The sequence below is a fragment of the Homalodisca vitripennis genome, chromosome 7, assembly GCF_021130785.1.
Source record: "Homalodisca vitripennis isolate AUS2020 chromosome 7, UT_GWSS_2.1, whole genome shotgun sequence".
Classification (NCBI taxonomy): Eukaryota; Metazoa; Arthropoda; class Insecta; order Hemiptera; family Cicadellidae; genus Homalodisca; species Homalodisca vitripennis.
In genome coordinates this window covers 57,061,585-57,133,673 of record NC_060213.1, presented here as the reverse complement: position 1 = coordinate 57,133,673, position 72,089 = coordinate 57,061,585, and the positions used below count along the sequence as shown (strand labels likewise).

Genomic DNA, 72,089 nt, shown 5'->3' with positions numbered 1-72,089 from the left:
CACCTGACGGGTCACCTAATGAGCGGTTCATAACGTTCATCCCAAATTGTGGCCATAAAGGGGAAGATATGGAGAAGGCTGTGATAAATACTCTTGAAAGTTTGAACTTAAATATCAGTGACTGTAGAGGTCAGAGTTACGACAATGCAAGTAACATGTCTGGGTGTTACAAGGGGCTTCAAAATCGAATCAAAGAGCAAAATCCTCTTGCTCACTACGTTCCTTGCGCAGCTCATTCGTTACAGCTAGTAGGTTCGACCGCTGCAGAAAGTAGTAGTAGTTCTGTTGAATATTTTGCCCTGGCACAGCAAATGTACAACTTTTTCCATTCATCTACACACAGATGGGAAATTCTCTTGTCGCAATATGACAAAGAATGTTTGACAGTCAAGACCCTTTCGAAAACTCGCTGGAGTGCAAGAGCTGATGCCAGTAAAGCCATGCACAAGTCATATAAACAAATAATCGCAGCGTTACAAGACATCACTTCAAACGAAGAAAATAAAAAAGACGTACGACTTGAAGCCAAACAACTGATAGAGAAGCTCCAGTCTTTGGAAATGACCATGATGATTTGTTTTTGGAATAAAGTACTCATGAAGTTTCATGACATCAGTGTACGACTTCAATCTGAAGATGGAGACTTAGATCAGACAGCACTTTCGTACGAGCTCCTAGAGTCTTTTCTAAGTTCATTAAGAAATGAGGAACAATTTTCTAACTTTGAAAGTGAGGCAAAGCTTATGTGCAATTCTCAAGAGTACAAACAAGACAATACAAGGAAAAAGAAACCAAAAATCCCTTTTGGAGAAAGCAAAGAGGGGCACACTGAGTTTGATGGGCGGAAATCATTCCTGATAAATTGTTACTACAAAGCAATTGATACACTCCTAGGGCAACTAACAAGGAGAAAATCAATTTATGTCACACTACGAGACTCCTTCAACTTTTTATGGAATTTGAATAAAATTGAGAGTTCAATCTTGAAGGAAAAGGCAACAAAGCTAATGAATGAATATTCAACAAACCTAGATGATTCATTTCCAGATGAGTGTTTGTATCTTCAAAAATTTTTAAAAGATGATAATACATTCTATGAAGAGGAAAATGTACTGTCAGACAGAATGGAGGAAAAGAAGAAAGTCAAACCGACCGGGACTAAAGCCTACAGGCTATTGAAACATGTAAAAACCCTAAAACTTGAATCTCTTTTTCCGAACGTGGAAGTGGCATTGCGGATCTTCTTGAGCATGGCGGTGTCTAATTGCAGCGGAGAAAGATCCTTTTCTGCTCTTACTCGAGTCAAGAATTATTTGAGGTCGACTCTACGGCAAGAAAAACTCCAGGCACTCGCTCTCTTATTTATAGAAATTGACTATGTACAGCTCGTTCCGTTTGATGACTTGATCGATGCGTTTGCCTCATCAAAAGCACGGAAGAAAGACTTTGTTTAATCAGGGAATATATCGTCATGAGAAAATAAAAAGTTCTTTTGTTAACAGTAGGCCTAATAATTTTATAGTTCTAGCTCATTGTTTGTTATTGTGATTAAATGTTCAAGTCACCAAGTTGTATACCAAAGTCTAATGTCATTTCTATGTAACATAATGTACTTGAATAAACCAGAGAAAGTTGATGACCAATTTGACCATGTTCATGGATTTATTATAAATCCTTTTCAGTGATTTACAGTTAAAACGCTAATTAAACAGGCTATACGTAGCTACTAAGCTTTCTTATTAAAATGGACAACAATAAAATCTCCATTATTATGGCAGCATTTGTACTGAAGTAAGAGATAAAATTCACATAATTTTAACAGCCTTAAAATTACAGTATGCATTTTAATTTATTTTGAAAAAAATAAGCCTACAGATTTTTTGAAAGTAACATTACAAAGTGCTGAACTTTGAATTTTGTGACTATTTAATGATAGTAATCTACAAAAAATGTATAAGAATTAAAAACTCATGTAAGGTTTGGCTGTAGCTAGGACACATTTTTGTATGTCCTACAAAACCAGTGGTAAATAAGAACCCTTGATTCTCTTTAAAGAATGTTACCTACAAGTCTACAACAATAGACCATATTCCATTTTAAAGATACAAATAAATGCTCAGCAGTAAGCATCCTTTCCCTTTGCAAGTTTGCACTTTCTATAATTTTGCTGTTTTTGTTCGTTTGTTTGTGTGTTTTTAGGAAATGACAGCAAACAGCATAGTTCTTTTAACCGTTGAATTTGAACATATTACATAGCAGTTTATACATACATGTATCATTAGACCTTTGAACAATAATTAAAGTTTATAGTTAGTTGCTGAATGTAGTTCTTTTCCTAAAGTTTAATACTCTAAATGGTCTCTCTCTGTAATGGTCTTTAAATTTAAGTAAGTTGAAATTTTATTACAAAAATATAATATGGCCGCTATACAGCAGAACACTTTTTATTATTGAAAATTGACAGAGGGAAGCCGGCCGGAAACCGTTGGGGGGGGCGCGAAGTACAAGATAGCCTACGGGCGCCAAAAACCTTAATCGGGCCCTGGTTGGTACTGATCTTGGTCTCAGTAGGCCTAGGCCTAGACCACAGGGTATGCAGCATGTGAAAAGCTCTGACTCTGTGGACTTGCCTGGAAAAAATGAATCAACTTCTAGCTGCAGGCCTGGTGAAAGCTCTCTTGAAGATGTTATCAGGGAGGATTCCATAAAATCAGACACTATAGGCTTAGAATATGATGGCTGGAAAAGTCAATCCAATAAGGGGAGAAATAAATCGCCTCGTACAAATCAATCAATCAGGTCGAGGAACAATGACAATTCCAATCACAAATCGATTCTGGCAGAAAATAAAAAAAAATTCCAACCCCTCTTTTGATGTTAAGCCTAGGCCTAGGCTACGCTCGAATTCCAACACAACAAAAAACATCGTAATTGGTGAGAATGAAAACTCGGAACTTACAGCAGGTGACAAGAAGGCCTGGGTGTACTCTAGGGAAGTTATAGCATGACCGGTGGGATGCGCGTGAGGAGTGGAGGAGTTGAGCGCGTGGGGGCACAATCTAAAGTAGGGGAGGGAATACGGTGCTACTAACCCTACTGAGAGTTTTCGGCTCCCGGCTCATAGTGGTGGCGGGAGCCGAATATTGTAGTGTTTACCAACATTTCTAGACCCTTATGTTCTTACCACGGTGGTCTTTTATGATGAGCAATTTAGTATAAGAAACCTTGAGGATATTTGAACATTTCTAGACTCTTTTGAAGTTACGGTGACGGACTTTTATGATGGGGAATTCAATACAGGAAATCTTGGAAATATTGGGACCGGATGTACGTGATCTTAACAATGACTATGTTCTGCCGAAATTGTGTTCATAGCTCACCCTTCTTAATGAGCTCGCAGTAGAGATACCTGGTGGTAAGAAAGTGTTCTCATAAATTGGGAAAGGGTAGGAATTTATATTATTCTTGATCTCCAACGACGACAACAGTTCAGAATTGTAATTGTTACGCTTTGTTAGCCATTAAAATTCAATTTATCATATACTAACCGTGTAAGCTTCAGGATTTACGATAGTACATACAATTATACATTACAAAATTTTCAACTGACATAGCCTAGCTGCTAAATTAAAAAATAATATAAACCTGGTTAAACTAATTTGTCAATATACACAGTAGAATAAGAAAAAAACTCAGTTTTGTCTACCAACTTGTATCAAGTTAATTTAATGATGTATACTTTAAATAACAATAACGCCAACGATACACACGCAATAGTTAACATAATAAAACCCCGTTGTCAATGAAAATTATTTATTGTTCTTCGAACTATACCCAAATCAAAATTGTCCAGATTACTTTTAGTATGTTTGCGTTTTCTTACTTTGTTGGGCGTACTAAAAGAATTGCCAATTGGACTTATTTTTTTCCTCCTTCAAAATTCGTCTCAGCGTACTTTCAAAAATTCCAGTTGCCTCTACGACACGCTGTTGAACTTTCTTCAAATTTATAAGTGTGTTGGTTTCTGCTTCCCGTTTCAATGGGAAGCACTTCTCTTGCTTGGCCGTGTATAACCTTTCTACCTCCAATTTTACTTTTTACATTATGATCCATCTCAAACTCTTTACAACGTAATGAGCACAACGCAATTAATTCACAAATTGTATTACAACTCGTGAATTGGCACAAGCGAATGTTTTTTGGGCGGCACGTATAGAAGACTGGAGACCGAAGTTCACAAGGCTAAATACGGCAACACACTGAGCCGCTCCACCCCCCACCACTTTAGTTCCGTCTTTGCCTACGGCGCATCTCGAAGTCACCGGTCATGCTATAAATTCTCTACTATACTTGGGTCGCCTACGGAATGACACAGCTACGGATGCGGTCAAGGAGTTTATTGACAAGACCTTTGTAGGGTCAAATCCTACAGTGGAGAAATTAGACATCAAGGGGACAAATGCCAGCTTCAAAATTGGAGTAGAATACAACATGAAAGACAATCTATTTGAAAGTAACATCTGGCCTAAGTGAAGCGTTTTTTTTTTCAGAAAAATGTGCAACATGTTACTTTTTTTAACATACAAAATAAAATTTAAATTCAAAATATTCATTAGTAAAATTGTAAAATTAGAACACATTTTTTTACATTACGAATAACGACTTGAGTTTTATAATTGTCATTAAAGGGAGCGAAATAATTATTTTACTGACGATGAGTCAGACACTATCTCTGGCACGTCCGTGCCCGCACGGATATCGCCGCTTCCCCTCCGATCACGGCAAGAGGAGAAGGCTTCCCCCACCCCCGCGATCACGCGAACCTATATAAAGCTACGTTTTCCTAGACGCGCATTATTCAGCGCCGCGTATTATCCTGCGCCGCGCATCTAACTGCGTCGCGTAACCAAGCACTGGTTTGTACAGAATCAAGTGGAATTGTTTTCCTAGACGCGTCACTGCGTCGGCGCGATGTACGGCGCCGCGCAACGACGCCACACCACTGCTCCGAGAGCAGTCAGTCACCTTCATTGCGCCGCGCAACACCATGGAGACCATCGCGTCCAGTGCTAAATCGGCTAAGTTTTCCGAGGAAGGAGACGAACTTTTAGTGTTTGAAGTTCAAGAATGACCTATATTGTGGAGTGTACAACAAAAAGAATACAAGATTGTGTTGAAGAAGGACAAGGAGTGGGAGTTAATAGGGAAGAAACTATCTAAGAAATATTTGTTTATAAGTTCTACATACAGTTACTGTATTAATAATTGTTATAAATTACAAACGAATGCACACATATAGATTCTAAAAACTGGCATAATTTTAAGAATTCATTACCCGGAACTGTGGAGTTGTGTAGAAATGCGATTCTCATCATAAGAACAATGTTTTCAAACTTCCAAGTTCGTTTAAACAGAATAAATCTAAACAAATGGGCCCGCATTAAATAATTCGAGTTTAACATTGTACTTATCAGGGGTGCAATTGCAATTTTTCGTTTTAAACACCCAAGTTGCACCTTTCTTAAACATCAGTTATTTTGTTTTTCTTTTCTTCTTGGCAGACAGTACAGTACTTAATCTTTGTTTATAGAATCTGCTCCTTACTTGAAACCCTTCACTTTTAGCGAAAACCACCAACCCAGGCTATAGGTATCATGTTCTTTTCAGGCATCTCCCACTTAACATTGGCTACATCTTCAGAGTTAGGGGGATTACAGGCCAAAAAGTCATCCCTTAACATGTTGTGAAGGCAACAACATACAAATATTACTAAGTCTACGGTGTCTGGTTTCAAGTTGATAGGCGTATTGAACAGAATATTCTAAAAATTGAACACATAATGTCAAAAGCATTCTCCGTGACTCTTCTACATCTGCTTAAAACGTAGTTATATTCTCTTTTATACCTGTCTTCTAGGGACTGTTTGTGAGGGTAAGGTTTCATAACATGTCTGTCTAACCTGAACGCTTCATCCCCTACTATGACATGTGGAAGCTTCATATCCGCAGAAGGCAGTGTTTTTGGATGTGGGCATACGGCACCTTCATTGATAAGTTTGCCCATTTTTTATTTTTGGAATATTCCTGCATCTCCTTCTTCGCCATAAACACCAACATCCACCATAAGGAACTTGCAGTTTGCATCGACTAATGCAAAAAGAACCGTTGAAAAGAAATTTTTAAAGTTGTAAAAAAGGCTACCGGAAGAATTAGGTGATACTACTCTCACATTTGGGAATTTCGCCTCAGCAGTTAAGGGATTCTTCACACGATTAGAAGGCTGCACGGTTACATCTTCACGTATGAGGTCGGTAATGTGTGAAAACTGTCCACGCGTAAGTCTAAAATATTCTTTAAATTGAACGTCATCAGTAAGCAAATGTCTTTTAACTAAAATAGTGCAAGATCCCTCGTGATCTCTTTCTTTGAACATTTCTCTGCATGATTCTCTGCTAGGTATTAACGTATGTAAAACTGCACAGTCTACTTCCATGTCTATAGTGGTTTCTTGAAGAAGAAGTAAAGCTGCGGCACGCACATGTATATAGTCCGACATGACTTGAGGTTGGGACCAGACTGCTGCACTGCGCCCCGATATTGTTGTATAGTTGAATTGGAAATCTCATATAGCTGAAGTTAAGTCTAAACTAGTGAAGTATGTTAGACTCTTTTATTCTCTTAGAACGGTATGCTATACAGGATTGCTTAAACAAGTTTATTTTGCCTTTATAAATTCTAAAATTGAATACGGTTTAGAAATTTGGGGAGGAACTTATATTACAACCCTCAAACCAATTGTTACTCTGCAAAAACATTTCATAAGAATAATAAAATTTAAAAATAAAATGGAGAGTTCAGCTCCAATTTTTAGAGATTTAAATGTGTTACCGATAAAAAATCTGTATATCTATAAAGTATTAAAATCATTTTATAATCAAAGCAGCAGTTTTTACAATGCAAATTCACATTATAGTCAGAGAAGAATAAACGTTCAAGTTCCGAGACCCCATCTAACCTTGTTTAAGAAATTCTATCTTTTTTTAGGACCAAAGTTTTTTAATTGTTTACCAGAATATTTAAGAAAATGTAAAATCAAAAATAAGTTTGTTAAAATGCTTCGGCATGTTTTGTTATTGGAAGAAGATGTAGACAGGTTTTACAACACTATAGTATGATCATTACACTTTTAAATTGTAACTTTATATTATAATTTACTTGAACATCTGATCAACATTTCACATATATTTCTGTTTTATGTTACTTTTTTTAGAAGTTAATCTAGTTATAGTTGTTTTAGAGTGTATCATTACGAGGATCTGGTAGGGCAGTCCTTTTTTTCGAGTTGCTGTTTCTTTATGTGTACTAGTGTAATTCCCGAACAGGTATTTTGTTACCTCGGGCTTTATTGTTGATTTTAGTTTAAGATCTACTGTATGTAAAATGTACAACTGACAACAATAAAGACATTTTTCATTCATTCATTCATATTGCGCGTCTAGGAAGACACTTAATTCCCGCGATCACAGAATGTCGACAACACATTTAGATGCGCGGCGCAGGGAAATACGCAGCGTTGTATAATGCGCGTCTAGGAAAACGTAGCTTAACGACGGCCGATTGAAGAGTCGATACAGAGAGACAGACAGTAACCGCGACCCCGCCGCCGATCACTGCGTACACCGACGACTGCTCGACCCCTTCCTCCGACCCCGCTTGCTGAAGTACATCGCGACTCGACGCCGGTATCCAGCACCAGGTAAGGGAGAACGACCCTGTTCAATTCTTCCAATTTTTTTATGTGAAACAGATTATATTTATTATATTTTATTTGTCAGTTCAGAAAATTATTTGATCTGAAATATATTATTAAGGTTTGATGGTTAAGGATTTATTTTGATAAGATAATTATTTGATTTTAAATATACTCTTAATAATTTATTTGATATTTAAGAGTATCAATAAATTTAAATAGAATATAATTACTTCTTTCAATTTACCCAAACTTTAATTACTCAAGTTATTTTTTTCTCTTCAATGTAACTAATATTTTAAATTCCAATTACTCAGATTTTTGTCATTTCGACTAAATCTTAAATACTGTGTTGAAATTTTTCTTCTAAATTTTTCAGGTCTCGCATTTCTTTTCCTGGCGATTGATCTGACACCTCATCCCAAGTTTCCTTTTACGAACTTCTCTTTCCTACCAATTATCTCCTTCCCGGAAAAAATATAACAGTCGGGACTCGCCTTACTACTGCTTTCTTTCCGGCGATTGTACTGGCATCCTGTACCCACGACTTCCTTTTACAAATACTTTCTTCCCACCGCCCCTTCCTTATAAACTAAATCTTATGTTCAATCGATGTAAATTTTTATATTCGGTATAAAGTTCTCTCGACCATCATTCTGTTGTCTGATTATTATCACATTTCTTGGCGAATCTCTAATCTACTCGGAAATATTTTTCTTTCTTATTGAAGTTCAATCTAATTTTCATTTTATTAATTATTTATATCTTTGTAAGTGATTATCTTTATTTTTCTCCTTTATCTATTTCGGGACTCGCAACCCTTTCTTTTTATTTTTGCGAACGTCCTGACACCCTCACCCCGATAACCTCCATCAAAATATTTATTTAACGATATTTTAGTTTATTTTTCTGGTGAACTGTGCAGATAGGGTGAGTGTTCAATTTTTCTTTGATATTCATAGAGCCCTAATATTTATAGTAATTTAGCTTAGTAGCCTTATTGCATAGTTTAAATCATTTACCTTTATCTTAGCTTGCATATGGTAGGGTAATTCTGCATGGTGTGTTATAAGTGATTACTTTGTTTTTTTTATTTTCCAAAATTATATGCCTGAGAAAGTAAACTTGATATTTTATTTTGGAGCTATACACTTGCCTACAGAATAAATACAGCTTAGTATATTTTTATATTATAAATGCATCTAGCTTTTGCATCCCGTAGAAATATTTTTTGTTAATGGTTAGTGCTTGCTTTATGTATATAGTAGTTGCACTGTGATATTGGTGCATAGCTAATCTTTAATTTATAAGATTGTATATTTGCTATTGGTGTTATTTGAATATTGCTTTTGTTTGCCATTGCTATTCATATTTTGCTTTAATTTTGTATTTTGCTTCTAGTAACCATCATTATTTAACCGATTGATCATTCCTACCCCGGGCTCATACAATAATTACTGTATACGACTCCCCGACCAAGTTATCAGTGGATACTACTCAGCCTACTAGTAATTACTCACTGACCGACGTATTAATAAACAATACAGTATACTGGTGTAATTTTGAAAATACTAGGATTACAGTTTGTTTTCGAAAATCGAACTCGCTTAAACACTAACTTTCCTAAACCAAGAAATTTTATTTTTTTGAGCAAGATTATTTTTTACTTCTTCAAAATTTTATTGGTGTTGACGTGATGAAGTAAGCCCAACATTATTTTGGAAGTATCAATTTCTTCCGCAGGGCCCTCTGATTCAACTCCTAACAATAAATAATAGTTGGATGAAATTCTCGAACCCTGGAAATTTCTAACCCAGCTCGACTGGCTATCTGGCAAGTTGCGAATATTTTCGCTTGTCCCGAAAATAACATCGCAAATGAAGAGCGAAGCTGCACGGTAACCAATGCTGTATTCAACACTGAAGGTGAGAACGTGCATCAGCCTGATAATCTATGACTAGGCCTAAGTGTGAGTGACACTACGCGTAGAACTTCAAATCTTCAAGGTATGTCAACATCTACTTGTTCTACTAGGCCTAATTCTGGTTTAAAAATAGCCTTTACTAAAGTTCAGTGCCTCAGGACTAAATACAATCTTGTTTCACTATTTACTGACGAAGTTAAACCAGATATTTTCTGTATCAGTGAGCACTGGCTTACTAGCCAAGAGAGTGAATTCTACTCCACTATCAATACTCTAGAGCTTAAGGCAGCCTTTTTTAGGCAATTTCATAAGAACGGTGGTTCCTCAATATATGCTAATAGCAGTTTAAGTTGTAGTACACTAGACTTAGGTGCATTCTGTGATGAAATGCATATTGAGCTCTCTGGGATCGAGATTATAGTCAACCAAGTCACTGCTACTATAATCTATGTTTATCGCTCGCCTGGCGGTGATAGCCAAAAGTTCTTTGACAACCTTGACAGATGCATGGCTGAACTAACTAGACAACATAATAGGCTAGTCTTTCTCGGGGGTGATTTCAATATACACCTTAATGAAGTAAATGAACTGTCAAATCGTTTTCTATGCTTACTAAGAAGCTACGGCCTTTACATAACATCGCAGTCACCAACTCGTGGTCAATACTGTCTAGATGCTATCGCCACTAATCTAAACTCCTGGGAGCATTCAACATCAATTCTAGACCCTGTAATTGCCGACCACTGCCCGGTGGTCCTAGATGTAAACATTGAATTGGTGAGTGGCACTGATAGCAGGCCTGGTTGGCATAGCACCTACAATCATAGCTTTAGGCTATAAATGTCGAGCAGTTTCCTAATTTTAGACTAGCCCTTATAAATACAGACTGGTCTGCTATTCTTGACAATGTCAATCCAAAGACCGCTTTCCAATATTGTTCTTTGATTTTTTTATGGTATCTTTGACAGGATATTCCAGCTAAGTTCATTAAACCAAAGTATTGTGCTAATCTCAACAAGTCGGGTGGGCCGATCTCTTAAGTCCCAAAAAGACTGGTACACGCCTGAACTTCAAAATACAGGGTGGCGCAGAGAGAACGGGAAATTTTGAAGTTGTTGTTGGTACACCTGTAAGTCTCGTAGGAGTGGTGGACGGAAGTCATGACGCCAAGTTGTAATGGTCATTTAGTTGAGATGGATCAGTGGAGTGGTGCGGAGCATGCCGTTGCCGTGAGAGCGTATTACAAAAACGGCGATATTGTAACAGCTGCACAACGAGTGTTCCGACATTATAATAATATTTATCCCCGCGGTTGTGTTCCTTCTTCACATGCCATATCATCATGGGTTCGGAATTTTGAAGAGACTGGTTCGGTATTAGAGAAAAAACCTCCTGGGCGTATAGTGACTGTTCGAACCCCAGAAAATGTTGATGCAGTGCGAGTCACAGTGGAAAGGAGTCCACGTCGTTCTGTACGAAAAGTCGTTTCATCATTGCGACTTGAGCATCGGAGTGTACAAAGAATATTGCACGGCCTGCAGTTTGATCCTTACAGCTTCAGACTGTTCAAGCTCTAAAACCAAATGACGGTGAATTACGCTTACAGTTTTGTGAACAGCTACTGACTAAATCAATGAGGACACTAATTTCCTTGAAAATCTTTGGATGTCTGATGAGGCCCACTTTCATTTAAATGGGCATGTCAATAAGCAGAACATGCGTTTCTGGGCTCGCAGAAATCCCGGTGAACTTCATCAACGTTCGTTACACAGCCTTAAAGTTACTGTATGGTGTGCAGTGTCTTGTCGAGGGATAATTAGACCTTACTTCTTTGAGGATAGTAATGGTTCCACTGTAACTGTCACATCTGAACGTTACATTCATATGCTGGAGACATTTTTTGCTCCACGGCTTCATGCTTTTCCAGATATTGACATTCAGCAAACCTGGTTTCAACAGGATGGAGCCACCTCACACACTGCCAATCTGTCAATGGGAGCACTGAGGCGTTTGTTTGGGGAAGCATAATTTCAAGGAACGCTAATGTCACTTGGCCTCCACGGTCTCCAGACCTCTCAGTATGCGAATCCTTTCTATAGGGACATCTAAAGAGCGTTGTGTACCAGACTAGGCCAAGAAATCTTCTTGAGTTCAAGACTCAGATTGAAGAACACGTCGCCAACAACCCAGAGAACACATTGCGTCGCACACTGATAAGTTTTCGAAATCGATTGAATGAATGTGTTAGGCACAATGGACAGCACTTAACTGATGTTATTTTTTAAAAGTGACTTTAACTTTATTGTTATTTCCAACATTTCTCATGTAATTTCCGCTCTAATTTCCTAACACATTTTAAGCATTAAAAAGTTGTTTGTACAATTCATTGGTTTATTGCGATTATTTCAAAATTTCCCGTTTCTCTGCGCCACCCTGTATTAGGAAATTTGTTGTGGCGTTGCATGACAGGTATAAGCAGTGGCGTAATACATACCCCCGCAACCCCCGCAATGCGGGGGGGGCGCGGGCGTGTCAAGGGGCGCCACACGAAGGAATGAAAAAAATAAAAAAAAATTATACCGATTTTACCAAAAAATTTCTTAAGGTTGAATATCACTATTTTCATTGTAATTTCCTTATAATTTTTTTTTGTATAAATGAGCTAGCGAGGAATATCGTAGGCCTATTATCATTTCTTGTTTTAGTTAAACGCCTTCAAAACTAAAGCAGGCAACTATTTGCTGAACCGCCACGGAAGTGTATTTTAAGGCGCTTTAGGACCGTGTGTGAGCGTGGGGGTGTTGCGTGCGTGTACTGCCTTGTTTCATGTTGCGACTTGAATACTCCCCTCCCTCCCTCCACACTACCAAGTACCAATTATTGTTAGGTAGTTCCTTCACAGTATACTGTGGTTCCTTGTCACTCAGTCATATATTCATTACTCGTTACGTTTACTGCATTTTCGAAAAGTTGTGATTTATTCAGTAGCCTACAAACTGTGGTGGCGGTGAAAAGTGTTTGCAAACTACACCTCTTACAGGAAACTTATATTATGGGACGATGTACTAGAAAACTAAATCAATAATTAAACAAAAATGTCTAAAAAACCTAGTGGTGCAGAATACCGAAAGCGGAAGAAGGAGGAGGAAGAAAAAGCAAAAAAAAACACCAAAAAATTGATCTATTTTTTAAATCTGACATATCTCTTAGTAAAAACAATGACAGTGTAAGGAAACAAATAACTTCCGGTTTAATTTGTGAGTGTAGTGAAATAAGTTCTGACCTACCTACCATCGAGACAGAAAATGGAACATCTACTCAGACCCCACCTGAATTCACAAATAACGAACCAGACGTGAGTCTAGACGTTAAGATAAATAATGATAGCTGTAGCTGTACCGTAGACATTGATAAAAAACTGTGTTTTGCATATTGATACTAATGAAATCAGTCAACAACGTGGTGTTTTTTAAAACTGACATTGGGCTCTACACTAATGACGGAGTATCCCTCTTAAAAAGAAGAAGATAAAACTTTCATTTTGAATTCTGAACCATGTAGGCCCACAGGGCCTTTTCCTAAAGACTCGACAAACAATAGATCTTTTAGCAGTGATTTTTATTACAAAATTGCCAAAACGGGCCAAAAAACTAGAACGGTTTTGGCTTTGTTATTCACCTTTATTAAATGGCGTATACTGTGAACCTTGTTGGTTGTTCGCTGACAGAACTGACCCTAAATTTAAAGATGCTTGGTGTAAAGGTCTAATAAATGATTGGCAAGGTTTAAGCAAAAAAATTAAAGAACATGAAACATCTCGTATACACTTAAATTCATGTTTAGCTTATAGTACCGTAAAAAATAGCCAAGATGCAAAATCACTTATTCAAAAGTATGAACCTGAGTATTGTGAGATTCTCAAAAAGACTTTTAGATGTAGTAATAACTATGGCTACTTGTAACTTAGCGTTCAGAGGGCATCGGAATGAAAATATTGAAACAGTGGACACTACTTCTGGAAACTTTTTGAATATTATAGATTTGTTGTCACGATACGATCCTCTTCTAAAAAGTCACTTAGAAAACGATCAAAGCAAAGTTAAAGTATTTGTCTCCCAAAATCAAAATGAAATGATCATGTTTGCGTCACAGCAGTTCTGGATGAAGTTGTAAGTGAAATCCAAGCAGCTCCTTTCTTCTCTCTGGTATTAGACACCACTCAAGACGTCTCAAAAACTGATCAACTATCGATAGTAATACGACATGTGGCAGTCCAAAACTACGAAAAAACTTGAAATTAAAGAATCATTCTTAGGGTTTCATAGCTCTTACAGGCCAAAATTCGGAAAAAATTACTAACGAGGTTTGTAATTTTTTGGAAGAAGAAAACAACATTAAAATTGAAAAGTGTAGAGGCCAGGGTTATGACGGGGCAGCCGTAATGAGTGGAAAACTATTTCTGGAATCCAATCTAGAATAAAGCAAAAGTCGCCAAATGCAGAGTACGTGCATTGTGCCTCGCATAATTTAAATTTGGTACTCAATGACTCAGTTACTGACATAACAGAAATGATTTTATTTTACGATTTGGTCAATCAAATTTACGTGTTTTTTCGGCGAAAGCCTGCCAAGATGGCAAGCTTTGAGAGAGAAATCTATGGAGCAAAGGGGGTCTATACTTAGCAAGACACTCAAAAGATTGTGTTCCGACCCGTTGGTCATCTAGGTACGATTGTTTACTGGCCATAAAGTGTAACTTTGTTTCTGTCTTAAGCTGTTTGACGAATATTATTCTGACTTCTAAAAAGAATAAAGAGGTTTTAGAGGCAACTGGACTCAAAAAACAAAAATGACGTGTTTTCAATTTGTATTGATGCTTACTTTCCAAAGTAAGGTTTTAGAGAGAATTAATATTACATCTAAAACACTACAAAAAGAGGATGTATCAATTGACGAAGCTACAGCCCTTCTTGGAAAGAGTATGACTGAACTAAAGAGAGCAAGAAATGAGTTTGAAGGTGTTGTTAAAGAAGCTGAAACGCTAGCCAGGGGATGGAATATTGAGTCTTCTCTGCCGACTAAAACGATGTAAAAAAGTAAAAAACTTTTTTGACGAACTGGACCAACGATGTTGAATTTTCTAATCCATTGCAAGAATTCAAAGTAAAAGTATTTTACAGGAGCTTGGATATAGTTATTGCTCAAATCTCCAGACGTTTTGAGAGCATGGTCAGGATTAACGATCAGTTCATCTTTTTAACTCCAAAGTACCTCACAGAGAAAAGTGATGATTGAACTAATTTTTTCAGCCAGGAAGTTTTGTGAGAAGTATGAGGAAGATGTTTCACACGGGTTGGAGACACAAATAGTGTGTTTCAGAAACATTGTTTCGGATGAAATAAAAACAAGAGGATTGAAAAAAGTTAAGGATTTAGCCTCATATTTAATGATAGAAAACGTGACTTTGTCAAGCAGCCTTCCTGATGTCTGCACAGCGATGATGATGTTCTTGACTCTCCCAGTTACGTCAGCGTCAGCGGAAAGGTTCGTAATCACCAAAATTATCATAAAAACCCGTACTAACTAAAATTAATTTTTGTGTTAAGAAGAGTTATTATACCCTTTAATTATATACTTGTATTATAACCTGAAAAATGGCATATATGTTAACAACATAGTTTTTTTAATCTTATATAAATTTTCAGGTCATTTTCTAAACTCAAGCTCATAAAGAATTATTTGAGAAAACACTATGGACCAATACCAGGCTGAGCGCTTTGGGAGTCTTGAGCATAGAACATGAACGGGCTCGTAGGATCAACTTGAAGATGTTAGCTGAAAAATATTTCAGTTTTAAGAAGAGGAGAGGGTTTAAATTAAATGGAAATAATTAACATGTCTTACAATTTTTTTTCTATTTTTATTTTAATGTTTGAGATAGTTTCATTAATAAATAATTATGATGAATAATTCATTTTAAAGTTTTCTTTTTCCTTTTTGATCTTTTTACAAAATGTATAAAAATAAACATTGCACAGCACGGGACTATCAACTATTTACACAAATTTAAAGCCACTCTTAAAAAGTAAAGGTTTGTTTTCTATTACAATTTACCGTAAGTAGAGTGAACATCATGAGAATAAAGGTAGAACCAGGGGAAGTAGGCTATAATTATAAACGATGCGTGTAGGTCAGTAGGAGGAAGGGGGGGGGGGTGTTAGGAGCCGACAGGAGGGGCGCATTTCAGTACGCTGCGGGGGGGCGCGACTCTGTCTAGTTACGCCACTGGGTATAAGGTTGCAGCTGGTCAAAACAGGGATTTATTGTAGCATGTATTTAAGGGCCAAAAGGATCTACAGGAGACAGGTTGATATAGCTAAAAAGAATTTCAACATGTCTAAAATTGAGTCAGCCCCAAATCCTTGCAAAGCGGCATGGGATCTGGTAAATAGAACCTGTAAGACTAAGCCAGTACTCAAGTGTAATGCCAGCCCTGATCAATTTAATACAACAATGTTAAATGAAGTAAAACATATAATCAATAAAATATCTTCATGTAACCAGACGGATCGCTGGCCTTGGCATCTGGCCACATGAGTAATAGGCCTAATGCCTAAGCCGTTTCCATTCTCAACTTGGAATCCGGTCTGTCCTGCAGAGGTAGAGAGGTTAATATGTCAATTAAAAAATTCATCAAGTCAGGATATTTATGGGTTGTCAACCCCTGTGCTAAAGTATGTTTCAGATGTCATTGCTGCCCTTTTAGCCAAGGTTCTGAATTACTGCTTGGAGTCTGCTGTGTTCCCTAAGGCACTTAAAGTCTCACGTACAATACCGGTCTACAAGAGGGATAATCCTAAGATCATCGAGAGCTACAGACCCATTTCGTTGACTCCTATTATCAGCAAAATTTTTGAAACAGTAATGAAGAATCAACTAGTCGATCAATTGGATAGGAACCATCTTTTTTCGGCATCACAGCATGGTTTTATAGGCCAGCACTCAACTACAACTGCTGTGCGTCAACTTGTGGCAGAAGTGTTGGAATGTTTTGAAGCAAAGCAGTCATCAGCGCTGATTCTTGCAGATCTCAGCAAGGCCTTTGATTGTGTTTCCCACAGTATACTCTTAGGAAAACTTGAGTTCTACGGAGTTACAGGGCAGCCTCTTCAAATGTTCCATTCTTATCTGGAGGGAAGAGAACAAATATTTTCTGTTAACGGTGCTTCATCCAAACCGCTGCCTGTTATGCACGGTGTGCCTCAAGGCTCGGTTCTCGGACCCTTGCTCTTCTTGGTACTAATTAATGACCTGGAGTTGGTGGGAGATGTACTTCTGTTCGCAGATGATTCTACATTCTTTAAAGCGGGAGCCACACCTGAAGATGCGAGAGCTCAAGCGCTCGAAGTCTATGACAGAGCTAAGGAATGGTTTTTAGCCAACAAACTCAGTCTAAACCTTTCCAAAACGCAGGAGTTAACATGCACCTTATCTCTAGCTAACCATACAGTGGGGAGTGTCAAACTTTTGGGCTTTACTCTTGATTCCAAACTTACGTGGAACGGGCATGTGTCAGAACCGAGTAAGAAACTGTCTCGAGTGACCTGCTTGTTGCCAGACTGAAGCCTCTATTAACGGAAAAACATCTTGTCACCATATATCATGGGCTGTTTCATAGCCACATTCTCTACGGTCTGCTGCTCTGGGGTCATTCTTCTGGATGTGCCGAAATTTTATTGCTGCAAAAACATGCTGTGCGTATCATCTCATCTGCAGGCTTCTTAGATCACTGCAAGCCCTTGTTCAACCGACTTAAGATCCTAACGGTTTTTAGCCAGTATGTTGTCGCCAGCTTGTTACATGTCAAGGAAAACCTTGCAGCCTTCGGAACTAGTGGTGAAGCTCAGGATGCCTATAGGCTGAGGAACAGCTCACAACTAAATACAGTCTCCTGTAGGCTAAGCAAGACAAGAGATTGTTTTCCCGCATTAGCTGTAAGAATGTACAACTGCCTCCCTCAACATCTTGAAGCTCTTGAGAGCAAGGACTTTGAATGCAGGCTTAGAAAGTGGTCCCTGGCCAACCCTCTCTACTCAATCAAAGATTGTTTCGAGAACGCGAGCAACATAGCCTAGCCTTGCCGCCACTTGCATTTGTAAATAGTAAAATTTAGTTAGTAATTTATTTTATTGAAACGCTTTCAATCCAGCAACGCTGGTCAATGAAGAAGACATCAGGTATCAGTTTTACCGCATTAATTGTACATCAAAGAGCATGTAGGCTATTGTACATTTCTTTTATGAAATGAATGTAAGCGCATCCAAAACTCCTAAAATGTTAAATTGTATTAAGATAAAAAATTACACAAATAAAACATTATCACGTGTTAATTATTATGACGTTTTAATGCAGAGTTTAGAGTGTTTTAAAAACAAATGTGGTCTATGTTTTGTTTATGAAAACAGCTAGTAGATTGTCTTAACTTGAAAGAATATTAAATATTAGTACTGTTGGTTGTGCAATTGTGAAAAATTTTAAAATAGTAAGTAGTAAATAATATTAATACCCTAATATATAATTATGGCAACATGAACATTTTGTAATTATTAAAGCATATGTATCCGTGTTAAATAGACTCGTGTGTAAATAGATCGGCAGTTTAGTTAATAGTGGATTGCGACAGTATACATTAATGACAGTGTTAGTAAGTTTTGTAAACGAGTAGTTTATTTAAAGCCAGCCTAGTTTTAAGTTTGTAGACATTATATTTAAACTTATTTAGAAAATAAATAAATAATTAGTGGATTCAATATTCGCCAACTGTTTCATTTAAAGAAACCCGCAATAATTGATGTCAGAAGTGGGATTATTATAATTGCTTACGTATCAGAACGACTTTTCAAACACGAATGGATTACAAAAGAGTCTTGAATCTAAGTTCAAAGTTAACAGTAATACCTTTCACAGTGTTCCCTGTTGATTGTTCGTCATTTGATTAACAAGACGAAAAGTTGACTGAAATAAACTGCAAAGCATCTTCAATCATTCTACATGCTTTTTTTATATTAATAACCAACTTCTTTAGAAAGGTTACATATTTTTATATTTCAAACTTAATACAGTGCTTTAACACTTTTCTATTGTAAATTGCATAATATTTGGTTTGTTATTAAATTTTGTTTAACTCGTTATCATTTCATGAGTATGTAATCGTTCTTTAATATGTCCTAGAACTGAGTAAAGATGCACTATATTTTCTGTGATTAATGTTTAAATAGTAGAAACTTTAAAATTAGTATAGTGAGCTGAAGGAAACAGGATTACTACGTTATCTACAATTTGCATTACTGACCAACTATGACGTACAATATTTTATTTTTCTGTTTTTTTTTTTTTGGAATCCTATGTGACATAATTTTTCTTTCCTTTTTAAGAGACTGTCTAAAAGTGATTTGTCTTTTAAACGGTGTTTTAATGTTGTACTTTCTAACCAATCTTTTTCTATAATCTCGGCACATGATTGAAGAAAACATATCTCACCTATTGTAAGTTACTAACTCAGGAATGATTCTTCTGTTTCGTTTGCACTTGTTTATTACCAACTGAGGGTGTCTAAAACGACTAAGATCCGATCAACTTTCTTAAAATCTTCTTCTAATTCATCTTTATCTGAGCATAAGCTCTTTGTTGTATATAATAACGAGTAGACCACTCCTTTGACAGATGTTGATTGTAGTTAAATTATTTTCTTAGTATATTATTTCTTTCGGAAACAGTGTATTGTTAAGAGTTTATCTCTTAATATGCAAAAAAGATTGTTTTGACTTCTACTTTCATTGTGAATTAGTTGGAAGGAGAAATATTGTTAATGTGATTTGCAAAATAACAATCTCTATGAAGAAAAATGACAAAGGTAGCATCGAAATATCTCTAAAATCTTTGGTTTGAACTGAGGTAAAAGTCAAAGCTTTTAGCCAATCGCTGATATGTGTAGAAGATAAGACATAATGGAGGCTACATCTTCTGTACCAACAATTCAACACCAGTAATATGTCCTCTCTGTTGGAATGTTATCACAAGGAACTTGAAGACGTGAAGTGAACAAAGATTTCAGTACCATTCGTAGAAGTGTCAACTCTTGCAAAGTTGGATTATACGATAGTAGTTTAAACACAACAAGCATTAACATGTTATAAGTAGATGTGGTTTTTGTAAATTTTTATATTTCTCACTTTTTAAAGAACCTTAAAGAAATAACGAACAATATATTATCCTCATGGAATAAAAAATACAGGATGCATTATGAAATAGTAAGAGTCAGTATTCATTCAACCACATAAAGATTTTCTTCTTTCTAACGCACTACTTATTTCTACTATGTTTGCCAGTTGGCTGTTTATAAATATTGTTTGTATCAAGGATGTAGTCAGCGAGAGGTCCAAGGGCTCCGGACCCCCCAAAATATAATTTACTTTTTTCTTAAACTATTATTTAAATAATTCAGTATTACTGACATGTACTGCTGAAAGATCGTTCTCAACAAAGAAACGGGCCAAGATTGTTTTAAGAAACAAAATAGGGCCTTACTCTCTGTCCATTACGGGAAAATATCAGATATCTGCCCCCCCCCCCAATTCTTTTTCCTGGTTACGTTCATGGTTTAAGTCTAGTAAGGGCTTTAAAATTATATTATTGTTCCTAAATTAGATTTATTTAAGAGTGTAGTTTATTCAGATGTATCGATAACTAAAATGTTACTTGTGTTTGATCAAGCTTTGAAAAGTACACAGTACTTTAATGTTAAATATACATTTGTGTTATATTGTTGAAGCATTTAGTGTAAGGTTTGTTTGTAGTAATACTGTTTTGGCGAAGAAGATTTTTTTATTTACAAAGTACATACCTTAAACAATCTGTGTTGGTAGACTGATAATACTCGGTAATGTTGAACCCTGGACATTACTGTTTTTTAAGATCCGGCTGTTGTAAAGTAAAATAACCAGTTTATCCCCATAAGAACCCTATTAGCCTAAACCTCAAGCAGATTTACGCCATTATTTTTGGTCGTACAATTATGGAACGTGTCACATTTAAAAGATATTATTAATAAATGCGTTCTAATTTGTTCAATATTTCTATGGGCTATTTGGAAAAATTTGTGTTATTGTACTGCTTTGTTTAAATATTCAAAAAGTATACACTTTACAAAATCGTAAAAAGCATTTTTATGCATATTAAATATATATATTAAATGTGACATCTCCCATAATGCTATTATCACAACATAAGGACATAGAACTGCATGAGGGGGAAATAGAACATTGTTCTTATGGGGAAATGTTAAGACTGTTTCGTTCAGAGTATTGTCTTTACACGTTATGGAAAATTCATGAACATTATTTGGATGCATAACACACTATAGCTGAAAGTCAATTTGCACTGTATAAGCAAAAATCATTCTTGAAATCAATAGAGGAATTTTTTCTATGAAAGATATTTAGTCAGCCTTGTTAAGTTTGGTAGGTTATAACATCGTTTCACATTACGTAATATACATTCCAGTATTTATTTTTAAACTAATTTACTGTAGGTATGTTAAATATACAGTACATTGGGCTTCTACCTTGAATATATGAAAATAAATTTGGAGGAGAATAAATCTGGTTCAAGAGGAGGGTATGGAATATATATAAATTTAAATAAGCCTAATTCAAGGCTTAAAACTTAATTACTCTAGTTCAAACTAGTTAGCTTGAAATTAAACCCATACTCGTATTAAAAACAATTCTTATAATTTTCAGGGAGGTTCTATCACTTATCCCACCCCCCCATAGTTACGTCATTGCATAAGAGCATACTTCTACAAATGTCAATGTTTAATTGTACAAAAATAACACAACTTCTACATTTTGCCAATATTATTGTAAGTACTGTACTTGTAAAATATTGCAGTGACAGTGCTAATGCCAAAGGTTGGTAGTAGTTCAATGTTAATAAAGCAAATAGTTTTCTTTTGGTAATGAAAGATTTAATGATAAACGGTAATCACCAGTTTAAATGGCTAACAGGTAACCTACCAAACAAGTAAACGTTTTACTTGGTTGAAAATGAGGATTTGAAACTGCATACATTAAAAACAGTAAGTTATTACAAGTAAAGGAATGTATAGTACGTAATGTAATGAGGGGACGTTACAAAAACAAGAAAAGACATCAGTATTAGTTCTGGAGCAGACAGCCAATTTGCATTGTTTAAGCACACAACCTAATTTTTGTTGAACTTTGCCCTTAGAAAGGAATCGATTCATCACCTCGTTAGTTTTAGCGGACGTCTAAATGTACGGGTGTCAGATGTTGAAAATATGAAATTTTATTCTCACATATTTTTCATGGCTTGACACTTATGTACAAAATTTACACCACTTCGCTCTCCATTTTTTATTGCCTTTTACTTGCAGAAATGCTTTGAAAAGCATACTGCATGGCAACCTCCCTTGCATTTCATGTACACAGTCCTTGATCTCTTTCTTCCTTTTAGCTTGTATTCACTCCCTTCCTGACTACATACCCAGCAAGTTTTTTCTTTTTTCCTTCTAATTTCTCAAGACCAATTTTCCTGGTGTTGGCATTGTTGCCTCCCTCCTCGTTCACAGTCTCAGGATGTTTTGCTGCTAGCCATTCATGAGTGATGGTATTAATTATGGAAACACAAAATAAGTATCTTGAGAGTGGTTTTAGTCCTTGGTGTTTACATGTTTCCTTGTAGATAATGTAAGCATTTAAAACCATCCTCGCAAATAAGTTGAAGGCTACTTTTTTCCAATATTTTACACTTCTCTCATCCAAGTAAGAGTATAACATCATATCGTTGCTGTCAATTCCTCCCATATATTTGTTGTAGTCAATTATAGTAGGTAGATGGTTTCACTTCTGTAGTCACCCTGCCATGTCTCCTCTTAGTATTCTCAACATCTTTCATATCTGGCTTGGATGTAATTAAAATAACTGGTTTCTTTTGACTTTGTTTCTCCCTGAAGGATAATATTACAGTATTGCCTTGTTTCCAGTATTTCTTTTGGCCTATTTTCAGTTTATTTGAAATATCGTCAGGAAGCAATTTTCTGTTTTGTCTTAGTGTTCCAGTGAAAAATGTTCTATTGGTATATAAATCCTTCACTAACCTAACACTAGAAAAAAAAATCTGTGAAAACATGATAACCTTTTTGTACATAATTGCAAGCCATTAGCAGATTTTTTACAACTGTATAGCCAAGACCATTTTCCTTTATATGATCTCTGTTTTGGGCATTATTTTTGCCTTTATAGCAACATAAACTAAGACAGTAGTTGGAAATGGAGTCACAAAGAACCCAAAACCTTATGCCCCAACGGTGATGGTGTTTTTTTGGCATATATTGCATCAGTTGAGATTGACTCTTTGTTCCAATGATAGATTCATCAACAGAAAGCTGCTGATGGCTGGTGTAGTAAAATTTAAATAACCTATTGCAATGTTGAAGTAGTGGTTCAAATTTTTGAGCAGCATCATAGTTAGGCTCACCTGCTTTAGGTAGATCTGCATTATTCACCATGTGAAAAAAGCTGAGGGTGGCATCAAAACGATTTCGTTGAAACATTTTTCCAAACCAAGGCGTTTCTTGGGAGATACTTCTAGACCAGTATGATTTGATGGAAGGTTTTCTGATCAATCCCATGTTCAAAATCACAACTATGAAGGCTTAGATCTCAATGAGAGAAACAGGTAACCAGTTACGCATAAAACTGTTCGGTGAAATATTGGTGATCATTGAAGTAATTGTTTGATTTGCATACCTGTTGGTCTCCAGAATACAGAATACAGAATACAGAAAGCTTTATTCATAAACGTCAAGTTTAGAACAGGTGTCAAATACAAAATAATATAAAATGAAAATCAATACAATGTAATGGAAATCAATTGCCTTTAGTTCCTTGTAAGTTTTTAACAGTTGTTGCGACAATTTGCATGTTCAAGGAATTCACTGATTGTGTAAATTGATTTCTTCACAAGCCAGGAATACAGTCCTTTTTTTTTAGATTTTTTTTTTCAATGTCTTGAGCTCGATAGGTAGAGCATTATATAGTCTAGCTCCAGCATATGAGGGTTTCTTTGCGAACAGAGCGGTCCTGTGAGCAGGTAAGTTGTAGTCAAGTCCATGTCTTGTGGTTCGACCATGACGATTGTTTTTTGGCAAGTTTAACTTAGCAGCAAGCATGATGACTTCAAGTATGTAAAGAGATGTGATGGTCAGTAAATCTAGGTTTTTGTATGCATCTCTGCAGCTGTCCCGTGGTGCAATGTCAGCCATTATTCTTACTGCCCGTTTCTGAAGAACCATGACTCGTTGAAGGTTGTTGTTTGAGGATGCTCCCCATAGTACAATTCCATATCGGGCCCTGCTCTCAAATATTGCATGATAAGCTGTTCGGGTGGCTTCAGGGGTACTTACAGATTTTATTCTTCTTAGGGCAAACACTGTTGTGCTCAGCTGATGACACAAAGAATCAATATGAAAGCTCCAGGAGAGAGAGTTATCTAACGTCAGTCCAAGATGTTTTGTGTAGCAAGAAATTTCAAAGTCATGTGGGATTGTAATTTTGTCCTTGTTTTTTCCAAATATGATGTGTTGAGTTTTTGATTCATTGAAAACTAGGTCGTTTTCTAAGCAATATTGATGGGCCATGCTAACGGAAATGAAGGTGTCAATTTCAAGAAGCTCTGTCGATTTGTGAGAGGTGGTCAGAACAGTGTCATCTGCATACATGACTGGGTAGCAGTATGTGTCAATATAATTTGGTAAGTCACTGGTAAACAAGATAAACAAAACAGGGCCCAGCACCGAACCTTGAGGAACACCCCGAGTCATGGTTAGTGGTGGGGACGTTGCTGTTTTGGTTATTCCATTAGTTGTGTGCTGTATGTCACTATTTGTTTCCGGTCACTTAAGTAGCTCTTAAACCATTGTAGTGCCGTCACCTTAATGCCAAAAGAACTTATTTTAGCCAAGACCAAATGATGATCCAAACAGTCAAACGCTTTACTTAAGTCAAGAAAAGTAGTGGTGACATTGTTTCCTTCTTCAATGTTATTGATTATGTGCTCTATTAAATCAATAAAGGCAGTGTTGGTGGATCTTCCAGCTAGAAAACCATGTTGTCTTTCTGTAAGAAGATTGTTGGTTAGTAAATGGTTTAGGAGCCTTTTCAGTACAATTTTTTCTAATACTTTTGAAAATGTTGACACAAGGGATATAGGCCTGAAGTTCTGTAGCTCATGTTTGCTACCTTTTTTATGTAAAGGGTAGACTTTAGATAATTTCATTTTTGAAGGGAAGATTCCCTGAGTCAAAGACTTGTTTATTAAATTACTCAGCGGATGGCAAAGTTCGTAACTGCATGTTTTAACCATCCTTGATGAAACTTCATCTGCTCCTGCAGAAGAGGAAGATTTTAAAGACTGAATAATTTTGAGCACCTCATCCGGGTTTGTCAACTGAAAAGTAGTTAATAAACAGTCGGTTTTGTCAGATATGTTTAAATTAGTGGGTCTGTTTGGAGGGTTGTTATTTTTTAGTGTTTCTTCAGCAATCGATGTAAAGTATTCATTAAAAAGTCTTACTATTTGGTCAATATTGCTTATAATGCCATCCCCCATGTTTAGCTCCCATGTACTGGTCTCTGACTGTTTTTTGGATGCCCGTTCACTGTTGATCACGTCCCAGATGGCTTTGATTTTATTGCTATTTGTATTTATATGATCTTCATTCGCCATCCTCCTAAGGTCTCTTAGTTTTAAGTCATAGGCCTTTTTCTTTTGGATGAAATCTAGTTTATCTTCTGGCTTGTTACTTTTAACATATTTTTCTTGTGCCATCATAAATAGTTTTCTTACTTCTTCAGCTTCATGGTAAGATATATTTTTAAATTTCAGACATTTAGGCTTGCACCTTGATGTTTTTAAGGGACATGTTATATCAAGAGCTGACGTAAAGGTGCCGATCAATTCTGAATAACTTTCCTCAGCTTGAGGTTCCTGGTAAAGCCTTTCCCAGGTTTGTAGTGCAAGTAATTCTTTTAGACTTGAGAGGTTCTTTGCATTTAGATGTCTCCTTGTCGATGTTGTTAGTTTTTTGGGTAGAGTTAGAATATTTAATTTGGTGAGTTGTCCTGTGTGGTCAGAGAGGCCCGAGCAGAGTATGTCAACTTTAAGGCTGTTATGGTCAAGATTGGTGCAGACCACGTCAATGGATGAACTAGAACTGCTGGAGATTCTCGTTGGTGGGAGTTTCAGTCTCGTTATCTCGTACGAAGCAAGGAAGTCATCAAGAGCCAACTTTTCTCTTCTTGAACTGTCTAACCTGTCTATGTTGAGATCACCGACTAGGCAAATACCACTATTATCATGAGGTATCCTGTTAAGAACGGTAGTCAGAGTGGCAAAGGTATGGTTTACAGATGCACTGGGTGGACGATATACCCCAAGAATGTAAATGTGCTTCTTGTTTGTTGTGCTTACTTTGATCCCTGACATTTCACAAATTAGCTCTTCACTAAGATTTTCTATGCCAAGACTCTTAACTTCGGTCTCAAAACTGTTGTGTTTATAAATAGCAACACCTCCTTTGAGGTGAGCTTCTCTGCTGAAAGCTGATACAAGAATGTAGTTAATTAGACAAACCTCCTTAATGGTGTTATTATTTAAACCATGTTCTGTAAGTACTAATATGTCAGGGTTTGTAGTGGTGAGGAAATGGTTGAGTCTGTCCAGTTTGTTAGAAAGTCTGTCAATGTTCTGATGCAGAATTTTAATATTCTTTGCTGTGACATTTTGGTGATTTAATTTTTGATTTTCATTTTGCATGGACTTTTGTGGCTTATCTCTAAAAAAGTTACATCAGTAGGATCTGAAAGTTTAGTTTTTTCCTCATGTTCTGCTTCCTGCAAAGTCAGGTCTTCCATGGACTTTATAGATCTTGGAAAGGTGTCTTCTATAGGTGTTTTATATTCTTCAATATGATTTGAGAAGAAGTCTTCTATGCTCTCATTTTTCTTCCTTATTTTGGCTGTTATGGGAGGGCCGTTAGTGAGTTGAAGGGGAAATCTAGTGCCACATTCAACCATTTGCATATCACCTGCAGATATGTTTGTATGAATCATATCCTGAGTACTAGCTTTGTACTTTGCAGCTTTGAGAGACACACTGAACACGTTCTTTTTTTGCACAGGGTTACTTATCTGGTCGTTATTTGTGGTTTCGGTCATGAGATCTCTACTAACTGAGGAATATGGATTTTTCTGTCTTTGCAATGTGGATTTGATTTTATTATTCACTGAAATATTTAAACAGTTATTAAAGTTAGAGTTCATAAAGTTGTCAAGAAAGGAGTTAGTGTAAAGTTTAAATTTGTTTATTTGCTCAGTAAACTTTAGCTGCTTTTTTTCCGCATCTTCCTCCAGCTTAGACAACATGACTTTGTTATCCCTTAACTCCTGTCTCTTTCATTCCCTAAAGTAATTAAATGAGCAATTTTTGTTTTTAGAATAAGAATTTCATTGTCTGCTTGTTTTGTGGTGGTAATTAATTCTGCTTCTAAATATTTTATTTTACTCACTGACTTGGTTTGTAATTCCTGCAATTCATTAAATCTAGCATCGCTGATTTTCTTTTCTTCCTCTGCCTGTGCCAATAACTCTTCTTTGATATTTTGTTCCTTGATGAGGTTTCTGCTAAGGTAGTCATTCTTTTCAGAAAGGTCCCGAGTGTAGTCCGTTAGTGCTGCTACTCTATCTTCCAATTCTTCTAGTTGCTTTTCCATGTCTTGCTGTATTGAAGATTTACTATTTTTGGTTTCCCTGAGTAGGAATGTAAGTTTATCGTTTTGCAGTTTGAGGCTATTAATTTCATTCTTCAGGACATTGTTCTCACTAAGTAGTGCGTTGCCGGCTTCCGCTGCTAAAGTCAGAGAAGTTTCAAGGTCAAGATCATCAGATAGCTCATATTCTCTGATTTTATCTTGTACATTGTTTATGACTGAGGTGTCATCAGTTTCTTCAGGAGCAACTTCTTGAGAAAAATTATGTGGAGTAGTTAAATGAGCATCTGTGATTGAGCCTATGGCTGCCTCAGCTTCTTGTAGCGCCTTATTAAATATCTTGTTTTTAAAATTGTCTGTCTTGGGTAATCCATACACATATTTATGTGTAACATACAGGAATAGGTCATTAGATTTTAAATTGGCAGTTTTGTTATCACCAAAAAAAAAGAATGGTATATTTTAAAGATTTTTCTTTGTCTTGAGCAGACATATCTATTATTTTACCAGGCCAATGTGGGTGATATTTAAGTTTGGCAAAAACAATATCTCCAATGGAGAAAGAGACGCTAGAGTTTGCCATTTTTAGATAGTGCTCTTAGTGATCAATATAGGGGTTTATCACTGTAATATACTGTTTTTTTATACTAAGTTTGCCAGTCTCTTAGTGGTCAATATAGGGGTTTGTCACTGTAAAATACTGTTTTTTTATACTAAGTTTGCCAGTCTCTTATTGGTCATATACGTGTTTGTTACTGTGATATACTGTTTTTTTTATACTAAGTTTGGCAGTCTCTTAGTGGTCAATATAGGGCTAACTTCCCTTGTCAATGCAGTTGGTCAATATTATATGAGCTTGATTAGGTGACAATCAAGCTCATATAGTCAGTCAGTCAGTTGCTACTGTCAGCTATTGTGACGGTAGGTCAGGTTGCTGTGACAGCAGGTGTCAGGTCGCTCACACTTGCACACTACAGCTGTCTGTCTGTAAGCCTGCCACCTCCACTGTTAATGAGTTGGAGGAAATGATGTGTTGGAGCTTATGTGGTGTGAGTTGGCTCTGACGTCACTTTTCTTGAGTTATTTTTATAAAATGAAGTTTGTTATGGCATGTTTTTTGCTTTAGATGCCTTAAAACAGTTTTACTTACTATATTTTTAGCTTGAGATCTTTTAAAATTCTTGGATTCAAAAAGATAGATAGATGGATTCTTCCAGTACAAACATGTTCAGCATACATCATTAAAAAACAAATTGAAAAAATCTATGGGCTTTGTAGCTGTTGATAGAATATGTGTGGGGCCAGGTATTTCACCAAAGTCGAAAGGAGGATCAGAGTTTTGATTTTCTACTTCATTGATGCCTTCCCATATTTCGTCATCTAATTCTTCATCTTCTGATTCAGAAGAGTCACTCAAGACTGCCCTACTGAACCGGTTTTGCAACCGCGATCTTAGGCAAGTTGCACACACACCGATTTTTTACCGGCCGTCCAAATTCCAATAGTGAACTGAATGAGGGGACGGAACCTGGCACACACGCCGACAGCTGATCGGTGCCGGTAAAATGCCGGTGAGCAGCCGGCCACTGCCACTGCGTACCGCCGTTGCCGGTGACAACAGTGGCGCACGTGACTAAACACATGCTGGCACACACACCGATTGTTTACCGATCGTCCTCGCAGCTCTCGCTCCGCCATCTTGAACAAATCCGTTTCGTTTGGTTGAAAATCGCCAAATTTCAGCTGTTGTTTCATTGTCCAGGTTTTTACCGACCGTCAAAACTATTGGAATTTGGACGGCCGGTAAAAAGTCGGTCGTCCAAAATCGGTGTGTGTGCAACTAGCCTTACTGAGGCCGGTTGGTCGTTGTCCGGAGTAGGCCTAGCGGCGGTGTTACCGCGGGAAGTAGATGGCTGACTAAATGGCATTTCTTCGTCATCTGAGTCCGAGATAGTTGGCCTATAGGTAGGATCAACATCAGTGTCATCACTGAAAATTGATGAGACGTCAGACCAATCGTCATCTGATGGATCAACATCCAGTTGTCTGTCCAATTCACTCGGGTGATTTACGATGTTGTCACTCATTGTTCACAGAACTTATTATTACTGTAAGATTAAAACTAAAGAAAAAGTGACTTAAAACAGTCCTCCATTACAACATTTAACTCAATTCACACGCACAAAGACAATATACGTAACATTAGACCGCACGCATCAAACCGCTTCTTTGTACACAAATACAGCTGTGGAGTAGAAATGGCGCGGTGGCAACAGCTACGTAGCAACAAAGAGTAATATATTTTTTTGAGCATAGTTGTTACATACACTATATTACTGACAAAAAATTAGTATTTTACTACAGTACTTATAAATATGTATTAATACTCATAAAATAAGTATTTTACGATTTCAAATAAATATGTATTAAACGCATATACCACGGCGACGATATTACGTCGCCTGGGGATTCTCGCATCTTCATTGGCGACGATACATCGTCGCCTGGGGTTCAGAGGGATAAGCTGACTACATTTATTTGATTTTTTATTTGTGTGTTGTGTATTTTCTAATTTAGTTCTGTATATATAAAGATAACTACGTAATAAAAATGGTAAGTGCCAACAATTTTAACTATTTATTTATTTAGGTAATATCAGTGATTTTTGTGTTGTACGCCTAGAGGTTTTTACAAGTCGCATAATTTTATATAAAAATTCAAAAAAAGTTTATCTTTAGACATATCAATATAATTTTTTTTGTACATACATAAAACTAAATTTAGAAAAATAAAATGTGGATGCCCATTGCAAAAATATTTCTTATTTTTTAATTAAAAAATCTTAAAATAAATTTGTTTTACCTAAAAATCTATATACATATATTTTAAAGTTATTTTAATGCTGTTAAATATTTTTTATACTTCAGAATAAACTTTTTCTGTGTATACAATTTCATTCTGGACATTTTGGTGTGTAATACAAGACAATAGCATAAAAAATAGCAAAATTGTTAATTTTTTACAAACAGTATGCAAAACAGCTGTTCCTGCTCCGGGGATTCTCTGTAGTTCTTAGGTCAAATGGTTTTTTTTTCCCACCATCAATATTTTGGTCTGGGGTTCAAAGGGTTAAAACCATCTGTCAGATACATAAATAATTGTTACATCAGTGTCTGTATCTACTTATCTGACAATGACAACTATTTTTTATGCATCTGTTAGTAGCTTGTGTATCAAGCCAGGAAAGCTAATAAATCAAGTTGCTTTATACTGCTAATCCTTTTATTACCCTAGCAAACTAACTCGGCGGACTATAAATTTCTTTCTCAAGCAAGTGGTTGTTATAAATACAAGGGCAGCAATTTTTTACTATTTCTGCCATTATTGGGGTGTAGTACATGTTTTCCAAACAGAAATTGATGGAACACGGTTTGGTTATTAAAATCTGTACACCATCCAAAATGTTATTGAGCTTAAAGTACTACATGAATTACCTGTTTGGATAAATTTTCCCTGTATAAATTCACCTATTTCCACAGTAGGAAGAAATAAAACAATCTTGTTAAAATTAAAAATTTATTGTGTATATTAAAATGTCTTCAAATATACACATATGGTTGGGATATGAAAAATTTCTTCATACAAGTTTTTTCATATTGACTCTAAAATGTGGGTGTTGCTTTATATATCGTTATCTCAGTTTTAGCAAATCTCTGATGTTTCTTCAGACACTTTTACCCTTCCTCCTTGGTTTCCTTTCTTTCTTGTCTTTGACGATATATTCAAGGTGTCTGTTATCTAAATAAGAGAGAATCTTCCTAATTATTTCATTTGGTAATGGCATATCCAAGATGTTCTGAAGTGTGTCCAGCAATGCAACTCGTTTCACAGCATGCTCAAACTTTGACCTCAGAAGTGAACAGTATATTGGAAATTCCTTTTCCACAAGGGGTGATTTGATGGCTTGTTGCAGGCCATCATTCAGCACAAATGTGGGGTCCACATGTTTGGAGAATACATCAAACAAAGAGTTCCATCCAAATCTGTTAATCTTTAACTTGGCCACTTCATCTAAACAGGCTAACTGGTATGACTCAAAGTCACTGAGATCGATGGAACAGTTAAACTCTAAAGGTAAATTGGCGTATTGTAATTTAATGATGTGTCTTTTCATCCCATCCACTGAGATCATCTGTTTGTTGGCTGTAGCTAGAGGCGTCTCACCGTCAATGTCCCTGATGTTCATGCAACTCCCCCAGTCCAGCAATTCTTCCACAACATCGTTCTCATAGTCCATCATGCCTTGCAGGACCACGTGTAGAGGCGTACAGCCCATGCAGTCCCGTATATTCACTCCAGCCCCTCTCTGCAACAGTAGCCTGACAACAGCTTTGTTCGAATGTACCAGATGGAGAGGAGTACACCCCATGTCATCTCGATAGTTAATTTCTGCTCCGTTATCCAACAGAAACCCCACAATAAAGCCATCCGTATACTTAGCAGCTAAGTGTAACGCTGTATAACCCTTATTGTTTGCAATGTTCAAAGAGGCACCTTTACTTACAAGTGTTTCGATTAAAGGCTGGTTCCTCATCCTTACGGCAAAAATGAGGGGAGTGTTCCCTTCCCTGTCCCTGACATCTAGATCGGCTCCACTCTCTATCAACATGTTTACACCTGTTATGAAGCCATATGTGACAGCTATGTGGAGGGCAGTTTTTTTCCCATGGTCTCTGAAATGGATATCACTCCCTCTATCCAAAAGCAATTTGAGAATATTCTCATTTTTGCCCCAACAACAATAGTGTAAAGGAGTGTGAAGTGAGGCATCAGGTATGTTCACATCGGCACCTCTCTCCAGTAACAGACACACCCCTTGCTCAAACTTTCTGTCAATGGCACAGTGAAGTAGTGTTCGTCTGTACCTTGATATTACATTTATATGTTTCGGTGCTATATCCAGCAGAGACTCTAGCTTTTCGATAGAACATTTCTCCACAGCCTCATGAAGAAGACAACAGTGTCCAGATTTATTGATATTCATTGCGTTTGGAAACAAACTTCGATAATCAATCTCAATTAATTTTGTGTTAAACAAGTCAAAGCACTGAACCGAGTAAAAATCATCTAACATTTTCTATGAAAATCACACATAAATTTGTCCTACCAATTAATGAACTAATTAGTTAAAGTCACAATATTCTACAATTTTTTTAATCAGTAGCGGATACTAAAAAATATAGAACACTAATTCTAGCACACACAATATATCAATGCATAGGCTGAATATATCAATATTTTTGCTCTAATGGATGAGGGAAGTCCCAAGTAGTTTAGTTTGTATAAAAATTTACACTTCTTCACACAGAGATTTGTTGCACAATATCCATTCCAGTCCAAAAGAAGTTGTTCGTTTTGAATAGTTCTTCGTAACACCTGAAACAAACATAAATATAAAGATAATTCACTATTAAAAAAACTTCATCATGAAGTAATAATGTAACTTGTGCAACTATTTATTACTTCTTTAATTTATTTTATAATCCAACAGCAAAATCTTAACTGAACATATAAAGTATAAAAGTAGCCATTATTTTACAAGTACAATGTCCCCAAAACAATCCATTATAACAGTACTTTGGTGCTAGAAAAAGCTCATAGGATGCCCCAAACAAGACAAAACATTACATCCATGTTAATTACAGGGACCTGTGAACTGAAGCACAATCCCAAATTGGTATTTTAAATATTACAGAAGGAGATGTATAACACTAATTTTTAAAATAGTACTAGTTTGAAAACGTAAGTAATTTTGTTAATACTGAAATATTAATAGTTGTGATTAACATGGAACATAATCTCAAAACTATCTGAGATACAAATTGTTTAGGACATTTTTATAAGGATTACAGAACACTTAAAATTTTTTTTCCTCAAATCCATAAATAACATAGGCTAAAATAACGAGTAGACCACTCCTTTGACATATGTTGATTGTAGTTAAATTATTTTCTTATATTTTCTCTTTCAAAAAATCCGTAGTCTTAAGGATCTATCTCTATCAACATAAGATTGTTTTGACTTCTACTTTCATTGTGAATTAGTTGGAAGGAGAAATATCGTTAATGTGATTTGCAAAATAACAATCTCTATGAAGAAAAATGACAAAGGTAGCATCGAAATATCTCTAAAATCTTTGGTTTGAACTGAGGTAAAAAGCCAAGGCTTTTAGCCAATCGCTGATATGTGTAGAAGATAAGACATAATGGAGGCTACATCTTCTGTACCAACAATTCAACACCAGCATATGTCCTCTCTGTTGGAATGTTATCACAAGGAACTTGAAGACCTGAAGTGAACAAAGATTTCAGTACCATTCGTAGAAGTGTCAACTCCTGCAAAGTTGGATTATACGATAGTAGTTTGAACATAACAAGCATTGACATGTTATAAGTAGATGTGGTTTATGTAATTTTGTATATTTCTCACTTTTTAAAGAACCTTAAAGAAATAACGAACAACTAATTGATCTGTTGTTATATTAAAGCTTCTTATCCTCATGGAATAAGAAATACAGACTGCATTATGAAATAGTAAAGAGTCAGTATTCATTCAACCACATAAAAGATTTTCTTCTTTCTAACACACGACTTATTTCTACTATGTTTGCCAGTTGGCTGTTTATAAATATTGTTTGTATCAAGGACGTAGTCAACAAGAGGTCCATGGGCTCCGGATCCCCCAAAATATAATTTAATTTTTTCTTAAACTATTATTATTATTTAAATAATTCAGTATTACTAACATGTACTGCTGAAAGATCGTTCTCAACAAAGAAACGGGCCAAGAATCTTATTTAAGAAACAAAATAGGGCCTTACTGTCTGTCCATTATGGGAAAATATCAGTTGTAAGCCCCCCAAATTATGGTTAGGTGTAAGAGAGGACTTAATAGTCCTAACCTCACCAATTGAATATGTTTTACGTTGTATTCAATAAAGACATTTTTCATTTCATTTCATTTCAAATTTGTTTCCTGGCCAAGGAACCAAGAACGTAGGTTTAAGTCTAATAAGGGCTTTAAAATTATATTATTGTTCCTAAATTAGATTTATTTAAGAGTGTAGTTTATTCAGATGTATCGATAACTAAAATTTTACTTGTGTTTGACCAAGCTTTGAAAAGTACACAGTACTTTAATGTTACATATACATTTGTGTTATATTGTTGAAGCATTTAGTGTAAGGTTTGTTTGTAGTAATACTCTTTTGGCGAAGAAGATTTTTTTATTTACAAAGTACATACCTTAAACAATCCGTGTTGGTAGCCTGATAATACTCGGTAATATTGTTGAACCCTGGACACTACTGTTTTTTAAGAGCTGGCTGTTGTAAAATAACCAGTTTATCCCCATAAGAACCCTATTCAACCTCAGGCAGATTTACGCCATTATTTTTGGTCGTACAAGTATGGAATGTGTCACATTTAAAAGATATTATTAATAAACGCGTTCTAATTTGTTCAATATTTCTATGGGCTATTTGGAAAAATTTTAAGTATTATTGTATTGCAAACGTAAAAAGCGTTTTGATGCATATATATATTTTAAATGTGACATCTCCCATAATGCTATTATCACAACATAAGGACATAGAACTGCATGAGGGGGAAATAGAACATTGTTCTTATGGGGAAATCTTAAGACTGTTTCAGTCAGCGTATATTGTCTTTACACGTTATTGAAAATCCACGAACATTATTTGGATGCATAACACACTCTGCCGAAAGTCAATTTGCACTGTTTAAGCAAAAACCATTCTTGAAATCAATAGAGGAATTTCTTTCTATGAAAGAAATTTAGTCAGCCTTAGTGTTTGGTAGTTTTTAACATCGTCTCACATTACATATTATACATTTCTGTATTTATTTTTTAAATAATTTACTGTAGGTATGTTAAATATACATCGGGCTTCTACCTTGAATATATGAAAATAAATTTGGAGGAGAATAAATCTGGTTCAAGAGGAGGGTATGGAATAAATCTAAATTTAAATAAGCCTCATTCAAGGTAAAACTTAACTACTCTAGTTCAAACTAGTTACCTTACTATTACACCCATAATCGTATTAAAAACAATTCTTATAATTTTCAGGGAGGTTCTATCACTTATCCCACCCCCATAGTTACGTCATTACGTCAGAGCATACTTCTACAATTGTCAATGTTTTATTTTATTGTACAAAAATAACATTTCTACATTTTGCCAATATTATTGTAAGTACTGTACTTGTTAAATATTGCAGTAACAGTGCTAATGCCAAAGGTTGGTAGTAGTTCAATGTTAATAAAGCAAATAGTTTTCTTTTGGTAATGAAAGATTTAAATCGGTAATCACCAGTTTAAATGGCTAACAGGTAACCTACCAAACAAGTAAACGTTTTACTTGATTGAAAATGAGGATTTGAAACTGCATACATTAAAAACATTAAAAGTTATTACAAGTAAAGGAATGTATAGTACGTAATGTAATGAGGGGACGTTACAAAAACAAGAAAAGACATCAGTATTAGTTCTGGACAGCCAATTTGCATTGTTTAAGCACACAACCTAATTTTTGTCGAACTTAGCCCTTAGAAAGGAATCGATTGATCACCTCGTTAGTTTTAGCGGACGTCTAAATGTACGGGTGTCAGATGTTGAAAATATGAAATTTTATTATCACATATTTTTCATGGCTTGACACTTATGTACAAAATTTACACCACTTCGCTCTCCATTTTTTATTGCCTTTTACTTGCAGAAATGCTTTGAAAAGCATACTGCGTGGCAACCTCCCTTGCATTTCATGCACACAGTCCTTGATCTCTTTCTTCCTTTTAGCTTGTATTCACTCCCTTTCTGACTACATACCCAGCAAGTTTTTTTCTTTTTTTCCTTCTAATTTCTCAAGACCAATTTTCCTGGTGTTGGCATTGTTGCCTCCCTCCTCGTTCACAGTCTCAGGATGTTTTGCTGCTAGCCATTCATGAGTGATGGTATTAATTATGGAAACACAAAATAAGTATCTTGAGAGTGGTTTTAGTCCTTGGTGTTTACATGTTTCCTTGTAGATAATGTAAGCATTTAAAACCATCCTCGCAAATAAGTTGAAGGCTACTTTTTTCCAATATTTTACGGTTCTTCTCTCATCCAAGTAAGAGTATAACATCATATCGTTGCTGTCAATTCCTCCCATATATTTGTTGTAGTCAATTATAGTAGGTAGATGGTTTCACTTCTGTAGTCACCCTGCCATGTCTCCTCATAGTATTCTCAACATCTTTCATATCTGGCTTGGACGTAATTAAAATAACTGGTTTCTTTTGATTTTGTTTCTCCCTGAAGGATAATATTACAGTATTGCCTTGTTTCCAGTATTTCTTTTGGCCTACTTTCAGTTTATTTGAAATATCGTCAGGAAGCAATTTTCTGTTTTGTCTTAGTGTTCCAGTGAAAAATGTTCTATTGGTATATAAATCCTTCACTAACCTAACACTAGAAAAAAAGTTATCTGTGAAAACATGATAACCTTTTTGTACATAATTGCAAGCCATTAGCAGATTTTTTACAACTGTATAGCCAAGACCATTTTCCTTTATTTGATCTCTGTTTTGGGCATTATTTTTGCCTTTATAGCAACATAAACTAAGACAGTAGTTGGAAATGGAGTCACAAAGAACCCAAAACTTTATGCCCCAACGGTGATGGTGTTTATTTGGCATATATTGCATCAGTTGAGATTGACTCTTTGTTCCAATGATAGATTCATCAACAGAAAGCTGCTGATGGCCGGTGTAGTAAAATTTAAATAACCTATTGCAATGTTGAAGTAGTGGTTCAAATTTTTGAGCAGCATCATAGTTAGGCTCACCTGCTTTAGGTAGATCTGCATTATTCACCATGTGAAAAAAGCTGAGGATGGCATCAAAACGATTTCGTTGAAACATTTTTCCAAACCAAGGCGTTTCTTGGGAGATACTTCTAGACCAGTATGATTTGATGGAAGGTTTTCTGATCAATTCCATGTTCAAAATCACAACTATGAAGGCTTAGATCTCAATGAGAGAAACAGGTAACCAGTTACGCATAAAACTGTTCGGTGAAATATTGGTGATCATTGAAGTAATTGTTTGATTTGCATACCTGTTGGTCTCCAGTACAAACATGTTCAGCATACATCAGTAAAAAACAAATTGAAAAAATCCATGGGCTTTGTAGCTGTTGATGGAATATGTGTGGGCCAGGTATTTCACCAAAGTCGAAAGGAGGATCAGAGTTTTAATTTTCTACTTCATTGATGCCTTCCCATATTTCGTCATCTAATTCTTCATCTTCTGATTCAGAAGAGTCACTCAAGACTGCCCTACTGAAACGGTTTTGCAACCGCGATCTTACTGAGGCCGGTTGGTCGTTGTCCGGAGTAGGCCTAGCGGCGGTGTTACCGCGAGAAGTAGATGGCTGACTAAATGGCATTTCTTCGTCATCTGAGTCCGAGATAGTTGGCCTATAGGTAGGATCAACATCAGTGTCATCACTGAAAATTGATGAGACGTCAGACCAATCGTCATCTGATGGATCAACATCCAGTTGTCTGTCCAATTCACTCGAGTGATTTACGATGTTGTCACTCATTGTTCACAGAACTTATTATTACTGTAAGATTAAAACTAAAGAAAACGTGACTTAAAACAGTCCTGAATTACAACATTTAACTCAATTCACACGCACAAAGACAATATACGTAACATTAGACCGCACTCATCAAAACGCTTCTTTGTAAACAAATACAGCTGTGGAGTAGAAATGGCGCGGTGGCAACAGCTACGTAGCAACAAAGAGTAATATATTTTTTGAGCATAGTTGTTACATACACTATATTACTGACAAAAAATTAGTATTTTACTAAAGTACTCATAAAATAAGTATTTTACGATTTCAAATAAATATGTATTAAACGCATATTATGTCGCCTGGGGATTCTCGCATCTTCATTGGCGACGATACATCGTCGCCTGGGGTTCAGAGGGATAAGCTGACTACATTTATTTGATTTTTTATTTGTGTGTTGTGTATTTTCTAATTTAGTTCTGTATATATAAAGATAACTACGTCATAAAAATGGTAAGTGCCAACAATTTTGACTATTTATTTATTTAGGTAATATCAGTGATTTTTGTGTTGTACGCCTAGAGGTTTTACAAGACGCATAATTTTATATAAAAATTCAAAAAAGTTTATCTTTAGAGATATCAATATAATTTTTTTTGTACATACATAAAACTAAATTTAGAAAAATAAAATATGGATGCCCATTGTAAAAATATTTCTTATTTTTTAATTAAAAAATCTTAAAATAAATTTGTTTTACCTAAAAATCTATATACATATATTTTAAAGTTATTTTAATGCTGTTAAAATATTTTTTTATGCTTCAGAATAAACTTTTTCTGTGTATACAATTTCATTCTGGACATTTTGGTGTGTAATACAAGACAATAGCATAAAAAATAGCAAAATTGTTAATTTTTTACAAACAGTATGCAAAACAGCTGTTCCTGCTCCGGGGATTCTCTGTAGTTCTTAGGTCAAATGGTTTTGGTACGTTTTTCCCACCATCAATATTTTGGTCTGGGGTTCAAAGGGTTAAAACCATCTGTCAGATACATAAATAATTGTTACATCAGTGTCTGTATCTACTTATCTGACAATGACAACTATTTTTTATGCATCTGTTAGTAGCTTGTGTATCAAGCCAGGAAAGCTAATAAATCAAGTTGCTTTATACTGCTAATCCTTTTATTACCCTAGCAAACTAACTCGGCGGACTATAAATTTCTTTCTCAAGCAAGTGGTTGTTATAAATACAAGGGCAGCAATTTTTTACTATTTCTGCCATTATTGGGGTGTAGTACATGTTTTCCAAACAGAAATTGATGGAACACGGTTTGGTTATTAAAATCTGTACACCATCCAAAATGTTATTGAGCTTAAAGTACTACATGAATTACCTGTTTGGATAAATTTTCCCTGTATAAATTCACCTATTTCCACAGTAGGAAGAAATAAAACAATCTTGTTAAAATTAAAAATTTATTGTGTATATTAAAATGTCTTCAAATATACACATATGGTTGGGATATGAAAAATTTCTTCATACAAGTTTTTTCATATTGACTCTAAAATGTGGGTGTTGCTTTATATATCGTTATCTCAGTTTTAGCAAATCTCTGATGTTTCTTCAGACACTTTTACCCTTCCTCCTTGGTTTCCTTTCTTTCTTGTCTTTGACGATATATTCAAGGTGTCTGTTATCTAAATAAGAGAGAATCTTCCTAATTATTTCATTTGGTAATGGCATATCCAAGATGTTCTGAAGTGTGTCCAGCAATGCAACTCGTTTCACAGCATGCTCAAACTTTGACCTCAGAAGTGAACAGTATATTGGAAATTCCTTTTCCACAAGGGGTGATTTGATGGCTTGTTGCAGGCCATAATTCAGCACAAATGTGGGGTCCACATGTTTGGAGAATACATCAAACAAAGAGTTCCATCCAAATCTGTTAATCTTTAACTTGGCCACTTCATCTAAACAGGCTAACTGGTATGACTCAAAGTCACTGAGATCGATGGAACAGTTAAACTCTAAAGGTAAATTGGCGTATTGTAATTTAATGATGTGTCTTTTCATCCCATCCACTGAGATCATCTGTTTGTTGGCTGTAGCTAGAGGCGTCTCACCGTCAATGTCCCTGATGTTCATGCAACTCCCCCAGTCCAGCAATTCTTCCACAACATCGTTCTCATAGTCCATCATGCCTTGCAGGACCACGTGTAGAGGCGTACAGCCCATGCAGTCCCGTATATTCACTCCAGCCCCTCTCTGCAACAGTAGCCTGACAACAGCTTTGTTCGAATGTACCAGATGGAGAGGAGTACACCCCATGTCATCTCGACAGTTAATTTCTGCTCCGTTATCCAACAGAAACTCCACAATAAAGCCATCCGTATACTTAGCAGCTAAGTGTAACGCTGTATAACCCTTATTGTTTGCAATGTTCAAAGAGGCACCTTTACTTACAAGTGTTTCGATTAAAGGCTGGTTCCTCATCCTTACGGCAAAAATGAGGGGAGTGTTCCCTTCCCTGTCCCTGACATCTAGATCGGCTCCACTCTCTATCAACATGTTTACACCTGTTATGAAGCCATATGTGACAGCTATGTGGAGGGCAGTTTTTTTCCCATGGTCTCTGAAATGGATATCACTCCCTTTATCCAAAAGCAATTTGAGAATATTCTCATTTTTGCCCCAACAACAATAGTGTAAAGGAGTGTGAAGTGAGGCATCAGGTATGTTCACATCGGCACCTCTCTCCAGTAACAGACACACCCCTTGCTCAAACTTTCTGTCAATGGCACAGTGAAGTAGTGTTCGTCTGTACCTTGATATTACATTTATATGTTTCGGTGCTATATCCAACAGAGACTCTAGCTTTTCGATAGAACATTTCTCCACAGCCTCATGAAGAAGACAACAGTGTCCAGATTTATTGATATTCATTGCGTTTGGAAACAAACTTCGATAATCAATCTCAATTAATTTTGTGTTAAACAAGTCAAAGCACTGAACCGAGTAAAAATCATCTAACATTTTCTATGAAAATCACACATAAATTTGTCCTACCAATTAATGAACTAATTAGTTAAAGTCACAATATTCTACAATTTTTTTAATCAGTAGCGGATACTAAAAAATATAGAACACTAATTCTAGCACACACAATATATCAATGCATAGGCTGAATATATCAATATTTTTGCTCTAATGGATGAGGGAAGTCCCAAGTAGTTTAGTTTGTATAAAAATTTACACTTCTTCACACAGAGATTTGTTGCACAATATCCATTCCAGTCCAAAAGAAGTTGTTCGTTTTGAATAGTTCTTCGTAACACCTGAAACAAACATAAATATAAAGATAATTCACTATTAAAAAAACTTCATCATGAAGTAATAATGTAACTTGTGCAACTATTTATTACTTCTTTAATTTATTTTATAATCCAACAGCAAAATCTTAACTGAACATATAAAGTATAAAAGTAGCCATTATTTTACAAGTACAATGTCCCCAAAACAATCCATTATAACAGTACTTTGGTGCTAGAAAAAGCTCATAGGATGCCCCAAACAAGACAAAACATTACATCCATGTTAATTACAGGGACCTGTGAACTGAAGCACAATCCCAAATTGGTATTTTAAATATTACAGAAGGAGATGTATAACACTAATTTTTAAAATAGTACTAGTTTGAAAACGTAAGTAATTTTGTTAATACTGAAATATTAATAGTTGTGATTAACATGGAACATAATCTCAAAACTATCTGAGATACAAATTGTTTAGGACATTTTTATAAGGATTACAGAACACTTAAAATTTTTTTTCCCTCAAATCCATAAATAACATAGGCTAAAATAACGAGTAGACCACTCCTTTGACAGATGTTGATTGTAGTTCAATTATTTTCTTATATTTTCTCTTTCAAAAAATCCGTAGTCTTAAGGATCTATCTCTATCTAACATAAGATTGTTTTGACTTCTACTTTCATTGTGAATTAGTTTGAAGGAGAAATATCGTTAATGTGATTTGCAAAATAACAATCTCTATGAAGAAAAATGACAAAGGTAGCATCGAAATATCTCTAAAATCTTTGGTTTGAACTGAGGTAAAAAGCCAAGGCTTTTAGCCAATCGCTGATATGTGTAGAAGATAAGACATAATGGAGGCTACATCTTCTATACCAACAATTCAACACCAGTATATGTCCTCTCTGTTGGAATGTTATCACAAGGAACTTGAAGACCTGAAGTGAACAAAGATTTCAGTACCATTCGTAGAAGTGTCAACTCCTGCAAAGTTGGATTATACGATAGTAGTTTGAACATAACAAGCATTGACATGTTATAAGTAGATGTGGTTTATGTAATTTTGTATATTTTTCACTTTTTAAAGAACCTTAAAGAAATAACGAACAACTAATTGATCTGTTGTTATATTAAAGCTTCTTATCCTCATGGAATAAGAAATACAGACTGCATTATGAAATAGTAAAGAGTCAGTATTCATTCAACCACATAAAAGATTTTCTTCTTTCTAACACACGACTTATTTCTACTATGTTTGCCAGTTGGCTGTTTATAAATATTGTTTGTATCAAGGACGTAGTCAACGAGAGGTCCAAGGGCTCCGGATCCCCCAAAATATAATTTAATTTTTTCTTAAACTATTATTATTATTTAAATAATTCAGTATTACTAACATGTACTGCTGAAAGATCGTTCTCAACAAAGAAACGGGCCAAGAATCTTTTAAGAAACAAAATAGGACCTTACTGTCTGTCCATTATGGGAAAATATCAGTTGTAAGCCCCCCAAATTATGGTTAGGTGTAAGAGAGGACTTAATAGTCCTAACCTCGCCAATTGAATATGTTTTATGTTGTATTCAATAAAGACATTTTCATTTCATTTCATTTCAAATTTGTTTCCTGGCCAAGGAACCAAGAACGTAGGTTTAAGTCTAATAAGGGCTTTAAAATTATATTATTGTTCCTAAATTAGATTTATTTAAGAGTGTAGTTTATTCAGATGTATCGATAACTAAAATTTTACTTGTGTTTGATCAAGCTTTGAAAAGTACACAGTACTTTAATGTTACATATACATTTGTGTTATATTGTTGAAGCATTTAGTGTAAGGTTTGTTTGTAGTAATACTGTTTTGGCGAAGAAGATTTTTTTATTTACAAAGTACATACCTTAAACAATCTGTGTTGGTAGACTGATAATACTCGGTAATATTGTTGAACCCTGGACACTACTGTTTTTTAAGAGCTGGCTGTTGTAAAATAACCAGTTTATCCCCATAAGAACCCTATTCAACCTCAGGCAGATTTACGCCATTATTTTTGGTCGTACAAGTATGGAACGTGTCACATTTAAAAGATATTATTAATAAACGCGTTCTAATTTGTTCAATATTTCTATGGGCTATTTGGAAAAATTTTAAGTGTTATTGTACTGCAAACGTAAAAAGCGTTTTGATGCATATTAAATATATATTTTAAATGTGACATCTCCCATAATGCTATTATCACAACATAAGGACATAGAACTGCATGAGGGGGAAATAGAACATTGTTCTTATGGGGAAATGTTAAGACTGTTTCAGTCAGCGTATATTGTCTTTACACGTTATTGAAAATCCATGAACATTATTTGGATGCATAACACACTCTGCCGAAAGTCAATTTGCACTGTTTAAGCAAAAACCATTCTTGAAATCAATAGAGGAATTTTTTTCTATGAAAGAAATTTAGTCAGCCTTAGTGTTTGGTAGTTTTTAACATCGTCTCACATTACATATTATACATTTCTGTATTTATTTTTTAAATAATTTACTGTAGGTATGTTAAATATACATCGGGCTTCTACCTTGAATATATGAAAATAAATTTGGAGGAGAATAAATCTGGTTCAAGAGGAGGGTATGGAATAAATCTAAATTTAAATAAGCCTAATTCAAGGTAAAACTTAACTACTCTAGTTCAAACTAGTTACCTTACTATTACACTCATAATCGTATTAAAAACAATTCTTATAATTTTCAGGGAGGTTCTATCACTTATCCCACCCCCATAGTTACGTCATTACGTCAGAGCATACTTCTACAATTGTCAATGTTTTATTATTGTACAAAAATAACACTTCTACATTTTGCCAATATTATTGTAAGTACTGTACTTGTTAAATATTGCAGTAACAGTGCTAATGCCAAAGGTTGGTAGTAGTTCAATGTTAATAAAACAAATAGTTTTCTTTTGGTAATGAAAGATTTAAATCGGTAATCACCAGTTTAAATGGCTAACAGGTAACCCACCAAACAAGTAAATGTTTTACTTGATTGAAAATGAGGATTTTAAACTGCATACATTAAAAACAGTAAGTTATTACAAGTAAAGGAATGTATAGTACGTAATGTAATGAGGGGACGTTACAAATACAAGAAAAAACATCAGTGTTAGTTCTGGAGCAGACAGCCAATTTGCATTGTTTAAGCACACAACCTAATTTTTGTTGAACTTTGCCCTTAGAAAGGAATCGATTGATTGTTCACCTCGTTAGTTTTAGCGGACGTCTAAATGTACGGGTGTCAGGTGTTAAAAATATGAAATTTTATTCTCACATATTTTTCATGGCTTGACACTTAAAACCATGTGTCAGATACATAAATGGTTGTTACATCAGTGTCTGTATCTACTTATCTGACAATGACAACTATTTTTTATGCATCTGTTAGTCGCTTGTGTATCAAGCTAGGAAAGCTAATAAATCAAGTTGCTTTATACTGCTAATCCTTTTATTACCCTAGCAAACTAACTCTGCGGACTATAAATTTCTTTCTCAAGCAAGTGGTTGTTATAAATACAAGGGCAGCAATTTTTATTATTTCTGCCATTATTTGGACGTAGTAGGTGTTTTCCAAACAGAAATTGATGGAACACGGTTTGGTTAACAAAATTTGTACACCATCCAAAATGATATTGAGCTTAAAGTACTACATGAATTACCTGTTTGGATGAATTTTCCCAGTATAAATTCACCTATTTCCACAGTAGGAAGAAATAAAACAATCTTGCAAAAATTAAAAATTTATTGTGTATATTAAAATGTCTTCAAATACACACATATGGTTGGGATATTAAAAATTTCTTCATACAAGTTTTGTCATAATGACTCTAAAATTTGGGTGTTGCTTTATACAGGGTGATTCATAAAAGGTGTGCAATATTTCAGGACTTGATACAGGTCATCAAAACAAGGAAAAAACTCCATTGCACATGGGTCCGGAAACGTACCGTTTACTGTCTGTCTGTCTGTTTGTGTTTTTCTTGTAAACCATCATAAATAAGAAACTACAAGAGATAATGAGTTGAAATTTGGTACACTTACTTTAGGTATCTTTTTCTAAAATGGAACAAAATAAACTTAATTTTGCTCATTTTGTTAGAAAATGGTGGACAGATAAATTCTTTAAATAATCATAACTTTAAGGGATTTTATTTAAAATAAAATTTTTAAATGCAAAATATGTGCGCTGTTGTCTTCAGAAAACAACGATACCATGTATGTTTCAATATTCAAATTATTAACAAAACTGTGATTTTTTGTTTAAACCTATTACAAGATACACAATTTAGCATTGAAATTAAAATGTTTAATTTACATTTTTAATTAACTTTCACATACACCAAATAGTAAAAAATGAGAAGATAAAATAACAAACAATAACTCATATTTAAAGAAGATGTTAAAAATGGCCTCCTCTTGCTCTAATGCAGGCTTGACATCTGCGTATGAGGGACTGGTAGACTCGTGGCAATACATTGTTGTCATTGCATACCATATTACATGCTGCCTCTACTAGTTCCATCAGCTGATCTCGGTTGTTAATCTGTTGGGAATAAACGCACTGCTTTATGTGCCCCCATAAGTAGAAGTCCAATGGATTTAGGTCGGGAGACCTTGGTGGCCAGTTCACGGGTCCAGCGTTATCCACCTATTAGGAAACTCAGCATTTAGGTGATCTGTCACAATCCTAGCGTTGTGAGGTGGTGCACCATCTAGTTGATACCACAGTGTGCGGTGATCACCAAGAGGAATTTCATCTAGAATGTCTTCAACTGTTGTTTGGAGTAAGTTTAGATATGATACACCATTGAGAGGTACATTACCCAGAGCTTGCATGTAAAGGCGTCCATTGTAAATAGATGCCCAGACATTGTAACCAAATCTTTGTTGAAAACGCCTTTGTCTCGTCTCATGAGGATTGTTTATTGACCAGATATGGATGTTATGGAAATTGTTTATCCCATTCCTACTGAAATGTGATTCATCCGTCCTCATTACACTAGAGATGAAGTTTTGGTTGTTTTCTACTTCATTTAACAACCATTCACAAAATACAACCCTCCTCACACTATCACCAGGTTGCAACGCTTGTACAGTTTGTACATGATATGGGTAAATTTCCTCTCCCTTTAAAGTCTTCCAAACAAAACTTTGTGACATTCCTAAACGTGTAGCCACACAACGTGTGCTAATTGTTGGATCATAATCAACCATATTAATTACGTCTTCTTCTTCCTCTACCGTAAATTTCTACCGAAAAAGTACTACATGAATTACCTGTTTGGATGGATTTTCCCAGTATAAATTCACCTATTTCCACAGTAGGAAGAAATAAAACAATCTTGCAAAAATTAAAAATTTATTGTGTATATTAAAATGTCTTCAAATACACACATATGGTTGGAATATGAAAAATTTCTTCATACAATTTTTTTCATAATGACTCTAAAATGTGGGTGTTGCTTTATACAGGGTGATTCAAAACTAAACGGCAATCTCTCGAGAGCTTATTCTATAGCTAAAAACAAGTAAAAAAGTTCATATAACCATATGCCCGGAAACGCTTCGTTAGCGAGTTACGCCTAGCAAAAGATTTCGCCCGGATTTCAGAACCCTTGGTGAAGTCAGGCCATATAAAAATGGTAAAGGTAGTTACAAAGATACAAATACGATTGTTTTTTATGTTTTTATATCTGACAAAGCTATTAAAATTCGTCCCAGAGCTGTAAATGCAATACTTTCAGAGATATCTTACGTAAAACACAAGAATTGGTGCAAAGAAATAACACATTTTTGTGTTTAACGTAAGATTACTTCCATAAATGTTAAATAAAGGTCATTTTTTTCTTAAACAGATTTGTAGAACATTTAATTCTGAAAAGATTCATGTGAATTACTTAGGAAAAAAACTAATAATAGGTATTGAAATTTAGCTTTATTTAAAAATAAAACAGACGCACAAAAATGCATATTCTTATCTGCATAAAATATTAACTAATGTTTAGGTTGTGAGTAACAGCTGATCATTTATTCTAGACTGAACATTAACATAAAATGTATTTACCTTTATAAAACTGTAATAATCACCTATAATAGTTGCTCAAAGTGTCCTCCGTTGTTAGCAATGCACGTTTTCGCACGACGAATCCACTCTTTTCTAGCGCGTTTCATAACGTTTGGAGCATTCTTGATAGTTTCTGCCGCCTCTGTAATGCGATTACGTAACTCCTCTATGGTGTTAATCCGTTTTGAATAAACAATTGACTTCATCCAACCCCATAAGAAAAAGTCTGCTGGCGTGAGGTCAGGAGAACTTGGTGGCCATTTTACTGGTCCATTTCGACCAATCCATTGTCTACCGTATGTATCATTTAAATAGTTTTTCACATCATTAGAAAAATGTGGAGGTGCTCCGTCGTGCATAAACCATGCATTTATTCTGTTTTGAACAGGAATATCTTCCAAGAGGGTAGGCAGGTTTGTTCTTAAAAAATTTAAGTACGCTACTCCATTAAGTCGATTAGGGAGGAAAAATGGACCAATCAAATTATCACCCAGAACACCAAGCCATACATTGACTGAAAATGTATGTTGAAAATGCCTCGTCGCAGTTTCATGTGGGTTGTCGTACGCCCAAGTATGGGTATTACGAAAATTTACAATTCCATTTCTAGTACAACAGGATTCATCAGTAACGAGAATACGCCGAAGAAAATACTGATGTCGTAAACAATTTCTTCTTAACCAGCGGCAGAACATCTTCTGTTTATTAAGATCTTGCGGTAATAAGTCTTGAACACGTGTTATATGGAATGGGTACAACTGTGCTTCATGAAGTGTCCGCCATACGCTTGACTGGCAAATATTTAACTGACGTGATAATCGTCTGGTGCTTGTGGTTGGTGATAATTCTACAGCATTTATTATTGCTTGTTCATTATTATAGTTCCTTGCGCTACGTTGACGACCAGTATCTATTCGCTTCGGTTTAAAGCTTCCAGTTTCTCTAAGTCGTCTCTCCACAGCTTCAAATGTTTTGCGATCAGGTGTTATTCGATGTGGAAAAGTATCACGATATTCCTGAACTGCAGCTAAACCATTCTTGTTAACTTTGCCGTAAATCAGTATCATGTCCGTATACCCTTCAAACGAATACATACCATTTACATTATCTGCCATTATTTACTAAGATAATTACATACACTTTTATAAAAATATTTAATAAAATATTTTAAAAATAAATATTTAATAAAATATTTTATACACTTGTATAAAATATTTCCAAATAATCACAGGATCTCACAAAATACAATCTTCACACGCCACAATACAAAAACCTCCATAAAGGTTATTCAAATATTACTTCATGAACTTAATTGTTGATCAGCTGATATTGCCAACCTTTGCAAAGAAAATATGACGATAAAAAGTGTTGAATAAATGATCAGCTGTTACTCACAACCTAAACATTAGTTAATATTTTATGCAGATAAGAATATGCATTTTTGTGCGTCTGTTTTATTTTTAAATAAAGCTAAATTTCAATACCTATTATTAATTTTTTTCCTAAGTAATTCACATGAATCTTTTCAGAATTAAATGTTCTACAAATCTGTTTGAGAAAAAAATGACCTTTATTTAACATTTATGGAAGTAATCTTACGTTAAACACAAAAATGTGTTATTTCTTTGCACCAATTCTTGTGTTTTACGTAATATATCTCTGAAAGTACTGCATTTACAGCTCTGGGACGAATTTTAATAAATTTGTCAGATATAAAAACATAAAAAACAATCGTATTTGTATCTTTGTAACTACCTTTACCATTTTTATACGGCCTGACTTCACCAAGGGTTCTGAAATCCGGGCGAAATCTTTCGCTAGGCGTAACTCGCTAACGAAGCGTTTCCGGGCATATGGTTATATGAACTTTTTTACTTGTTTTTAGCTATAGAATAAGCTCTCGAGAGATTGCCGTTTAGTTTTGAATCACCCTGTACAGTATATCGTTATCTCAGTTTTAGCAAATCTCTGATGTTTCTTCAGACACTTTTAACCTTCTTACTAAGTCTTGTTTTCCTTTCTTTCTTGCCTTTGACGATATAATCCAGGTGTCTGTTATCTAAATAAGAGAGAATCTTCCTAATTATTTCATTTGGTAATGGCATATCTAAGATGTTCTGAAGTGTGTCCAGCAATGCAACTCGTTTCACAGCATGCTCAAACTTTGACCTCAGAAGTGAACAGTATATTGGAAATTCCTTTTCCACAAGGGGTGATTTGATGGCTTGTTGCAGGCCATCATTCAGCACAAATGTGGGGTCCACATGTTTGGAGAATACATCAAACAAAGAGTTCCATCCAAATCTGTTAACCTTTAATTTGGTCACTTCCTCTAAACAGGCTACCTGGTACGATTTAAAGTCATTGAGATCGATGGAACAGTTAAACTCCAAAGGTAAATTGGCGTATTGTAATTTAATGATGTGTCTTTTCATCCCATCCACTGAGATTATCTGCTTGTTGGCTGTGGCCAGAGGCGTCTCACCGTCGATGTCCCTGATGTTCATGCAACTCCCCCAGTCCAGTAATTCCTCCACAACATCGTTCCCATAGTCTATCATGCCTTGCACAACCACATGTAGAGGCGTACAGCCCATGCAGTCCTGTATATTCACTCCAGCCCCCCTCTGCAACAGTAGCCTGACAACAGCTTTGTCCGAAGGTACCAGATGGAGAGGGGTACATCCCATGTCATCTCGACAGTTGATTTCTGCTCCGTAATCCAAGAGAAAGCCCACAATAAAGCCATCCGTATGCCTAACAGCCAAGTGCAACGCTGTATAACCCTTATTGTTTGCAATGTTCAAAGAGGCACCTTTACTTACAAGTGTTTCGATTAAAGGCTGGTTCCTCATCCTTACGGCAAAAATGAGGGGAGTGTTCCCTTCCATGTCCCTGACATCTAGGTCAGCTCCTCTCTCTATCAACATGTTTACACCTGTTATGAAGCCATATGTGACAGCTAAGTGGAGGGCAGTTCTTTTCCCATGGTCTCTGAAATGGATATCACTCCCTCTATCCAAGAGCAATTTGAGAATATTCTCATTTTTGCCCCAACAACAATAGTGTAAAGGAGTGTGAAGTAAGGCATCAGGTATGTTCACATCGGCACCTCTCTCCAGTAACAGACATACCCCTTGCTCAAACTTTCTCGCAATGGCACAGTGAAGTAGTGTTCGTCTGTACCTTGATATTGCATTTATATGTTTTGGTGCTATATCCAGCAGAGACTCTAGCTTTTCGATAGAACATTTCTTCACAGCCTCATGTAGAAGACTACAGTGTCCAGATTTATTGATATTCATTGCGTTTGGAAACAAACTTCGATAATCAATCTCAATTAATTTTGTATTAAACAAGCAAAGCACTGAACCAAGTAAAAATCATCTAACATTCTCTATGAAAATCACAAAAAAAATTTGTCTCACCAATTAATAATGTTTTTGCTCTAATGGTTGAGGTCCCAAATTGAAATCCCAAGTAGTTTAGTTTGTATAAAAATTTACACTTATTCACACAGAGATTTGTTGCACAGTATCCATTCCAGTCCAAAAAAAGTTGTTCGATTTGAATGGTTCGTTGGAATACCTGGAACAAACATAAATATAAAGATAATTAACATTTCTTTTTAATTTGACGTGAAGTAATAATGTGGCTTGTGCAACTATTTATTACTTCTCTAATTTATTTTATAATATAACATTAAAATCTTAACTGAACATATAAAGTATCAAGCCATTATTTTACAAGTGCAATGTCCCCAAAACAATTCATTACAACAGCACTTTGGTGCTAGAAAAAGCTCATAGGATCCCCCAAATAAGACAAAACATTATATCCATGTAGAATCTTGGAGCATTGGAAAAAAGCATTATATCCATGTTAATTACAGGGATTTTTGAACTGAAGCACAATCCCAAATTGGCATTGTAAATATTATAGTGCTGAGAGAGGGTATGTAGAAAACTATTTTTTTAAATAGTACTTCCGGATCAGTTTTAAAAAGTAGGTAATTTTGTTTCTACTGAAATATTAATAGTTGTGATTTACATAACATATCTCAAAACTATCAGGGATACGAAAAAATGGTTTTTTTTACAAAATGTTTAGGAAATCTTATTTTAATTTTTTTCCCCAAATCCATAAATAACATAATTGTTAAAAAGTTTAAATAGTCGCCGTATTGGAAAGAAATGACGTATCAACCTGGCGAATGAAGGTGTCAGAGATATTTATCTATAAGATCAATTTCTGTACCAAAATTACATTTCTTTTGCCAGTTCTTGGTGATCAACATTTTTATGAGATTTACATGTAATTGATATTGTGAAAGCCATTCGAGATACAAAAAATTGTTTATTATTAACAGTTAAGAAAATGTTACAAGAATTCCAGAACATTTATTATTTCTTCTCTAGGTCTATAAAAACGAACATCAATTTGAATAAGTCACAACTTGATTCTATTTGACAGTTATAATTTACAGAAGCTTCGTTCTATAGCATATATATAAAACTGGAATGAGGGGTGGTTTTGCGATCTAGGAATCATATTTGGTGAAGTTGTGTAAAAATGTTTCCTAAGTGTCCATTTATTATAACAGTAATTGTAATAGGTCAATATTATATACAAAATCTATCTAATTATACAGGGTGAGTCAGAAATATGGTAAAATATTTTAAGACGTGATTGTAGAGCTAAAAATTTAAAAAAAATGTTATATAAAGGTAGGTCCGGAAACGCTCCATTAGTGAGTAATGGCTGGCAAAAGATTTTGGTTTGTTTTCAGTTCAACTGATGAAATTAAGTGATTCTGAAATGTTTTGTTCTTACTCTTTAACTCAAATAAGGTGGATTTATAAGAAAAATCACCTGAAAAATCAAATAAAACCACTCTAGAGGTTGTAGTGTGCACAGTTTTTGAGAAAAATTATGAAATTTGCCAAAAATTTAATAACAAAAATTACGTCTCGAATGTTTGATGTCGAATAACATTGTTAAATGACCAATAAACAAATTGTTTTTCCTAATACATATTGTAGAGAATTTGATTCTGAAAACAACCATATTAGCAAAGTTAACTAAATGTGTAAAAAAGTTATGAAATTGACTCCTCACGTACACTACACAGCAAACTTTTGCGGTTTTATAATAAGGAATGAGTATCTGATTGGTAACAGCTGGTGATAAACAAACATATTTTTAGTTCAAAGTTTTATTTTTAAATACAATAAATATATCTACAACTGCTTTAAGTCTCACCGGAAGATTAAAGATGATGCTCAACGTGAACTCCGTTGTTCAAAATGCACGCGTTCAGGCATCTTCTCATCGAGTTTCGGACCCGTTCAAAAACTCCAGGTGTCTGCTTAATGGTTTCTATTCCATTAGAAATGTTTAATCGGAGTTCTTCAATGGTATCTATTGTGGAAGAGTAAACTAATGTTTTTAAATGTCCCCAAAGGTAAAAGTCCAAAGGATTTAAGTTCGGTGATCTTGCTGGCCATGAAACTGGTCCACCTCGGCCTATCCATTGATTTGTGAAACTCATTTAGGTGTCCACGAACAGAGAGTAGTGTGCAGGTGCCCCGTCATACATAAACCACATGTTTTGGTGCAAATGCAGAGGTACATCATCAAGTAGGTTAGGTAGCTTGTCTCTTAAAAAGCTCAAGTACACCATGCCATTAAGCCGGGGAGGAAGCACGAATACGACTAAATGATATGCTAAGATTCCAGCCCAAACATTTACTGAAAACTGATGTTGTAGTCGATTAGGATTGATAGCATGAGGATTTCTGTCTGCCCAAGTGTGGTTGTTATGGAAGTTAATGATAGCTGTTCTTGTAAAGTGAGCCTTATCGATAAACAAAATTGTATTTAAAAAGTTTGGATCAGCACATTTTCCCAGAAGCCATTGACAAAAAGCAACACGGGGAGCGTAGTCTAATGGCAAAAAAGTTTGGACACGCTGGAAGTGGTATGGGTGTAACTGGTACTTGTGTAGTATTCTCCGAATAGTAGATTGGCTGACATTGAACTGTGTTTGAATTGTGTAACAATTTTCTAGTGCTCTTTTCAGGATAATTAGAAATTTCATTAAGAACCAACTGTTCTAATTCAACAGTCCTACATGATCGGGCGATGCCTGCATTAATATGCTCCGAAGACTTCAAAGAACCTGTTTCAGATAGGCGTTGATGAATAGTGGCAAAAATTCTTGCGCTTGGACACCTGCGGTTAGGAAAGTTCTCTTAATACAGACATTTGGCTGCAGTACTATTGCAGCGTCCCAACCCATACATTAAATGCATGTCTGCTAATTCAGAGGTTGAATACACATGAATATTACCTTCCATTTTTAATAAATGAAACACACAACACAAAATCACTAATAAAATGGATGAAAATAACTGGTTAAAATACTTAACACAAACACACAGTATCTTTACAATTTGTTGTTTTGTTCAACAATGAGGTGACATATGTCATCTAATAATGAATGCCCAGCTGATTATTTATAATTTAAAAATGTTTAAACAGCTGTTGTTTAAATGATTAATTATTACCAGCTGTTATTCCTTATTATAAAACCGCAAAAGTTTGCTGTGTTGTGTAATACGTGAGGAGTCAATTTCATAACTTTTTTACACATTTAGTTAACTTTGCTTATTATGGTTGTTTTCAGAATTAAATTCTCTACAATCTGTATTAGAAAAAACAATTTGGTACAAAGCTGTATGATTTTTTTGGCTATTCATATTAAAAAATCATGATGTACCACCGTAACACAAGATGCACGCACCACAGCAACATGTTAAGACTGAACAGAAAGTCTTCACTTATCATAATGATAGCCTCAGTGGTTTGACTTTGGTGTGGATGTTGCCATTGGTTTACTTTTTTTTACATGGTAATCTTAAGGTTTAGAATTAGATACCAGAAGAAGAGAGTAAATACCATTACTGAAGTTGTTGAATTATATGACAACAGCAAATGTATGTAATTTTGTTATACTACAAATTCATCCTACATCTTAAATGTTTTTAAGACACTCTAACATAAATACAGTACAAAATGGATAGTTCAAACTTTTAAAAATTAAAACTCTTGGATGGATCTCACTTTTCTTCCGGTCCTTTGAAATTTGTATTGTACATAATGTTAAAATAGAATAATTAATACCAATTGTGTTTAGAATTATTAGATAATGTTATATCCATTCGTTTTTTCAAGCCTGGTCCTTGGCAGCTCTAGCATGTACTTTTTTCTAGTTTTATATGTGTGTATGATTTCTTTAACAGTATAATTTTGCAGATTTGTTTTCACATTCAGTAAACAATAATATATTATACGAGGGCTGTTCAGAAAGTAACCTCCGGTTGGTCACAGTGCGGGTAGTGGAGGGGAGTAGCGCGCCATCTGTGCATTCACGCACTAAGCAGGTCAGTCGGCATCAAGCTGTAGTCGAGTGAACATCGTACCTGCGCTAGTTTAGTTTTTGTGGCAGTTTGAAATGTGTGCTGCAATAGAAAATACCGCCAAATGTGAAGTGCGTGCTGTTATACGGTTTTTTACAGCCAAAGGATACTCTGCAGCAGCTATTCATCGTGAGCTTTGTGCCGTGTACGGACCACAAGTTATGAGTGAAGGAGTTGTCCGTGAATGGGTACGTTTATTTAAAAGTGGACGAGAAAACGTTCATGATGAAGAGAGGAGTGGTAGACCATCCTTGGTGACTGACGAACTCGTTCAGACAGTTGATGCAAAAGTTCGTGAAAATCGACGTTTCACAATGGCGGAGTTGTCTACTGATTTTCCACAGATTTCTAAGACTCTTTTGTACGAGATAGTGACAGCAAGATTGGGTTACCGTAAGTTATGTGCACGATGGGTGCCCAAAATTCTTACCGACCACCACAAAACTCAAAGAATGGCCTCTGCATTAGACTTTCTGTCACGTTATGCGGACGAAGGAGAACCATTGTTAAACAGAATCGTGACCGGTGACGAAACCTGGATTAAGTACGTAAACCCTGAGACAAAAGAACAATCAAAGATGTGGGCACATTCAGATTCGCCTACCAAACCAAAAAAAGCCCGGCAAGATTTTTCTGCCAGAAAACTGATGGCAACGGTGTTTTGGGATGCCAAAGGGGTGTTGTTGGTTGAATTCATGGAACGTGGGACGACCATTAATCAAGACGTGTACTGTGAAACACTAAAAACATTACGACGGGCTATACAGAACAAACGCCGTGGTATGCTGACTTCCGGTATCGTTTTTTTGCACGATAACGCCCGTCCTCACTCTGCTTGCAGAACAACAGCCCTTCTTAAGTCCTTCAAGTGGGACGTTTTCAACCATCCACCTTACAGCCCAGATCTGGCGCCAAGCGACTATCACCTCTTCATGCATATGAAGAAATGGCTCGGGTCCCAGCGGTTTGATGACGACGAAGAGCTCAAAGATGCGGTCACAGGCTGGCTCAAGGCACAGGCGGGTGATTTTTATGCAGAAGGAATTTCAAAGCTTGTGAAGAGATACGATAAGTGCCTCAATCGTGATGGAGACTATGTCGAAAAATAGTGCAAAGATGTAGTTGTAAGATATATATATTAAAATATTTTTTACTTAACTTGGTGTATTTTTTTCAATCGACCGGAGGTTACTTTCTGAACAGCCCTCGTACAAACAGGGCAATGTCAATAATATATATATATATATATATATATATATATATACGTCAAATTGTATAAATGGCAATAGCCTTATTTAATTTCAATAAACATTGAATCATAAAAAGTACTTGCTCCGCCGGGAGTCGGACCCGGATCTCTCACTTGCCGGGTGAATGTGCTACCATTACACCACAGAGCGCTTACTTTTTCTGATTCAATTATTTTGTATTTGGCCGTATCTGTCACATATGCGTTTAAATAAGCAAACTAACATAATATGATCGGAAGACCAAATACCATACACACTATTACTGAACCTCTATAATTTAGTTTTAACGAGTGATTAAAAGAAGGTGTCTTTCCAAACAAATTTAAAAAGTCTAAAATATGTCCGATTCTTAAAAAAGTTGAGTGAGACAAACCCGGGAGTAATCCCAAACCAGTATTATTAATCCCAATCTTAGCTAAGCTGTTTGAAATGATAGTATATGGTCAAGTTAATCTCTTCTTTAAAAATTATAACTACCTACTTTCCTTAGTTCGGATTTAGAAAGGGAAGATCAACGATTGATGCTGTGGACAGGCTGGAAAGAGACATTTTTGACATTTGAAAATAGAGGCTTTGCTCAGGTTACTTTCTGTAACATGAACAAAGCTTTTGATTGTGTACATCATGACAACCTCTTATTGAAGTTGAAATATTATAGTATTTCTGATACACCTCAAAGGTTTTTTAAAATCTTATCTTAAGAACTGTTCACAACTGGTTTCAGTTTATACTGAAATATCCAAAGATGTTTTTGTTGGATGTGGAGTACCTCAAGGATCTGTGTTGGGACCATTCTTTTTTTCATTAGCAATAATGATTTGCCAAACTCATTAAATACAAAATCTTTTTTACATGACAAGGATAATACGTTCTTCAATACTGCTAATAATGTGAATTAACTTAATTTACTACCTCAAGCCACTATAACAGATGATTCTACTTAGTTCAGTACAAATGGATTTTTGCTTAATGAAAATTAAACTAAAAAGATGTTATTCATGTTAAGAACTATAGACAACAATAATATTGAAGAAAATAAGGTTACCAGGACTACATTTTTAGGAATCTATATTAATAATAAGTAGGCAGGCAGAACATATAATCCTAAAAATGATCAAGAGTTATTTATCTTTTAAAACGATTGAAAATTTGTGTACCAAGTCACTATCTGAAAACAGTGTATTGTTTTATTGTTTATTTTCAATACAATTTAATTTGGCAACTGTTAAAGAAAGCAATTAGGGTAGTAACAAAATCAAAAACAAAAGCTCACTTTAGACCTTGTTCACTCAACTAGAAGTACAAACTATCATCTATTTATATATATTTGATTTGATTAATTTCACTCTAAAGAATCATAACTTATTAAAATTTAAAAATAAAATTCATGAACACAATACTCTTAATAAGAAAAAGGTAGTAATTGAGTACCATAGATTGAGCAAATCTTTATCAAGTCACACTGTATTATCTGAAAAGTGCACAGTAATGTTAATCAACTTGTAAGTAAACATTCAGTGAATATATGTATAAAAAAATATTAAGTGGTTACTTAACAATCCTTTTTATTCTTTAAATGATTTTTTCCTGTCTATGATCAATTTTTAATTTTTTTTTAATTAAGAAATTAGTTTTTATACTGTGCAACTGTGCTTAATTTTTTATTAATAAATTTACGTTTAGTTTGTATGTGTATAAGTTAATATATTAATTTAAACAAACTCTCCAATAATATAACTTTTTATTTTTGTGAGGCCTTTCGTACTCAATGAGAACATCTTCGGACCCACACAACAGAATACAAGTAATAATAAATTAATATATAATTTCCAATAAGAAAAGAGCTTCAAGAATGTGTATAAGTTGTTGTTTCTATTGTTATTTTGGTCTGTAGTTTTTATTGAGATTAAGTTTGGTGAGATTTTATTAAGCAATAACTTTTTTAATGTTGTAATTTATTAACTTATTTGTCATAACTTTAAGTATTATCATATTATTTACTTAAGTAGGTTAACAATGTGGCAATTTTGCTCAATATGACTTTTTTCAATGCTTTTGTAAGGCTGAACGTCATTAAAAAATATTCTTATTCTTATCCGTGGAAGTGAATTGCTTAAGTAGCTCAGGTAGTAAATATCTAAATAGTAAAAATCTGTTACTGCCCTAGCATTGAACCTCAGATCCAACTGAAATAATCCAATGGATCTCAACATTCCTCATCCGTATGATTGAATTATCTCCTGGGTAACTAATACAACCAAAGCTGCATTAATAAGTAGTATTTAATACCTCCCACTTACTAGTCATATATGTATAACAGGTAATCCCCATTTGTCCAATAAAAAATGAATTTGGTATAATAATTTTTATAACATTTGTTGTTTAAAATAATACAGTAAATAGTTAATAAAGCTCTCACCTATAACTTAACAATTATTATGTTCTCTGAAATGCATCAGACATCAAAGTTTATTAAAACCTCTCTTAGGTAAATTTATGTAGCACTTTTATTTTATTACGGTGTACTGTATAAAAACTTAAGTTTGCCATTTGTATGTACCTACTGGTAGTTAATGCTTTGGGCTGTATTATTGCTTTAATAACTTTTAATCAGTGTATACAATGCAACTTTTATACAGATATTAAGATTTATTTACTTTTTATTCATATTGATGTTAAAATATTTTAAAATAAAGCATAGTAAGCACAGAAACTCAAATGATATTGAATGACAGACATTGTTCTGGCATTGCCTGTGTAAGTATCGGACACAGATAATTAAGTTTTCACCATAAAAACAATGAAGATAACTTTCTATTTCATATTGGTGTTATGATTAGTTTTAAAATAATACTAATCAACACAGTGTCAATCGGATTCTGGAAAATACACAATCGACACCAAATGGGTTGGACGATGTTCCCAGGGTTAATATAAACAATATTTATGTGCTTAATTCATCATGCAAATCAGATACACAATACAAATTAAAACCGCACACACAAAATAAAATTTTTGCCAATGACAGCAAGACTACCTGACTTCTTCGTGGCTGGATACGTCAACCTCTGAATTCTTCATAAATAATCTTTTTTTAAAATCTTAAATCCCATTCCCAGCAGCTATTATGTTCACAATGTCTTCATTAGACAAGTAGGAGATAATTTTTCTCAAAATCTCATGGGGCAAGTGTGCATCTATCAGGTGTATTAAAACACTCTGAGCAGTATTCAACAAAGGAACGCGTTTCTCAGCATGTCTGAACATTGCTCTCAAAAGCACATTGTATAACGGGAACTCTGTTTCAAAATCAGACGAGTGTATAGCTTCCTGCAGTTTACAGTTTGATAAAAATGTAGGGTCTTTATATTTGGAAAACACGTCAAGTACAGATTGATTGCCAAATCTGGTTATTTTCAACTTTGTCAATTCTTCGGAGCACAATTTTTTGTAGTCCTCTAGAGAGTAGGTGGAGCATATGTAACTTGTCTTATAAGCGAGTTGTAATTCAACACACTGCAATTTAACAAGGTGTTTAATCAAACCATTGACAGAGACCGACTGCTTAGCCGCTATGGTTAAAGGCGTGTCTCCATCCTCATCTCTGACAATCAACGATGCCCCCCAGTCGAGTAAATCCTCCACGACATCGTTCTCATCGTAGGCCAGTCCCTGGAGAATCAGATGTAAAGGTGTGCTGCCACTGTGATCCTGGGCGTCCACCTCAGCACCGTACAGTAACAACGATCTTACAATACTCCTCTGAGATGTCCTGGCAGCTATGTGCAAAGCCGTGTAACCCTTGTTGTTCTTAAGCTCCAACTTGGCTCCCTTATTTAACAGCATCTCTACTATCTGCAGGTTACTATTTTTAATAGCACAGTGTAGAGGTGTATCCCCTGTCATATCTTTGGTGTTCACGTCAGCTCCTCTAGTGAGCAGTAATTCAACACCTTCCTTGAAATTTGTGTTCACTGCCAAATGAAGAGGAGACCTTCCAGCCTCATCCAAACAATTAATCTCAACTCCTTTTTCTAGAAGAGCACTGATTATACTTTTACTTTTTATGATGCAGCTACAGTGCAAGGGTGTCTGCTGTCTAGCATCATGCACATTAATTTGGGCACCTCTTTCCAACAGCAGAGTCACACCTTGTTCAAACTTTCCCAACACAGCACAGTGTAGAGGGGTTCGCATAAAGTCACTGAACTCATCAATGTTTTCTTTCCCTTTGTCCAGTAGAGACTGAAGATATTCTATGTTGCAGTTTTCCACAGCTTTATGAATAAGTGATGAATTATTGATTGACATATCTGTAAATGAAGTTATATTATAAAATTACTGTAACAAAGTGAAAAAATACACTTTATGTCCATCCATAAAGAGAAAAACAGTTCAGATAATTCTTTGTTTGAAGGTTATTTTTGACGATTGTGAAGGAAACAGGATTTTTCCGGACATTTGCCATCGTTCAGTGTTCAGTTCAGCATGTTTATAGAGCTAGTGAAGTTGACAAACAACATGGTGGTTTTGATTCCTGACTTAGGCGTGCCACAACTCTTTGGTAAGATTTGTTTATTTTAACCTAGTTTGTAATTATGTATTAGGTTAGTTCTTTACCTGAAGAAGAGATCAGATTGCAGATTTCGAAACGTAGTGTTACTGATTTCTTGTTTCACTGAACGATGGCAAATGTCCGGAAAAATCCTGTTTCCTTCACAGTTCAGATAATATTGAAATTTACTTGTAACTATTACATAATTTATTTTATTTATTTTTTTTTTCGCATACTACCTTACTTAATTTTTATGATCTTAAATTATGTTATTTGATTGAAAATGTTTGTGTTATAATATATGCATGTGTTAGTATTCTTTTTTTATCCTGGAAATGTACAGTGCCCTTAAGTATAGAAACGCAGATGTATGTATGCGTATCGTCTGAGAGTATATATGTGATATGTATGTATGTATATATGTATGTTATAGCATATGTATTTTTCTTTTCTTTTATTACTGTAGCACACCTTCGACCATTATATTTTGTTTTTTGTAATGTTTATATAAATATTTATATTTAGAATTTAAGAATAGGGAGTCAATCAAGAAAGTAAAATAATAAAATAGATCTAAAATATTCATTTTAAATTCAAGGATAGGACCTCACTACAAGCTCTACTTTGGAGGCCCTGTATTTTTCTTACAGAAAGTTAAAGTTTATGTTATTAGTATAAATTATATTATTGTTTATATTTGTTACAACATAATATGGTATATTTGTAATATTATTATGTGTGTTTTGTCTTAAGGTCAGACTGAGCACGAGAAAGGCTGTGTTATATTCTATTTTGTTTTTAACATCTTTGTTTTAGTATTTTGTTTAAATTTAAAAGAATATTTTCAAGATTATTTTTGGTTTGACTGTTGAACAAGAAAAAAATCAGATGAATATTACTTTCTTTAAGAAATAAATTTCTTTCTTTCTTAGTTTCTACATTTTTATATACCCTAAAAATTATAACCATAGAATACAAACACTAATAACTTGTTAAATATTTTTGCAGCTAAATAAATCAAGTCTCTTTAATGAAAAAACATGAAAGGTGTAAGGTCTATGCAAAAACAGGCTAAGATTAAGAACATCCGGTTACTGATGTAAAAGTCAGATGTCAATATATGAATCAGTTTTGAAGGGAAACTGTATATGAAAAGTAGTAAATTACTCGTATAATGGAGAATTTTCTTTCATCATATTCAAGACTTCCTTCTGACTTGTTCAGCTAAAATAATTGTAAAAAGAGTAAAAACATACAATAAAATATACTAATGTTACATGTAGATGAGCTTGTGTGATTATCTATGATCACAACTCTCCACAACTTTAATTCTGAAATAAAAATTATCACTCTTTGTTTCCTCATTTTCAGTAATCAATTGTAGGACTTATACAGTTTCTTTTACGCTTGGGAAATGTCCTTCACACATGTGAGATACTAAAATTGATTGTTTGTCTCCAAAACTTTACATAGATACGGTAATTAATATAGAGCTGGTTACTGGAATAAAAAAAAACTACAATATAAATTAAAAATAAATTCTAATTGAAGTTTTCAAAAAGACGGGTTGGATTTAGGACTGTGAGACTATAGTTCCTCAAAATAGTTCAATGCTGGTTTCACTGATCAAAGCAAGTTCTGAAGTCGCTTTTTAGAACCTCTAAAAATTGCTATGTTGCATTGCATTGAATCTTCACTACATCTTGGAATTGAATTTGTTTGATTTTGATCCAATTGTGTTTGATTTTCGGGGGAAAATAAAATCACAAGGAGCAATACCAGGTGATTAGTAGGGCTGTTGAAGTTGGGTAATTTTATGCTTACCATTAGACTGTTGAAATATTGCATTTTTGAGCTGAAGTTTTATCATGCTGGAGTTGTTAATTTACACATTTGTGGCCTTCTTCGCGTAACTGACATAACACTTCTCAAATGTATTCTTTAACGGCTGTTTGACTAAAAGAAGCGAACTCTGAGTGATAAGACGAGACACAATAACAATCCGGATACTTTTTGATTGGACTATTTACATATATTGAACTTTTTTTTAAGTCTAGAGGAAAGTCATATATTGTGGTTAAAGTACAGAGGAGGCATATTAGTTAGAAGTTAAATACAGCCAATTGCTTTGTTTTAGTGAGTATATCACAAAAAAATTAAAGAAACCACAGTACAATCTAACAATCATGCCTAGTATTACCACAGATGAAATCGTCTATGGAAAGGTTTGAATACTCCTTAAATCACTGGAGCGACTGTTCACAGTACAATCTGATGGTCAGGCCTAGTACTACTACATATTGAATTGTCTACAAAAAGAATTGTTTACTAGGGATTTCCTATTTGAAGTTTGATGACATAGGGAAGAGCATCACATATAAACAGAGCTGTCATTTGAAAATAATTGCACTGAGGCCATTTACATGTCAAGCTTGACTATTCTTAAGACTCATTATAATAGAAAATAACTGGTCAACACTTATAGGAACAACATTAAATTCAGTGCAAGGTTTATTGGTTTGTTTACTTTAGCCACTACACAGAATGTGTAGTTTGTTTTTCAAAACAAAAATGCTTAAAAATTAATAACAAAAGCAACAGATAACAATTAAATTTTGGAAAGATTTTTAATCTCATAAAAGAGAATGATAGTTGAACAAGTTAACAGTAATTTCTCTGGTGATCAACATGGACCATCCACTGAAAGGCGACGAACAAAACACATCCCTCTAGATAGTACAGATCAGTAAAATATAAAATTCCAAAATGCTGATTGCTAACGTTCACTAAATATTAATAACTCATCAAACCATATTATACTCGTCTAAAACAACAAAGTATCTCAACTTGAGAACAATGTCCACCACATTTGTTACACTAAGAAAGGAATGTAAAATTCCATTTCGAACTAAAAATGATACAATATCAGAACATGCCTCATGGTGTTTCCGGGGTGCGCAAAAAGCCCTTGAGGCTTAAGTGCATGGCAGTAGGCCGCCCCAGGGAGAAGAGAAAAAAAAAAAACTAAATCAAAAAACTTGATAGAGCACGCACTACACATGTTATCCATAGATAAAACATTTGTTCACTTTTAGAAGGTAAAGCAATTGTTCTACAAGCTTACTATCACACAAATACAACACAAAAAGGCTAATGGTGACAACAAAACACAAAGGACAATGTCTATTTTGAAATGTTTAACACAGCAAAATCTGACCAATCACGAAACAAGGAACAATAACTTAATAACAGTATGTGCAAATAAGATGCATAGACCTATTGGCAAATTAAATTGAAAGCACAGAGGAAAAACAACAATCAAACTTTACCATAGAGGTAGAAACTGATGACCAAACAGAGGAAAAAGTACAAAACAGCTCTTAAATTATCCTCATATGCAGTTGTTAGCTTTACTCTGACCTATAAAATTCCTTTTACTTTTCTTGTGTGCATATTGGTATCCCAATTACCCCCTCCACCAATGCCTAACCTTCCTTAATTTGTTATCCCTCAACCTAGAAAATCCAATTCCTCTCAACCCCTAGATTATGTAATAAAGTGTAGTCTGCAGACCCCCAGGGGTCTGCATGCCCATACCAGGGGTCCATGGAGCTAGTCTACGAGATGTGGCAAAATATAGACTGTTGTTGATTAACATTATTTGATTTTTTAATGAAAATCCTCACCTACTCAGAAGAACAACATTTACTACTCAAATCAAGTATGAACTGGAAATTAGATAACTACACTAATCGCTAAAAACCTATAATTGTATTGGTCAATCACAATTTAGCGTTTACAGGTTGATAGGAGTAGGCTGCTACTGTGTTCTTCACATTACACCTTAAATGCGTCTACGGAAATGATTTGAGGGGGAGGGAAGGATTGAGTCATGCAGGATATGACCAAAACAAATCATTACTTCACTCATTCACTAGTAACTAGGTGACGTTAACACCGGGTCAAGTGCTTACAATGCAATGTCTTTGTTTGCCTCTTATATACGTAATAATAATTATTACATTCATAACATAAAATTCAGTGTAAGTCACTAGTAATCAGCAAAGTGCGCTATGGATCATTGGTTAAAAACGCGTATTGTACGTACAAGTGAAGTGCCGATTGATTTAAACCAATTCTTTCCATTGGTTAACAGGAGCCATACCCACATGTTGAAGCCACTTAAACAAATCTCGTCATTTGTGAGAAATATCTCACATATTTTCCTTATATTCATAGCCAGGTATCTATGAGGTTAAAGACCAACCCAGAAATCACGAATTTGATGTTATTAACGTATTCTGCTCATCCTCCTGAACAAAAATATATATGGTTTTAGGGAGTGGAAGTGACAAATAACATGGCTTTTACGGGGGTAAATTCATAAATAGTTAAGATTTAATATTTTAATGTTGTGTTTGTGTGATATGTGCCTCGATATCTGTGTACCTGAATGTTATCTGTGGCCGGGACGGATAGCGTATTTGTTACCTGAGCACTCTGGAGCTGTGGTCCAGTGCTTCTCAAGATATTGTCTAGTTCGGATCGAGTGACTGTTTGTAAATCATGGATCAACCATCCTCTAGTTCGACGAATCGTAGTGAATTGTGTGTGTCCAGTGTTTTGTCAGAAGCGAGATTATTTCATTTTAATGGTTAAAATTATTAAGATCTGGTTTTACGTGATTACTAGCCTACTTTTTTTATACTTTACATAAAGTTCTTCACATTACTTTTCAATTTACATTTCTGATCAGCCTCTCTACAATTTGATACTTTACTGATAGGTACTATCTCAAGGGATGTTTTTCTTTTGTTGACATCAGCGCGGGGCAGCGCACTGATGGCTGGAGGCATTTGTCCCAACCCAATAACAACTAATTAATTTGTAGCTCGAAATTCAGAAAAAGATCATCATTTGGGTCAAAATTCTGCTCATTTCAGTATTATTTTTCATTTACATTTCCAAAGATAGTGGCAGCGCATCCTATGATGTCACCACGAGGTTGAATCAAGGTCACGTGACGCCCGACGAGGATGTACAACATGGAAATATTGCTCCACGTGTGAAAAGTAATTCCAATTTTTATGTTCTACAACTTTGTTATTTCTCATTTCCAACCCATGAAACCTTGTATTATTTTGGTCAGTAGGGCAATTCCAATAAGTTAATAACGTGAAACTCGTATTTTGCCGCTCTGGTTGTTACTTTCACAATTACCCAGCCATTTTCAAAGTCACTAAATATTGGTTACTTCAAGCTGTTTATTGTTTACATTAAAATTACTATAACTAATAAGTTGAAATCACATGCTAAGTTAAATAAATTGTAATATAGAATATTTCCTTCAGATAAAAACAATATAAACATCCCAAAGTCTACGCAGCTTACGAAAGTCTACCTATTTTATTTTCCAAAAAGACATTGAAACAACTTGGTAATTATCATATTAACGGCCGGGGCGGAAAAATACGAGTTTTGCGTTAAAAACTTATTGGAATCGTCATATAGAACAAAAAAGTATAAGGTTTGATGGGGTGGAAATGAGAAATAACGAAGTTCTAGAAAATGAAAAATTAAATAACTTTTCAGTAATATCTCCATGTTCTACATCCACGTCTAGCGTCACGTGACCTTTTGTGGCCAATGATTGAACCTCGTGATGACGTCACCGGTTGCGCCGTCATCTTTGCAAACGTAAATGAAAAATAATACAGAAATGAGCAGAATTTTTATAAAAATAAATGTTTTTCTTAATTTTGAGAAAAAAATTAATTACGAGTGCCTCCGGCCATCAGCGCGGGGCAGCACCGGCTGCCCCGCGCTGATGTCAATAAAAGAAAAACATCCCTCGAGATAGTACCTATCAGTAAAATATAAAATACTAGAGGGGCTGATCAAAAATATAAATTGAAATGTAATGCAAAGGCAATTATGTAAAGTTAAAAAACTAAATAAATCATGAAAAACTCAAATATATAGATGGATCAGAGAACACATACCATTAGTGTGTTGGCGGATACAGCTGAGCAGCAGCAACAAAAAAGTCGTCTATCACAACGAAACGACAAAGTCTCCCGGTTTAAAAACACCACTCGACCGCACGACGAACACATACACTCATTTTTAAAAATTCCATGTTCAATTAAAAAAGAGATAATTTCGTTTTGGTTAAAACGTAAACTCTTTACGTGCCCTACGAAACACTCCGACACACACAATTCACTAGGGTTGTTTGAACTAGTGGATGGTTGATTCATCATTGTAAACGCACTCACTCAATCCGACCTACTGAACACGATATCTTGTGTAGAACTGACCCATGCCCCGGAGAACTCAGATAACAGGTACGTTATCAGGCTGCTATCAGTCCCGGCCGCAGATAATATTCAAGTAAACAGATTATCCAGACACAGCACACAAACTGAACATTAAAACATTAGGAACTTAACCACTTATCAATATACCCCCTAAAATCATGTTATTTGTCATTTGCACCCCATAGTACTATATATATTTTTTGTTCAGGAGGGTGAGCAGAATACGTTGGTAACGTCAAATTCGTGATTTGCCGCCCCGGCGTTTAATCTTACTGGTACGAACAACTTTTATAAATAGGGGTCATGAGCCACATCCCCTTCCATATGGTTGGGGGAGTAAAACACAAACTGTGTATTTACTAGCATTTGACATTGGAACACACCTGTAAAATGTAACAAAAAATAAATCTCGGGAAATGAACTAACCCTCAGGCTCTGAGGGTTACAATTTTTATTAATAACAATCATACAAAAACGTTTAACAGGCATAACCTACCAACAGTGCAGTTGACTAGGTTAGGTTGAACTATAAACATACTTGTCTATTTCAAAAGAAAAAGGTTTCACTTCCCATATTCAGCAACATTTACATGAAACATACAACCCTTCACTGGAACCAAAGTATTAGTGTTATTTTCAGCACATTGCACAAGGAGACACATAACAACAAACAATAACAAACGGGAGGCTTTAATCTGTAATCTAACTTCAATTCAAGGTTTTTTTTTTTTTTTTTTTTTTTCCTTTAAAGGCTATGACTTTGTCATTTAGCCCCGTTGTTCACTGAGTTTTTACAACAAAATTTCTTCTGTGGTTGAAGGTCATTCTTTGTACATCTGAAACCATTACATTTAAATATTAGTTACATAAATGTATGTTCATGTTAGAGTATAATATTAGTAAAAGTGGGATGTAGGGAAGTTAAAGGTATGATAGAGGTTAAAAGGAGTCTTCTCGTCATGGGTCTATATGACATTTCTAACCCGAAAGGGGACGACCACGGATGAAGAATCCCGGTGAATAGGTATACATAAATGTTCTTGTGTTTTATAAATGTTTTTGTATTATGTTCAAAAAGTCGCATAATTTTCTGTAAATATCTGTGTTGTTAGTTTGCAAAATGTCTTTGACTGGATGTGTTTTATCTTGAAATGTCTGTTTGATTTTATTTAATTCTACTCTAGCATGTTCATATTGGGGACAATCTATGATGATATGATCTATTGTTTCCTCAGTTCCCATGTTGCATTTAAGGCAGAGGGGTGTAAAATATTTCTTTATTTTGTATAATTTACTGTTGATGTTAGCATGTCCAAATCTCATTCTATTAATGTTTACTATGTCATTTCTTTTCCATTTTATGTGTTTAAACCATGGGTTGGGCTTAGTGATGTCTAAAATGTGTTTGTACCAAATGGCTTTGTTTGTTGATATTAGTTGATTATTTACTTTTTCTTTGTAATATCTCTTTCTGAGATTTTTAAAATCTTCATGGGGAATAAATGAATTTTTTAGCTCTATTCCTTCTATAACTGCCCTTTTTGCTAATTTATCAACATGTTCATTATGGTTTATGCCACTATGACCTGGAACCCACATAATATTTATATTTTTGCCTTCTGATAGTACTGTTTTGAAAATGTCAAGTACTAATCCGTCTGTTCTTTTGCCCCCGTTCACCGCGTCTATTGCTCGAACAGATGATAGTGAGTCAGTGCAAACTATGATATTATTTTCGTCTATTTCATTAATAAACTGCAATGCTTTATATATTGCAAGCATTTCTGCGTTGTACGAGGAAAATGTGCTGTTAATTTTGTACATTTTTGCTATGCCGTGTTGAGGTATATAGAAGGCAATGCCCACGCCTCTAGTAGTCTTTGATGCATCCGTAAATACTTGTAAACAATGGCCAAATTTTAGGTTAAGCATTTCATTGACCAATTGTCTCAGATAGGTTATGTTTGTTTCCTTTTTACTTTGATTATAATTTTCTAAGGTTGAGATACATTTAACTATGTTGTCTGTCATAAATAAGGGCAAGTCAAAATCCCAATATGTTGTGTTGTTGTCCATAGTGTGTATATTAGGGTTATATTGTTCTATATTGTTGTAAGAATTTATATACAGTGGTTGTTTCTTATGTATCCAGTATTGTGAATGAGTGCAGAGTAGATTTAGATAACTAATGCTGTTGAAAATAGGATGGTTTTTTTCTGTGACAATCTTGTATACAAGTCTATCCGTAAGCATTTGTCTTCTTAAGTTTAATGGCATGAGGGAGGATTCGATTTCTAGTGCAACAATTGGTGTAGATGTAAAAGCACCCAATGAAATTCTCATAGCCTGATTTTGTATAAAATTGAGTTTTTTCAATTCACTATAAGGTAGGTTACCATAAATGAAACAACAGTAGTCTAGTTTGGACCTTATTAAACTTTTGTATATTTGTAGGGCAAAATCTGGGTGTGCACCGTATCTACCACATGTTATTGATTTAATTATATTTAGGTCTTTTAAACACTGTTTGAATACATTGTTAATTTGGGGTTTAAAAGTAAAAGCTTTATCCACTATAATGCCTAGTATCCTTAGACTGTCTACAATGGGCACTTTTTCGTTGTGAATAAGGAAAGGCGTTCTCAATTCATTGTTTCTTTTTCTGGAAATTATTATGGTGTTACTTTTACTAGCATTAAATTCAAGGCCAATTCTTTCAAAGTTAGTACACATGTTATTTAGGGTGCATTGCATTATTTCATGTAATATATCATTATTCTTACTGCAAGAATATATTACAATATCATCTGCGTATTGTAAGCACTTTACATTTCTTTCAATTGTACATTGTATGTCCGCTACATAAATAGAAAATAATAGAGGACTCAACACGCTTCCTTGGGGTAAGCCCCTACATGTTTGTCTTGTAAAATTGGCTTTTGGCGTAATCATCTGTATTTGTCTATCCATCAGCCATTTCTGACAGTACGTCACAAATCTTCTTGGAATCCCAACTTTGTTCATTTTGTTTAATAATGTTGGTATATAAACTTTGTCATAGGCATTAGATATATCTAACGATGTTACAACTATATTTTCGTTATGTGACAAAGCTATGTTAATGTCGCATATAAGGTTAAGAATGTAATCGCTACAGCCTCGTTTTTTTCTAAACCCATATTGGAAACTGGGTATAATGTTGTGCTTTTCAACTAACCATTCTAGTCTGTTTTTTATCATAGTATTAAATATTTTCATCATGCAAGGTATGAGTGATATTGGTCTGTATGAAGTGGATAAATGTTTTTCTTTATTTGGTTTTAACAGGGCTATTACTTTAAATTTTTTCCATACCTCTGGGATGTTACATTGTTCATTCCAAATCATATTGTATATATTAAGTAAATATTTTAACGCTATTAAAGGCATATGTCTTAACATGCTATATGTAATGCCATCTGGTCCTGGGGCCGTATCTTTATTTTTGGAATTTATAGCTATTTGTAATTCTTTAATAGTAAAGTTCACTTCCATATTATTATTTTGGTTTGTATTCCATTTTATTTTGGGCTTAAGTTCGGTTTCATGCGGGACATAGTCTTGTATTATATTTTTCATAAAACTATTACATAGTTCCTCATTATATTGTATATCTGATATGTTAATAGCAAGTTTATTGTTACTTTTTAGTTTTTTAATTATTTGCCATGTATAAGATGTGGTATTTTTTTCACTAATTAAATTACATATGTTTTGCCATGCAATTTGTTTTGCTAATCTAATTGTTTCTCTGGTGGTATACTGGGCATGTTGATAATTTTGAAAATTCAGTGGTGTCATGTTGTGTTTGAATTTAGAAAATGTTAATCTTCTGTGAGCGACAGCCCGGGAACAGTCTTCATTCTACCAAGGTTTTGGTGAGGACTTTCCACTCTTTATTTTAAATTTGGGAATGGCTAAATTAGCTGCATCTTCTAAAATGTTATATAAATTTTCAATACAAGGGTCTTGTACATTTTCTAACACTTCTTTAAATTGTTTTTGAATAACTTCAGTATATAGTTCCCAATTGGCTTTTTTCATATTTCTTTTATTATTTGTTACCCAAGTGTAGTGGGGGTTTTCGGTTACGATAGCTGAAGTTTGAAATGTTATAAAAATTGGTAAATGGTTGCTTCCTACAGAATCTGTTCCAACTTCCCAGTTTTTGAGAAGTGCATGTAATTTAGGTGATGCAAATGTTAAGTCAATAGTCGAAGACTGTTGATTTATAGTGGGAATTGTTGTATGTAAATTATTATTTAATAAAATAAATGCTGAGTTTGAATATGCATTGAAGATATCATTACCCCTTTTGTTTGCCTTTTTATCACTCCAATACGGATGGTGGGCATTAAAATCCCCACATAAGACAGTGAGACCATTATCATTATTAAATATGTGGTCATTCCATAAATCAGGTGTTATCTTTTTGTCTGTAGCATATATATTAAATATTTGTATTGGATGATCATAGTTGTTGATTTTTATTGCTAAAACTTGTATTACATTGTCATTGTATGAATATATTTTGGTAATGGATATTGATTTGTGTATTATAAATGCTACACCGCCATAGTTATCATTCCTACACAAGTTTGTTAGTTTATAATTGTTGTCATTTAGATTGTCATTTTCGTTCATCCAGGTTTCCTGAATGACTCCAATGTGTATGTTATTTTTATTTAAAATATTTATTAATTCAAGGAATTTTGGTTTTAAAGATCTGGCATTCCACTGTAATATTTTTAATTCATTTGGTTTTACCTGAGACATTTCTGTCAACTGTTAAACCATGAGTGGAGATTTTACTACTAGATGTTTTCATATTTTTATCTGTTGATTTGT

At 34.9% G+C, this 72,089-nt stretch overlaps 1 protein-coding gene across 1 annotated transcript; it reads right to left on the bottom strand.

Annotated features, from left to right (window-relative positions):
* Positions 1 to 31,086: 31,086 nt before the first annotated feature.
* LOC124366722 lies at positions 31,087 to 67,945 on the bottom strand. Its single transcript, XM_046823323.1, has 8 exons — positions 67,699 to 67,945; positions 59,433 to 60,640; positions 49,582 to 50,976; positions 46,025 to 46,180; positions 39,802 to 41,213; positions 37,958 to 38,165; positions 33,812 to 33,919; positions 31,087 to 32,661 (listed from the first exon to the last, which is right to left on the bottom strand). Exons 1-8 carry the CDS (start codon positions 67,736 to 67,738, stop codon positions 31,249 to 31,251), a joined length of 5,940 nt encoding a protein of 1,979 aa, XP_046679279.1. The 5' UTR covers positions 67,739 to 67,945; the 3' UTR covers positions 31,087 to 31,248.
* Between the last annotated feature and the right edge of the window lie 4,144 nt (positions 67,946 to 72,089).

Bases quoted from the DNA above. Each gene is read 5' to 3' on its own strand.
- LOC124366722 (XM_046823323.1), bottom strand. From the start codon at position 67,738: ATGTTTATAGTTCAACCTAACCTAGTCAACTGCACTGTTG. The intron at 60,641-67,698 runs GTAGGTTATGCC...CTTCATTTACAG, and splicing joins CCTAGTCAACTGCACTGTTG to ATATGTCAATCAATAATTCA. The intron at 32,662-33,811 runs GTACAGAAGATG...TGATTTTCATAG, and splicing joins ATGCTGGTGTTGAATTGTTG to AAAATGTTAGATGATTTTTA.